Genomic DNA, 72089 nt, shown 5'->3' with positions numbered 1-72089 from the left:
AGTTCCACAATGATAACCCGTCAGGAATCTGGTAGCCATTTGGGACTCTGGGAGGATGGTGGGATATTGTTTTGCATTGTACAGTTCCACAATGATAGCCCCTCAGGAAGCAGGTGGCCATTTGGGACTCTGGGAGGATGGTGGGATACTGGTTTGCATTGTACAGATCCACAATGATAGCCCCTCAGGAAGCAGGTGGCCATTTGGTACTCTGGGAGGATGGTGGGATACTGGTTTATATTGTACAGTTCCACAATGATAACCCGTCAGGAATCCGGTAGCCATTTGGGACTCTGGGAGGATGGTGGGATATTGTTTTGCATTGTACCGTTCCACAATGATAGCCCCTCAGGAAGCAGGTGGCCATTTGGTACTCTGGGAGGATGGTGGGATACTGGTTTGCATTGTACAGATCCACAATGATAGCCCCTCAGGAAGCAGGTGGGCATTTGGTACTCTGGGAGGATGGTCGGATACTGGTTTACATTGTACATTTCCACAATGATAACCCCTCAGGAAGCCTGTGGTCATTTGGGACTCTGGGAGGATGGTGAGACACTGGTTTACATTGTACATTTCCACAATGATAACCCCTCAGGAAGCCGGTGGCCATTTTGGACTCTGGGAGGATGGTGGGATACTGGTTTACATTGTACATTTCCACAATGATAACCCCCCAGGAAGCCGGTGGCCATTTTGGACTCTGGGAGGATGGTGGGATACTGGTTTACATTGTACAGTTCCACAATGATAACCCGTCAGGAATCTGGTAGCCATTTGGGACTCTGGGAGGATGGTGGGATATTGGTTTGCATTGTACATTTCTACAATGATAACCCCTCAGGAAGCCGGTGGTCATTTGGGACTCTGGGAGGATGGTGGTATACTGGTTTACATTGTACATTTCCACAATGATAACCCCTCAGGAAGCCGGTGGCCATTTGGGACTCTGGGAGGATGGTCGGATACTTGTTTACATTGTACAGTTCCACATGATAACCCGTCAGGAAGCCGGTGGCCATTTGGGACTCTGGGAGGATGGTCGGATACTGGTTTACATTGTACATTTCCACAATGATAACCCCTCAGGAAGCCGGTGGTCATTTGGGACTCTGGGAGGATGGTGAGACACTGGTTTACATTGTACATTTCCACAATGATAACCCCTCAGGAAGCCGGTGGCCATTTGGGACTCTGGGAGGGTGGTGGGATACTGGTTTACATTGTACAGTTCCACAATGATAACCCCTCAGGAAGCCGGTGGTCATTTGGGACTCTGGGAGGATGGTGAGACACTGGTTTACATTGTACATTTCCACAATGATAACCCCTCAGGAAGCCGGTGGCCATTTGGGACTCTGGGAGGATGGTGGGATACTGGTTTACATTGTACAGTTCCACAGTGATAACCCGTCAGGTAGCCAGTGACCATTTTGGACTCTGGGTGGATGGTGGGACACTGGTTTACATTGTACAGTTCCACAATGTTAACCCCTCAGGAAGCCGATTGCCATTTGGGACTCTGGGAGGATGGTGGGATACTGTTTTACATTGTACATTTCCACAATGATAACCCCTCAGGAAGCCGGTGGCCATTTGGGACTCTGGGAGGATGGTGGGATACTGTTTTACATTGTACATTTCCACAATGATAACCCCTCAGGAAGCCGGTGGCCATTTGGGACTCTGGGAGGATGGTCGGATACTTGTTTACATTGTACAGTTCCACAGTGATAACCCGTCAGGAAGCCGGTGGCCATTTGGGACTCTGGGAGGATGGTCGGATACTGGTTTACATTGTACAGTTCCACAATGATAACCCCTCAGGAAGCCGGTGGCCATTTTGGACTCTGGGAGGATGGTGGGATACTGGTTTACATTGTACAGTTCCACAGTGATAACCCGTCAGGAAGCCAGTGACCATTTTGGACTTTCGGTGGATGGTGGGACACTGGTTTACATTGTACATTTCCACAATGATAACCCCTCAGGAAGCCGGTGGCCATTTTGGACTCTGGGAGGATGGTGGGATACTGGTTTACATTGTACAGTTCCACAATGATAACCCGTCAGGAATCTGGTAGCCATTTGGGACTCTGGGAGGATGGTGGGATATTGGTTTGCATTGTACATTTCTACAATGATAACCCCTCAGGAAGCCGGTGGTCATTTGGGACTCTGGGAGGATGGTGGGATACTGGTTTATATTGTACAGTTCCACAATGATAACCCGTCAGGAATCTGGTAGCCATTTGGGACTCTGGGATGATGGTGGGATATTGTTTTGCATTGTACAGTTCCACTATGATAGCCCCTCAGGAAGCAGGTGGCCATTTGGTACTCTGGGAGGATGGTGGGATACTGGTTTGCATTGTACAGTTCCACAATGATAGCCCCTCAGGAAGCAGGTGGCCATTTGGTACTCTGGGAGGATGGTCGGATACTGGTTTACATTGTACATTTCCACAATGATAACCCCTCAGGAAGCCGGTGGCCATTTGGGACTCTGGGAGGATGGTGGGATACTGGTTTACATTGTACAGTTCCACAGTGATAACCCGTCAGGAGGCCAGTGACCATTTTGGACTCTGGGTGGATGTTGGGACACTGGTTTACATTGTACAGTTCCACAATGTTAACCCCTCAGGAAGCCGATGGCCATTTGGGACTCTGGGAGGATGGTGGGATACTGTTTTACATTGTACATTTCCACAATGATAACCCCTCAGGAAGCCTGTGGCCATTTGGTACTCTGGGAGGATGGTGGGATACTGTTTTACATTGTACATTTCCACAATGATAACCCCTCAGGAAGCCGGTGGCCATTTTGGACTCTGGGAGGATGGTGGGATACTGGTTTACATAGTACATTTCCACAATGATAACCCCTCAGGAAGCCGGTGGCCATTTGGGACTCTGGGAGGATGGTGGGATACTGGTTTACATAGTACATTTCCACAATGATAACCCCTCAGGAAGCCGGTGGCCATTTTGGACTCTGGGAGGATGGTGGGATACTGGTTTACATTGTACAGTTCCACAATGATAACCCGTCAGGAAGCCGGTGGCCATTTGGGACTCTGGGAGGATGGTGGGATACTGGTTTACATAGTGCAGTTCCACCACTACAAACCCTCAGGAAGGCATTTTGGGAATCTGGATGAGAGAATACCGTTTTACATTATGGAATAACCATTAGAGTAATAATAATCAGATTATGATTCTTTTACTCTTCCATGTGACCGAAACGAGCGGACATCAGGGTTCCGGGTACTCATAGGTAATGGGTGTGATATAAGTGAAAGGAAAGCCCTGAGATCTGAAGTATTTTCGCCTTAAAGACATCATTCACTTCGTAAGTTCTGATAATATTGGATGTCTGTTGTCATGGGACAACAAAGTGGAGGGAATGGGGAAATATGTACTGAACTTTGCATTTTATTGTGAGTATCTGATGAGACAAAATGGAGCTGTACAAACCCCGGAGTGCTGAGCTAGTAAATGCAATATATGTAGGTGACTAAAGTAGCCGGAGGAAACGACAAGAAATGTGCTTACTAAAGGAACTCGTGACTGCAAACACTGAACGTTGTGCAGAAATGAGGAAGTAGCAGAGACGACTCAACCGGAGATGGCAGCAACAACAAATGTATCGGGAACACGGAGCTCGCTGGGAACACGGAGTAACCTCGTCTCGTTTTTGGAATATTTTGTAAACGCTGTGTTTGAAGTCCCCTCCCATCCCTGGTGAGAATGGAGGTGAACTTACCCCCTGCAGGTAATAAAGAATAAAGCTGCTTGATGAAGAAACACTCAGTGTTGGGATTGTGTTCTGTGAGTCTCAGCAGAGAGATACTTGACAAGGGGTTAAGGGTGAAAGGTGGGGAGTTTATGGGGCACATGAGGGGATACCTCTTCACTCAGACTGTCACAGGAGTGTGAAATGAGCTTCACCCACCCACAAAACGTCTGCCCCCGAATGAGGTGGAGCCCAAATGGTGGGTCCCTCAAATGAGCTGCTGCCAACCGGAGACCGGGGTCTTCGGGCTGGTTTGTTGCCGCCAGAGAACATGATGTGTGCCCCTGGTGATGGACACACTGACGGTAGGTGTCGGTGCTTGGGGGGGGGGGCAGTGTTGTACTTGTATGGGTGGGTAGAGATATCTCAGAGCCAGTAGATGCCAGACAAGGGTTCGTCCTTTATTCTAGGAGGTCATGGTACCAGTTGTAACGGGGTTTACCCGATGGTGCAGTCTGGGAGGTCAGGGACTGGGCCGTTTCCAGTGCCAGTACAGTCACTCTCAGCTGAGCCTGGAGTGGGAGCAGGGACGGTTCCTGTTGAGATACGGACATGAAGGTCCAAACCCGGGGAGACGCCATTGTCAAATTTCACCAAGAAACAATCAGGCCAAACAGCTTCAGGCAGAACTGGTCAGGATGACAAACAGACATCAGTACACAGAAATGACAATTTTTAAAATCAGAAATAAACCAATGTAAAAGCAAATTTAAAACCAGCTCCTTTGCCTGAGGATGGGTGGAATGGAAATGGTCCTGAGGCAAAGGAGGTGGTTTCACACCGTCTGCACGACTCAGTCGCCCCATTGAAGGAATGGCAGTGGCGATTGAGTTCGCACTGAGAGGGGGATTGGACACGGAGGGACAGACCTGATGAGGGTCGGTTTGATTGCCGAGGGGATCTGCTGTCTTGTCTTGTGGACTGGCCACTCACGGCTTCCTCACCGGCTCAGACACTAAAAGCCCATGTTTACCTGCCCCCCCCCCCCCCGGGTCCAGGCAGTCTCGTCCCCGGGGAGATGAAAGAGGAAGTAAATTCACCCGCTTACAACTGGACAACGATGTCTGTTAATTATTTGGTGGAGAATGTAGGTCGAACGATTTGTCAGCTTGTGGATAACACCAAAACCGGTGTCTGGAGAAAGTGAGGGTTGTCAAACGTTTCAATGGACTGGAGACCAGTTGGGAAAGTGGGCCGAGGAATTCAGACGAAGAGACAGCTTTCCTTGGGCTCTCGTTTCAAACAGACAAGACTGGTGCACCATGGTTCAGCTCATCAGGTTGGCGGGTACCGGGACAGAATATAAGGTGCTGCTCCTCCATCCTGAATGTGGACTCAACTATTAGAGGCACAATTCGTCGAGCACCTTCGCACCATCCAACACCAGTGCGGCTTCCCAGTCGGCAAGCATTTTAATTCCCGTTCGCATTCCTGTTCCGCCGTGTCGATCCATGGACTCCTCTTGTGCCAAAACGAGCACACCCCCCCCCCCCCCCCACAGGGTGGAGGAGCAACACATTATATTCCGTCTGGGTTCCCTCCAACCTGATGGCATGAACATCGATTTCCCTCCAGTGAACAAATTACCGTCACCCTCCTCTATGCCCCACTCTGACCTTGTACTTCTTCTCACCTGCCTACACTCCTCCCGGGACCCTCCTCCTGCCCTCTCTCTGGTCCACTCTCCTCTCCTATCAGATTCTTTATTCTCCAGCCCACCCTTTCCTGACCTTCCCCACCCACCCGGCATCAGCTTCCAGCTCGCCTCTTCCCCTCCCCCACCACATTTTTATTCTGGCATCTTCCCCCGTGCTTCTCTGCCCTGCAGAAGGCTCTCGGCCAAAAAACGCCGTCTGTTTATAATTTTCTATAGATGCTGCCTGAGGTGCTGAGTTCCTGCAGCGTTTTGTGTGAGTCGCTTTGGATTTCCAGCATTTGCAGACTTTCTCCTGTCAGTTCCAGAAATCGCCGCCCGTGACCAGACGATCACATGCGCATGCGTAAGGGGAGCGGGGAGTTTCGCGCGTGCGTACGGTGGACAAAAGTCTCGGAGATTCGGCTGCAGGTAGGAGCGGGGATCCGGGCAGTTTATTATCGGTACCGGCCTCCGAACCGCGACTGAAATCCAATTACTGTCAGCTCCGGCCACACCTTTCCTCCGTACCCCGGGACAGTCCAAGTCCTTTCCCTCTCTCTCTACGAGGGCTTCGGGGAACTTCCTGCTGAGGAGCGAAGGTGCTGGAGCCGTGGCGGATAGATGGGGCTCTTCTTCGTGGGGGGTTCTGGGTAAAGCAGCAGCCATAGATGACAGGGCCAGCGTTTCCCCCGTTAGTCCGTAGGCTTTATTTGGAATCGCAGAGGGAGGGAAGGGGAGTAGATGGATCACTCGGGCACCACCGAGCATTGAGAAGCTTACCTTCCAGTCAATGAAAATGTCAATTTGTACTGCATGAAAAGAAGGAAACAAAATCCTTACATCAGCTTTAGTCCTTGAGGAAATCACCTTTGTTCCATCTTGATCTGGAAAACATGTGAAAACATGTTTAGTACCATTCGCTTTGGGTACATAATGATACCAATTACCTTTGGTCTGGCTAACAAGTGACCTGTATCTTTCACAACGCAAATATGCCACACTCCAATGAGAAAGAGGACCGCCCTCCCCATCATGTTCATTGGCATTGCCTCTGATGGGCTCTCCACCGTCAATCTCCTGTGCGGAGGGGCAGAGTAATTTGAAACTCTCCAGGGTTTGTCAATAATACTAATGGAAGGAATCAGACTGGGCGAAGTCACAGATTGAATGTCCCATTCTCACACAGACAGGAAAACTGTTGGGGAATTAGATAGACAAACCAGTTGCCGGCACCATTAACAGTTAGAAGGTGAGTTTTTCCCCCAACTTGGGTTGAACCTCGCTGTAACAGTGAGATGTCAGAGCTCAGAAAGGAGACTAAAATTATCTCATAATATATTGGCTGTGAAAATTAATCAAATACAGGAGCAGAATGAGGTCGTTTGGCCCATCGAGTCTGCTCCACCATTTCATTACAGCTGATCCATTCTCCCTCTCAGCCCCACTCTCCTGCCTTCTCCCCATATCCCTTCATCCCTGACTAATCAAGAATCCATCACCCTCTTCCCTAAAATATACCCAATCACTTGGCCTCCAGAGCAACTCATAGCAACAAATCCCACAGATTCACCACACTCCAGTTAAAGAAATTCCTTCTCATCTCCATTCTGAAAGAACAAAGCTTGATTTTGAGGCTGTGTCCTCTGATCTTAGACTCCCCCACTCTGGTAAACATACTCTCCACATCCACTCTATCGAGACTTTTCAATGTTTGATAGATTTCAATGAGGGCCCCTTCATTATTCTGAACTCCAGTGAGTTGAGGCCCCAAACCATCAAATGTTCTTCATCTGACAAACCTTATAATTCCAGAAATATTTTTGTAAACTTCCTTTGAACGCTCTGCAATGTAAGCACATCTGTTCTACTTAAGGGGCCTGAATCTGCTCTCAACAGTCCAAGTGAGGCCACACTTTATAAATACTCAACAACACATCCTTGCTTTTATATTCTCGTACTCTTCAACATAACTTCCTCTTCATTGAGAAAATAGTCTGCACTCTCATTGCTTCTAACAAAGTGGATGACCATACACCTCTCTGAATGATGACTTTCACTCATTGATGTCTTTTGTAAATCTTTTATACAGGTTAGAAATGGCAGCAAAATTGTGTACGGGAATTTTAAACAGAACATGTCAGTTTAAAATTTAAACCAGATATTTAAGGAAGAATGATGTCAAATTTTCCAGACACAAGCTGGAAAAGTGCTTAGTGTCTGAGATGAAGTTTTCTGTTGTAACTCAGTGAAATCCACTGGAACCGGGGAGCTGAGAACACACCAGCATTTGTTCACTGGAGATCAGTTCTTCAACTCATTGATTGTGCGAGGGGTATACTGATCTGACATTTGACTTATGAATTAACAAAGAACTGTGGGAAGGGATTCACTCTTCAGTCACTCATCTGACCTGCATGCACACCAGCGAGTTCACACTTATGAGATGTCGTTCACCTGCTCAGACTGTGGGAAGGGATTCACTTGGTCATCTGAACTGAAGATACATCAGCGAACTCATACGGCGGAGAAACCGTTCACCTGTTCAGACTGTGGGAAAGGGTTTATTCGGTCATCTCAACTGAAGGTGCATCAGCGAGTTCACACTGGGGAGAAGCCGTTCACCTGCTCAGTCTGTGGGAAAGGATTCACTCAGTCCTCTGTACTGAAGGAACATCAGCGAATTCACACTAGGTGAGAGGCCTTTCACCTGTTCAGACTGTGGGAAAGGATTCACTCATTCATCTGTACTGAAGGTACATCAGAGAAATCACACTGGGGAGAGACCATTCACCTGCTCAGACTGTGGGAAGAAATTCACTGACTCATCCAGGCTACAGGCCCACCTGCGAGTTCATACTGGAGAGAGGCCGTTCACCTTTTCAGACCGGTCATCTCAAGTGATGGTACATCAGCGAATTCACACTGGAGAGAGGCCATTTTCCTGCTCTGAATGAGGGAAGAGATTCACTCGTTTATCTGACCTACAGCAGCACCAGCGATTCCACACTGGAGAAAGGCCGTGCAACTGCTCAGACTGTGGGAAGGCATTTACTCGGTCAGTTGAACTGAAGACACATCGGCAAATTCACACTGGGGAGAGGGCGTTCACCTGCTCGGACTGTGGGAAAGGGTTTATTCAGTCATATCAACTGAAGGTGCATCAGCGAGTTCACACTGGGGACAGACCGTTCCCCTGCTCTGAATGTGGAAAGAGATTCAGTCAGTCATCCGACTTACAGACACACCGACGAGTCCACACTGGGGAGAGGCCATTCTCCTGTCCCAATGTGGGAAGAGATTCTCTCAGTCATCCCACCTTGTGACGCACTACCGAGTTCACACTGGGGAAACTGTTTAAACAGGCGACAGGCTACAGGCTGGATATTTCACCATCACAGTTACTGAATCAAGTTCAAAAGTGACTGTTGGTGCCAAACTCGGTAATTATTGCTGCTGTTTATCAAACCCAGTTCTGCACTCTGGTCACTGGGCGTGGGAGGTATTCCTCAGCTAATGTTCCCGTTTAATGGGACTGGAGTTTAATGGTTTGGACCTGTGACACAGAAATCAGTTCTCATTTAAATTCTGACCACATTGACAGAATCTCCTTTCTCTCCCGTGACTATCATCTCCTATAACTACCGCAAGGCCTGAATTTACACTTCCCGGTTGAGCATCAGAGCCGACAGTGCTACCGGCCTTTCTGTTGCTGCCGTGCCCCAATGGGTCAACCACCACCCACCCAGCAGTATCCAACAAGGTGTTCTGCTGAGGAGAATGCCCACAGGACAGCACTGCACTGTCTTCCTAATGACCCTTACCTCTGCTGGTGGTCACGCTTCTCCTATCCGAAGCTTGTACTCTGGGTGTGGCCACCTCTTCAGATGTTTCTTTTCAAATATTATTATTATTATTATTATTATTATTATTATTATTATTATTATTATTATTATTATTATTATTATTATTATTATTATTATTATTATTATTATTATTATTATTAAAAATAACACAGGTACATTGAAGTAACAACACTCACAATGCCTCAAAACAAATTATCTTAAAGATTGAACATTTTTGTGAATTAAAAAACCCTACTAAGCAAGAAAAGTGACAGAGAAAAGAAACCCATTGGGGGTACAACCCCGGAGCCATGCGTCATACAGAAAGCTTCTAAAAATAAACATCAAACCGCCAACAAGAAAGAAAGATATATCAAAAAACAATTAGATAGTAGAGGAAATCTATCAGTCAACTGAAATGATAATAACGAGCAAATGAGCCCCATCTCTTCTCAAAATCAAATAAAGGTTCAAAGGTTCGACTTCTAATTTTCTCCAAACTAAGACACAGCATCATTTGAGAGAACCATTGTGACAAAGTAGGAGCTGATATATCCTTCCATTTCAACAAGATGGCCCTCCTAGCTATCAATGGGACAGATGCAATAACATGTTGGTCAGACACAGAAATACCATGGATATTTTGAGGAATTATTCCAAAAACCACAGTCAATTTATTAGGTTGTAAGTTGATTCTGAGTGCTTTAGAAATTGTCGAAAAGACAGACTTCCAAAACTGTTTTAATATAGAACATGACCAGAACATATGTGTCAGTGTAGCTATTTCGGTTTTACATCTATTACAATGCTTATCAACATTGGGAAATATTTTAGAAAGTCTCTCCTTCGACAAATGGTAACGATGTACAATTTTAATTTGAATCAGTGAATGACTAGCAGAGATCGAAGAAGAGTTAACCAGCTTCAGAATCCGTGTCCAATCCTCCCATATCAACGTCAAACTGAGTTCCTTCTCACAATCTTGTTTAATCTTAAGTAAAGGACGCTTATCCCATTGTAATAATAAGTTATAATTTCTTCCAATAGAACTTTTCATCGAAGGGTTCTTATTCATAATAGTCTCTAATAAGTCAGCCTCCAATATGTAAGGAAAATTACTTAAATATTTTTGAATTTTTGAAACATTATCTAACTTGAAGGTATAGTAAAAAGTATGAATATGAGAGAGAATATTTATCGACTAATTGTTCAAAATACATCATTCTGCCTTCTTTAAATAAATCTAAAAATGAAGTAATACTTTTATCTTTCCAAAAGTAAAAAAAAAAATTGGATCGCTCCAGGAAGGTTTAAAAAAGTGATTACAATAAATTATACTACAAAGTTTAAATTTTTTAAGATTTTAACAATTGTGGAACTGGAGCCAAATTTTCAAAGAGTGCTTAACCACAGGACATAGGTTTAAATTAGCAACTTTAGCTAATTGTATAGGTAGAGCAACTCCTAATAACGGAGTTAAATAAAACTGTTTCACAACTCTCAGTTCCAGGTTTACCCAAATTGGCCGATCATTTCTATCACCCTAATATAAGCAAAAGGACACATATCGCAAATTAACAGCCCAATAATAAATTCTTAGGTTAGGCAAAGCGAGACCTCCGTCCTTTTTCAACTTTTGTAAATGAGATTTACTAATTCCTGGTCTTTTATTGTCCCAAATAAAAGATAGAATAATAGAACCAATCCCATCAAAATCCCCTGATAGCTGAAAAAAAGGAGACCTACAGTTATTAGTGACAACAGTGGCAATAGGAGCTTTCTATATCATTTTAATCCAATTATTAAAATTAATACCAAAACCAAATGTTTCGAAGACATTAAGTACATATTTCCATTCAACTCGATCAAATTATTTTTCAGTATCCAAAGATACAACGCATTGTGGAGTTTTAAAAGCGGCCGAATATATAATGTTAAATAGTCTCCAAACATTTGAAAAAGAATAACGACGCTTTATAAAGCCTGTTTGATCTTTCAAAATGATTTTACCCATATCTCTCCAACCGATTGGCCATTATCTTTGACAGAATCATAGCATCAACATTTAATAATGAAATAGGTCTGTATGAGGCACAGTCAATAGGATCTTTATCCTTTTTGAGGGTTAAAGAAATAGAAGCCTCATAAAAAGTAGAGGGTAAATCACTTTTCACAAAAGAATCTTTAAGCATCTCCAACATACATGGAGAAAGCAATTTTCCAAATTTTTTATAACATTCTACAGGATAATCATTTAGTCCCGGAACCTTACCAGATTGCATTGAAAAAATAGCTTTATGAATTTCGGATTCAGTAATCTGTGCATCCTAATGACCGAATGGTCTTCCTAATGACCCTTACCTCTGCTGGTGGTCACGCATCTCCTATCCGAGGCTTGTACTCTGGGTGTGGCCATCTCTTCAGATGTTTCATTGATAGTATCCTCAGGCTCCCGAATGATCCTGAGTACATCCAACTCCCTGAACCAGTCGTCAGGCGCTGTGATTAGGTGCACTTCATGCAAATAATCATGAGGGAAACTGTCAGATGTCCAGAATTCCCACAACTGACAGGAGGAGCATCCCATCTGCTCTGCACTAAAATACACCACTGTGGGTCAGGAAGGAATTAACATATGCAAAAAAAATCAAACGTGAATGGGACAACGACAGTGGACGCAGAGTGATCAATTGTCTGTGTTTTTGCCATGAGGTCGAAGGAACATAGGCTGCCATTTTTTGAAGCTGCTCTGTAACCCCCATTTTGTGAACTGATTGCTATGGGATAACCTAATCAGATCAACTGAACACAAGAAGTTTCTGGTGTTCCCATTCTAAGCCTGAAATCACTCTCACATAAACCGTGTATTATGTACACTGTCAGGTTTGCAGAAGTAATCTCGTTGTCTCTGAACCTGAAGTCACTCTGAGATAAGGTATGTATTATGTACACTGTCAGGTCTGCAGAAGGAATCTCGTTATCTCTGAAACTGAAGTCACTCTGAGATAAGGTGTGTATTATGTACACTGTCAGGTCTGCAGAAGGAATCTCGTTATCTCTGAAACTGAAGTCACTCTGAGATAATGTGTGTATTATGTACAGTGGCAGGTCTGCAGAAGGAATCTCGTTATCTCTGAACCTGAAGCCACTCTGAGATAAGGTGTGTATTAGCCGGGGGTCAACATAGTTACTTCGTTGTTTGTGCAGGAATAATAAAGTGCGAGTTTTGATTAATTACGAGTTGCCTGGTGAGTTTCCAAACTGATCTCAGTTGATGAACGGTGAACATATTTTCGCACCCTGGGGTGCACTGGAAAAGAAAGAAAAGTGGTCTGGGACCCTGGTGTTGAGTTGAACCACACTGTAGGTTAGAATATTAAACTGTGAAAGGGCAAGGACAGGAAGAACTCAGGAATTCAGCGGATTTCAGAGATTACTTTCATGGTTAATTATGAGGGAACTGGTCAGATTATGATGAGAAGTTAGGAAGGTTTGAGAGTCGAGGGTCAGTGACTCTGGAGGAAGAATTGTGGAAAACAGTTAGTGAAAATAAATTAAAGAAATTATAAGGGATTATAAATGTTATAATGTGATGTTTGTTGGATGATCTAATTGAAGTGAAGAGAGAAAACTGAAACTGACAGAGGAATTGTGTAAGTGTAGGGAAGAGTTAGAAATTCTGACGGAGCAGGGTCAGGTGAATTTGATCCACATGAGTCAGTTTCAGGCTCAGTGTGAAGCGTTAACAAGAGAACATGAGAAAACTGAAGAGGAGTATAAACAGGCGGACACAGAATTAGAGAAAGGAAAAGTCAGGGTCGGGATTTACGGCTGTTGTGAATGTCATGAAGAAATCGGCAGCTGAGAGGAAAGGCTGCGCTGATCGCAAGTGTTTAAAACAGATGGAAAATCTGCAAAGTGAACTCTCAGCTCGGAGAGGAGTGATATGTGCGAGGACGAACGATGATGGTGATGCAGATTGGGGTGATTTAGCGTATGAAGAGACGCTTGTATCACACACCGGGTTGCTCTCTTCAGTCACCTGATGAGGTAATCGTAGCCTTTGGCCAGGGGCAGATATGGTCAGGTAATGCCCAACCTTCACAGAGTGTTTCAACCCTTAACCACTACACTGTCCAGTTGGTGGATCAGAAGTGAGGGCCAAGTCACTGCCCATCTGTTCCTGACCTCGAGCTCAACCACTCACTCCAGCTCCATACCCAGTCAGGGGCTCTTTCTGCTCCCTCCCCCATCCTGCCAGCTGCTTGCTTGTTGCTCTTTTCATCAAGGCCCAGCACAGACAGCAACCTCCATGCTGGCCGTGCCGGGAACACACTACAGTCGATCTCCATGAGGAACAGCCACGTCTGCCATCCTCTGTCCCTGCACTCCGGGACTAACAGTATAAAAGCCAGGATTATTGGGGAAGTGGCCCGCCTCCCAGCAGGTTTTTCCGAGAGTGGGTGGAACCTTCAACACTCAGTGCCCCAATCGCGCCTGTAGTAATGGAGGGACTGCAGGACACACCAGAGCCGGGGGTGTGGGGCGTGTGTGACACGGTATTCTGTCCCTTTTGACGTGGCCCAATTGAGTGCTGGAGTGGTGAATGAGAGATGATTCTCGGAAACTTTCCCAGTGCATTCAGCAGACAGGATAACTCACGGTTTATATGAAACGGAGGAGGGGAAGCTAACCCTTCTGTGTCTAACTTCAGCTTTCCCTTCAGTCCTACCGGAGGAACAGGCACCCGCCCAGGGGACACGGGGTGATGTACAGAAGGCACCATTAGAAGCTGCTGGACTAATAGAGGTGACAGTGGAGATTTTGCATTACTGCAGACAGTGGAACGGGAGGAACCTATATTTGTGATGAGGTTGTGGCAGGTTTTCTCGAGTGTTTTGGGTCCTACTTTGGAAACGCAGAATTTGACTCCGTGACAGAGTAGGAGCTGGCCGAGGAACTTGGTATGGCACAGTACTGAGGAGAGCAGAAGGGTGTGGGAAATGATTGATCCATTCAAATCCCACACATGCTGAAGGATGATGTGAACGAGGGAAAAGGGATTGAGGGATAAAGGTACAGAGGAGGGTAAGGGGACAATTCTGGAGACAAAGTTTATTTTGCCGTTGATTGCCCACAGCCCAGGTGGTTTGTGATTCGTCAGGATGTAACAATGGCCCATTGCCCCTGGAAGGACAACTGTGTCACCTACAATGCATTGCCCATGATGCCGATGAAAAGCCACGACTTGTATCCAGAGTTACCTATGGGGAGTCCAAGTTGAATGTGTGTTCACCACATGGTTGGATGGTGCAGCTGGACCGCTTGTAGAAACTAAAGTAGGAATCCGCCCCATAAACTTTATTTGGAATGCCGGAGACTCTTGAACCACCCTAAACATGGCCACGTTCAATGCAACACTTTGGGAAAGAGAAGATACGGGACTGAACCGAGGGGATAAATTGAACTCGAGGTCTGTGGATACGTGAATAGTCAGGCAGGGTCAGGCAGAGACAATGGGTTGATCCACACAGAGACACAGAGACACGCTACACACTTTCTTATCCGCCTCGCCAGCGCTCCGCCGTGTTCTTTAACACATACGTGGTGATATGATTGAAACATACTCATCCCCTACGAGACTTTATGGCCATGTATTAGGGTTAAGGGTGGGTCCCGGACGAGCACCGAAATGTTCTGACTGTGACTAAATCAGTGAAGATGTTGGCGGGTTTTCTGGATATGAAAGTGTTTATTCACCATCACAAGCAGATCCTTTCTTGGCGACCCCCTCGTTAGAGTCCCCCAAACACAAACTAATCCAAGTGTGTGTACTCTCGAGGAGAATGGTAACAGTAGGTGATTCAATACAATTTTACAAGCTACAATGACATAAATAACTTCAATATTCTGTGTCTCAATTGGCTCCATTGAAGTACATATTTACAGTGGGAGCACATTGAATTGATAAGACACCACCGAAGGTTCAGCCACCTTTGCTGGGACAAACTAATTCACACAAACAGTCCAAACATTGTACTGGCTAATTATTTAATCGCAATCTGTCACCACGGGGATTGCACCTGCCTGGCTTAATTGGTTTGTAAATGATTTTAAAACAGTTATTTTTACATCTGTTAAAATGTGTCCCTGTGGAGTCGATTAATGGTATTTAAAACCGCAGGCATGTGATGCAGTAACATTTCATTCCCAGAGATCACCTGTAGCACAGGGGGAACAGATCACTGGACAGAGAAAATGTCTTCAATGTGGGATAGGTACAGAAGTGTGGAGAAAAAATTGCACGTGTTCATTGCCGTCATTGGAGTTCCTGGTGAGTGAGCAGAGCAATTCATGTTTGGTATTTCTGTGTGTTAACCATGTGAATCTGTTTATGATCATTTGACGAGCTTCTAACTTGATGATCATTGTACAAATATCCGGCAGAGATATTGATCCTGTCAGTTCAACACTCTGATTTTTCATATTTAATGGAAGCGGAACTAAACTCCTGTATCTCATCTAACTGACGGGATCGACTCGAACGTTGTTCTTGCCTTCAATGACACCTTGTCCGGAGTTGTCCCAGTGTGGGGACAGGCAGCTCTCCCGCAAGCTGTGACTGGGATGGGTTTACATTGTAAAGGTCACTGTTTCTGAGTTATTGATCAGAGAGAAACCCTGATCCTGTGTTTCATGTCTCCCTGTCGAGTTGGTCACAGTCGGATCTCACTGCCTGTCGGTTAACAATTGGGTCTGATTACCTGAACCAGTGTCCGCGGATCTGCTGACAAGAGTTATCGAATTGAACTGCGCTGTAGAATTAATCCATTAACGGAGCCGCTCAGTTTCTGGTTACTAAGTTGTTTCTGCTTTCCCTCTGAGACGCGTCGTAAATTGCACCGCTTCGTCCTGTAGAAAAGTCTCGGCCCAAAACCGAAGTTTGTTCAATTCCATGGATGCTGCCTGACCTGCTGAGTCCCTCCAGTATTTTGTCTGTATTGCTCCCTTCTGATTCCCTTCTCGGACCCATCAGATGCTGATTTTCCAGGGTCCTGGTCAGTCATGGTTAAATCAGTGAAACCGGCCACGTCAGTGACTGGAATGGGGATCAGCAACGATCGTTGTTGTTCATGCAGATCGCTTTTATCGCCTACGATTGTCCACACATTGTCTTATCTCCAGACTGAGGAAGGCAGGTCAGAGACAGTGTGATCAGAGTCTCATGATAGATTAGCAGCCGTTCACGGTTTCTAGCACCCCTGATCTTTAGCTGAAACTCGATCCCTTGAGGAATGGGTTCAGTAATGCCCAGTGTCTGTTCTCTCTTTCTCTCTCTCCCTCTGTTTTTTTCCAGTGAATTTAGTGGCGATTGTGATCCTGTCCCGGGGAAAGTGCGACCTCTCTACCTGCTCCACTCGCTACCTGGTGGCCATGGCAGCGGCGGATCTACTGACCATTGTCACCGAGGTCATTTTGAATCTAATCAATGTGTATTACTTCCCGCGAAATTTTCTAGACATCACCCCTGTGTGCAGTGTTATCGATGTACTGAAGTTCACAGCCATACACTGTTCTGTCTGGTTCACCGTCACTTTCACCTTTGATCGGTTTGTCGTCATTTGCTGCCAGAAGCTGAAAACAAAATATTGCACCGGGAAAACTGCGACTGTGGTTCTAACAATAACCGGCATACTGTCTTGTCTGAGAAGCGTTCCCCGATACTTCACTTGGGAACCCAGAGTGATCATCAACAATGTGCCGTGGTTCTGTGAACTCAGGGACAATGTCTTCACTGACCCCGGGTGGGTAGTATGTGACTGGCTTGATACGGTTTTAACCCCGTTCCTCCCTTTCGCTGGGATCCTGCTGCTCAACGCTCTGACAGTCAGGCACATTTTAGTGGCCAGTCGGGTCCGTAAGGGGCTGAAGGGTCAGAGCAAGGGGGAGAACCGCAGTGACCCGGAGATGGAGAGCAGGAGGAGGTCTGTGGTTTTACTCTTCACCCTCTCCGGCAGCTTCATCCTCCTGTGGATGACATACGTTGTAAATTTCATTTATTATCAGGTCAGAGGAAAAGGATTCAAATTCAATGATTCTGAGTGGATCTTTCCCCTCGTCGGGGCTTTGCTGAGGAATTTCAATTGTTGCACGAACACATTTATTTACGCGGTGACTCAGGCGAAATTCAGGGAGCAGGTGATCAGCGCGGTGAAATATCCGGTCACCTCGGTGCTTCAGTTCATTAATAAAGCCGCGTCCTGAGCACAAGCCAGTGTCAGCTGCACTGTTTCTAGTCGGGACTCCAGTTCCTCACATTCACCGCCTTATCTCCGAGGTGTTATACCCGGGCGTATTGTTCCATCAACTGGCAGCTGCGGAATATTTCATCTCAAAATCTTTACTGGGTTATGGATGTGACTTCAATTTAATTCACCGTACCTTGTTTCATGACTTACAATCTATCGAGTTTTGGGGTAATTTAGCATTCATTTGAAAAATAACAAGCAGATAGGGTTTAGTAGACAGTCCAGATGGTGGCGGGAATGCGCCTCTAAGTTGGATTTTCAAGTGTGTGTGTGTGTGTGTGTGTGTGTGTGTGTGTGTGTGTGTGTGTGTGTGTGTGTGTGTGTGTGTGTGTGTGTGTGTGTGTGTGTGTGTGTGTGTGTGTGTGTGTGTGTGTGTGTGTGTGTGTGTGTGTTCGGTGGGGGGAGATGTTGGCCTAAAGCACAGTCCAAGCCACTCATGTGCCTCTCCAGATGTCAGTCAGATAACGCACACTCGTTGGTCTGTGGATATTTGCATCTATTCACATTCGCGCTGACAAACTTCACAGTCCGAACTGTCCAGAGGGACAGTCCAATGCTGGTTGGCTAATCGAAGGTCAATCACACCAGCCTCCTTCTTTCCCTTTTTAGGATTGACTAATGTGAAGAAATACGGCGTGCTTTGCGTGAATGGCAGTTGAAAATCCAACTTAGAGGCGTATTCCTGCCACCATCTGGACTGTCTACTAAACACTATATACCTGTTATTGTTCAAATGAATGCTAAATTACCCCAAAACTCGACAGAATTTAAGTCATGAAACAAGGTACGGTGAATTAAATTGAAGTCACATCCATAACCCAGTAAAGATTTTGAGATGAAAACCATTAACCCCCAGAGATTGCCCTGAAACCTGCACATCATTTCTTTCAATCTTGTATGTTTCACCTTGAAATAGTTTGTGATCAACAGTTTCTTACTGAGAAATTTTACACAACTCGGAATTACGGTACATCTTTATATGGACAAATTTCCGCCACCCACTGTAAGCCGAGAATGTCGGCAACACATTCTGCTGTGTGTCCTGATAAATGGCAGGTAAGCTGTTTCTATATCAGTACCTGTAATTCAGTTACTGGAACAACCACACCTAAATTTTATGAAACATAGGAAACATACAGCACGATACAGGCCGTTCGCCCCGTTAAGCTGTGCCGAACATATCCCTACCTTAGAACTACCCAGGCTTTACCCATAACCCTCGATTGTTCTAAGCTCCATGCAGCCATCGAGGAGTCTTTTAAAAGAATCTACCGTGTCCGCCTCCACCAGCGCCGCCTGTAGCTCATTCCACGAATTCACCCCCTCTGCATAAAAAAACTTACCCCCGACATCTCCTCTGTACCTACTTCCATAGAACCATAGAACACTGCAGCAAGAAAAAAAAACAGGCCATTTGGCCCTTCTAGTCTGTGCAGAAACTTTATTTCGCCAGTCACATTGACCTGCACCCAGTCCATAACCCTCCAGACCTCTCCCATCCTTGCATCTATCCAACTTATTCTGAAAATTTAAGATTGAGCCCGCATTTACGTCAGATGGCAGCTCGCTCCACACTCCCATCACTCTGAGTGAAGAAGATCCCCCTAAACCTTTCCCCTTTCACTCTGAAGCTATGTCCTCTCGTATTTATCTCTCCTAACTTAAGCGGAAAGAGCTTATTCGCATTTACTCTGTCTATACCGCTCGTAATTTTGTAAACCTCTATCAAATCCCCCCTCATTCCTCTACGCTCCAAGGAATAAAGTCCTAACCTGTTCAATCTTTCCCTGTAACTCAACTCCTGAATACCTGGCAACATCCTTGTAAATCTTTTCTGCACTCTTTTAATCTTACTGATATCTTTCCTATAGTTCGGTGACCAGAACTGCAAATAATACTCCAAATTTGTCCTCACCAATGTCTTATACAATCTCACCGTAACATCCTAATTCCTATACTCAATACATTGATCTAGGATTCCAAAAGCCTTCTTTACAACCCTGTCTACCTGTGATGCCACTTTCAGGGAGTTATGTACCTGAACTCCCAGATCCCTTTGTTCTTCCGCACTCCTCAGTGCCCGACCATTTACTGTGTATGTCCTACTTTGGTTTGTCCTGCCAAAACGCTTGTCTGCATTAAATTCCATATATAACCATATAACCATATAACAATCACAGCACGGAAACAGGCCATTCCGGCCCTCCTAGTCCGTGCCGAACTCTTAATCTCACCTAGTCCCACCTACCCGCACTCAGCCCATAACCCTCCACTCCTTTCCTGTCCATATACCTATCCAATTTTACCTTAAATGACAAATTTACCTTACCTCGTGTTTCCCTTAAACTTTTGCCCCCAACTCTCAAATCATGTCCTCTCGTTTGAATCTCCCCTACTCTCAATGGAAACAGCCTATTCACGTCAACTCTATCTATCCCTCTCAACATTTAAAATACCTCGATCAAATCCCCCCTCAACCTTCTACGCTCCAATGAATAGAGACCTAACTTGTTCAACCTTTCTCTGTAACTTAAGTGCTGAAACCCAGGTAACATCCTAGTAAATCGTCTCTGCACTCTCTCTAATTTATTGATATCTTTCCTATAATTCGGTGACCAGAACTGTACACAATATTCCAAATTTGGCCTTACCAATGCCTTGTACAATTTTAACATTACACCCCAACTTCGGTACTCAATGCTCTGATTTATAAAGGCCAGCGTTCCAAAAGCCTTATTCACCACCCTATCTACATGAGACTCCACCTTCAGGGAACTATGCACTGTTATTCCTAGATCTCTCTGTTCCACTGCATTCCTCAATGCCCTACCATTTACCCTGTATGTTCTATTTGGATTATTCCTGCCAAAACGTAGAACCTCACACTTCTCAGCATTAAACTCCATCTGCCAATGTTCAGCCCATTCTTCTAACCGGCATAAATCTCCCTGCAAGCTTTGAAAACCCACCTCATTATCCACAACACCTCCTACCTTAGTACCATCGGCATACTTACTAATTCAATTTACCACCCCATCATGCAGATCATTTATGTATATTACAAACAACATTGGGCCCAAAACAGATCCCTGAGGCACCCCGCTAGTCACCAGCCTCCATCCCGATAAACAATTATCCACCACTACTCTCTGGCATCTCCCATCTAGCCGCTGTTGAATCCATTTTATTACTCCAGCATTAATACCTAACGACTGAACCTTCTTAACTAACCTTCCATGTGGAACTTTGTCAAAGGCCTTGCTGAAGTCCATATAGACTACATCCACTGCCTTACCCTCGTCAACATTCCTCATAACTACTTCAAAAAATTCAATAAGGTTTGTCAAACATGACCTTCCACGCACAAATCCATGCTGGCTACTCCTAATCAGATCCTGTCTATCCAGATAATTATAAATACTATCTCTAAGAATACTTTCCATTAATTTACCCACCACTGATGTCAAACTGACAGGTCTATAATTGCCAGGCTTACTTCTAGAACCCTTTTTAAACAATGGAACCACATGAGCAATACGCCAATCCTCCGGCACAATTCCCGTTTCTAATGACATCTGAAAGATCTCCGTCAGAGCTCCTGCTATCTCTACCCAAACTCCCCTCAAGGTCCTGGGGAATATCCTGTCAGGACCCGGAGATTTATCCACTTTTAAATTTCTTAAAAGCGCCAGTACTTCCACCTCTTTAATTGTCATAGGTTCCATAACTTCCTTACTTGTTTCCCACACCTTACACAATTCAATATCCTTCTCCTTAGTGAATACTGAAGAGAAGAAATCGTTCAAAATCTCTCCCATCTCCCTCGGCTCCACACATAGCTGACCACCCTGATTCTCTAAGGGACCAATTTTATCCCTCACTATCCTCTTGCTTTTAAGATAACTGTTCCAGCTACCATTTTCTGGCCCATTTTTCCAGTTGGTCCAGATCCCTCTGCAAGCTTTGAAAACCTTCCTCGCTGTCCACAGCGTCTCCAATCTTGGTGTCATCAGAAAAATTGCTGATCCAATCTACCACATCTATATCATTGATATCGACAACAAACAAGTGTGGTCCCAGCACAGATTCCTGAGGCTCACCACTAGTCATAGGCCTCCAGTCTGAGAAGCAATCATCCACTACCACTCTCCGTCTTCTCCCACGCAGCCAATTTCGATTCCAATTTACAACCTCTCCATGGACACCTAGTGTCTGAACCTTCTGAACTAACCTCCCATTAGGGCTTTTTCAAAGGCATTACTAAAGTCCATGTAGACAACATCCACAGCCTTTCCATAATCGACTTTCTTGGTAACCTCCTCGAAAAATTCTACAAGTTCGTTAAACACGATCTACCATGCACAAAACCATACTGGCTATCCTTAATCAGCCCTTGGCTGTCCCAAATACTTGTAAATCCGATCTCTCAGAACACCTTCCAATAACTGACCTACTCCTGATGTCAAGATCACCGGCCTGTAGTTACCTGGTTTACTGTTGGAGGCTTTTTTAAACAACGGAATAACAAGAGCTACCCTCCAATCCTCCGGCACTGCACCCGTGGCTCAGGACATTTTAGATATTTCTGTCAGGGCCCCTGCAAATTCTACACTAGTCTCTCTCAAGGTCCGAGGAAATATCAAGTCAGGCCCGGGGGATTTATCTACCTTTATTCGCTGTAAGGCAGCAAGCACCTCCTCCTCTTTAATCTACAAATGTTCCATGACACTACTGCTTGTTTCCCTTCCTTCCATATACACTATGCCAGTTTCCTGAGTAAATACTGATGCAAAAAAACTGTTTAAGATCTCCCCCACCTCGTGAGGCTCCACACATAGACGACCACTCTGATCTTCTAGGGGATCAATTTTGTCCCTTACTATCCTTTTACTCTTAATATACTTGTAGAAACCCTTCAGGTTTTCCTTCACATTATCTGCCAAAGCAAACTCATGTCTTTTTGTCTTCCTGATTTCCTTCTATAGTATTTTCTTACATTGTCTATACTCTTCAAGTACCTCATTAGTTCTTTGTTGCCGATACCTGTTATACATTTCTCCCTTTTTCTTAACCAGATTGCCAATATCCCTTGAAAACCAAGGTTCCCTATGCCTGTTAACTTTGCCTTTAACCCTGGCATGAACATGCAAACTCTGCACTCTCAAAAGTTCGCCTTTGAACTTACTGAACACATCCTTGCCAGTAAAAAAACTTAACCCAATCCACTCTTCCTAGATCCTTTCTCATTTCCACAAAACTGTCCCTTCTGCAATTTAGAACCTCAACTCGAGGACCAGACCCATCCTTATCCATAATTAACTTGAAACTGATGACATTTTGGTCACTGGACACAAAAAATTCGCCTACAGATACTTCTGTCACCTGACCTGTCTGGTTTCCTAATAAGAGATCAAGTATTGCATCCTCTCTCGTAGCTACCACCATGTATTGATTTAGAAAACTTTCCTGAACACATTTGACAAACTCCAAGCCATCAAGTCCATTTATAGTGTGGAAGTCACAGTCAATATGTGGAACTTTAAAATCCCCTACTATTACAACTTTCTGTTTCTTACATCGGTCTACTATCTCTCTACAGATTTGCTCCTCCAATTCTTTCTGACTATTGGGCGGTCTGTAATACAACCCTATTAGTGTGGTCACACCTTTCCCGTACTTCAGCTCCACCCATATGTCTCTGTAGACAAGCCCTCCGGTCTGTCCTTTCTACGCACAGCTGTGATATTTTCCCTGACTAGTAATGCCACTCATCCCCCTTTCATCCCTTCCCCTCAATCACGTCTGAAACAACGGAATCCAGGAACATGAAGCTGCCAGTCCTGTCCCTCCTGCAACCAAGTCTCACGAATAGCAATAATGTCGTAATCCCACATGTCATCCACGCCCTAAACTCATCTGCCTGACCTACAATACTCCGTGTATTGAAATAGATTCACCTGAGAATATTTCTATCATGTATAAACCTTTGATTTCTGTCTATACATGCAGTCCTCACATGACCTTTATCCTCCTCCACCTCACTATCTGCTCTAACACTCTGGTTCCCCTCCATCTACAAATCGAATTTAAACCATCCCCCCACTCCCGCAGTAGCACTAGCAAATCCACCCGGAAGGATGTTAGTTCCCCTCCAGTTCAGGGGCAAACCGTTCCGTCGGAACAGGCCCCACCTTCCCGGGAAGAAAGCCCAATTGTCCAGAAACATGCCCTCCCTCCTGCACCATCTCCTTAGCCACGTATTCAGCTGCACTCTCCGCACACGGAGTTCTCTCCTGACGCCGGACCCGGGACCCGACCCGTTTACAGACCCGGAGTGGAACGGAGCAGATTGTCAGCCACTGGTTCACATCCCAGGTCGCGAAGAGAAGATAAAGTTTCCCGGTGAATTTATTCCCAGTGAAGGTGTGGAGATGGGACTTGGTCTCCGCGTTGTAAAATGGAACTGTCCCGGACTCGTAACTGAGATAAACTTCCACCCTCCCGGGGATGGGACCGGCAGGGAGACGAGTCTTGGGGGAGGGGAGATCAGCGAGCACGTCTTAATCCCACTATAATATGTCATAATCCGGATGTAACACGTCACCATCCCACCCGAAGACCCAGAATCCGGTCTCCGATCTCAGACTGACCCCTCCCTCCCTCTCCACAGACTCTGTGGCGACTCCCAGACACCAGTCCCGATTCCCCGTCACCTCCACCTCCCAGTAATGTCTCCCCGTTGTGAATCCCTCCGATCCCAGCACACAATCCCAGTGTGTGAATCTCTTCCCGGTGTCAGGGAGAACCCTCCAGGTCCCGGTCCATCTCACACTCTTCCGATCCTCAGACACCTCGAGCCACGGACTCGCCGTTTCCACATCCAGGGTGACAGAGTCTGGGGGTAGAAGCAGAGAATTAGAGAGTCCCCGGGGATCGAGGGGAGACTCGGACAGCGCGGCCGCGGGACCGGTGGAAAGACCGTTGGGCTTCAGGTGCAGTCGGGTGGCCGACACGAACCTTTCCCGGGGTTTGACCCGACGAAAGCGGATGGACAACTAATATCTCCTCGTGAGCTTTCCGCTGGACGGAGAGCAGAGGTTTCCCGATCAAACAGACACAAAATGCTGGAGGAACCGAGCGGGTCAGGCAGCATGTGTGGAGAGAGATGGACAGTCTACGTTTCAGGTCGACATCTTCCCACAAGAGCAGAAATAAATAGGGGAGTCAGACAGCAGAAACGAGTGCGGGAATGGGGTGGATTAAGATGGGAACGGGGTGAGTGAATGGATAGCGGTCACAGAGGCTCTTCGGTCCAACTTGTTCGTGCCGACCAGTTTGCATTAATGAGCTTGTCCCATTTGCCCATTATTCCGTTCCACCTTCTGATCCACGTCCCTGGCAAGATGTATTTTAAAACATTGTCACTGTACCCACCTCTCCAGTTGATCAAGAGCCCGTTGTAAACTTAGATAATCCTCTTCACTCTCCACTATACCATGAATTTTAGTGTCTCTCACAAACCTACTAACTTTGTCACTTACATTCTCATCCAAATCACTGATATGAATGACAAACAACCCGGCCCCAGCACCGACCTCTGCAGGTCACAGGCCTCCAGTCCTCTGTGTTGAAGAGACACTCGGATAGACACTTCAATAGGCAAAGCACAGAGGGAGACTGACCTAATGCCGGCCAACGGGATGAATGTAAATGGGTAAATAGGTCAGCACAGAGGTGATGAGTGGAAGGGCACATTTCTATGCTGTACGGCGATGGTTCTGTGAACTGAATGGTTAAGAACCCCCAACTCCCCTCCCCCCCCCGCATGTGCGGAGAATTCCAAACAGTAACCCCTGACCCTTGATTCCTCAAACAGGGGAAACATCCTCCCTCACTCCTGTCTGTTGACCCCTGAAAGAATTTTGTGTTTCCATGAGATCTCATCTCATTCTTCGAAACTGGGAACAGAGGACATAGAGCAGTACAGCACAGGAACAGGCCCGTCATATAATGTTCACATTCATTTGTGAGTGTGAAGTGGGGCAGTGCGAAGGTTCGAGACAGAAAAGGAGGTGATAATGGGAACCAGTAGGGGAGAGATAAATGGCAGATTGAACCAGAACCAGGTGGGGGAGGGGTGGAAAGTGCCTAGGTGAATTGTGTGTGTAGACGTAATGAGAAGGTGGAGGAGTGAAAGATGGAGATGAGGATCCTTTTGTCCCCTTTCCCACAACCCTATCCCCCGCAGCCTGTCATTAAGAAAGGGGAAGAATTTGCAGGGGCCCTTAAGCAACACGGGTCCTGATGAAGTGTTTCAGCCCGAACCGGCAACAGTTTACTCTTTTCCATAGATGCTTCCTGGCCTGCTGAGTTCATCCGGCATTTTGTGTGTGTTACTCCACTTTAAATATATCCAATAACTGCGCCTCCATAGCTGTCTGCGGCAGATTCATTATCCTGTGGCTAAAGGAATTCCTCCTCATATCTGTGCCTTCTGGTTCTCGACCCACTCACTGCAGGAAACATCCTCCTGACATCAACCTTCTCCAGGTATATATCAGAGAGTTCAGGCCGAGACCCTTCATCGGGACCTGTGTTGCTCCGACTACCAGCATCTGCAGATTTTCCCGTATTTTATTTTTAAAGCAGAAGTTGATAATTAAATCTCTTGATTTTTTAAATATTTTTATTGCTTTTTCAAGTAATTACAGAATAAAAGTATATGAAAGAAAGTATATTACCCATCCCCCCTCCCCTTAACCCCTCCCCCTAATATCCCTATAGAAAAAAAAGAAGAAAGAAAGAAAGAAAAAAAAGAAAGAGTGCCTGGATATTGGAAGATCCCTACATGCTCCATGGAGTTCGTAATAACTTTAGTATATCTATTTATTTCTTTCCCCAAATAACCAATTTTTTCATCTTCGGAGCACCTATATACTTAATCCTGTCTTTTGTAAATAAGGGCGCCAAATTTTCAAAAATGTTTCATATTTATCTCTTAAATTATAAGTAATTTTTTCAAGTGGAATACAGCCATAAATTTCTTTCTTCCAACGATCTATACTTAAATATGTATCCGATTTCCAAGTAACTGCAATAGCCTTTTTGCTACTGCCAGTGCAATTTTTATAAATTCTTTCTGATATTTATTCATTTTGGGTTTCGGTTTTATCCCTTCAATATCGCCTAGTAAAAGTAATATTGGATTATGTGGAAGTTGTGTTCCAATAATTTATTCCAATAAAACTCTTAAATTTGTCCAAAAAAGGTTGAATTTTAGAACAAGACCAAGTAGAATGTAAAAAAGTACCAATTTCTTGGTTACATCGGAAACACTGATCGGATAAATTTGGGTTTAATTTATTTATTTTTTGTGGTGTAATATGTAATTGATGTAAAAAATTATATTGCACTAATCTTAACCAGACATTTATTGTATTTGTCATACTATCAAGACATAGTCTTGACCAATTTATTTCTTCAATTTTAATATTCAAGTCACTTTCCCATTTTTGTCTTGACTTATGGACTCCTTGTTTAATTGCCTGTTTTTGAATCAAGTTATACATACAAGAGATGAATTTTTTAATCTTTCCTTTTTGAATTAAAGTTTCTATTTCATTAGATTTCGGCAATAACATTGTTTGACCTAATTTTGCTCTTAAATAAGCCCTTAGTTGAAAGTAACAAAAAAGAGTGTTATTTGATACTTTGTATTTATTCTTTAATTGATCAAATGACATTAATATACCTCCTTCAAAAGAATCTCCTATATATCTAATCCCTTTTTGAAACCAATTATATAAAAGTTGATTATCCATTGTAAAAGGAATAAGTCTATTTTGAATTAAAGATCTCTTTGCTAATAAGGATTTCTTTGTCTCATCGTCAACATTTATCTTATTCCATAAGTCAATCAAATGTTTTAATATAGGAGATTCTTTCTTTTCCCGTATCCATTTAGATTCCCATTTATATATAAAATCTTCTTTCTCCTATTTTATGTAGTTCTATTCTAATCCATGCCGGTTTATCCTTCTCAAAAAAGATGCAATAAATCTAAGTTGATTTGCTTTATAATAATTCTTAAAATTTGGAAGTTGTAACCCTCCTAGATCAAATTTCCATGTCAATTTTTCCAACGATATTCTTGACATCTTACCTTTCCAAAGAAACTTCCTCACATATTTATTTAACTCTTGAAAAAACTTCTGGGGTAGTTGTATTGGTAGTGATTGAAATAAGTATTGTAGTCTAGGGAATATATTCATTTTATGGTATTTACTCTACCTACTACAGTTATTGGTAATAGCATCCATTTATCAAGATCTTCTTGAATTTTTTTCAATAGTGGTAAGTAATTTAATTTATTTAAGTTCTTTATGTTATTATCAACTCTTATGCCTAAATATTTTATACCATTTACCGGCCATCTAAATTGAGTTATTAATCAACATGGACTATAATCTCCGTTAGTAAGAGGTAAAATTTCACTTTTATCCCAATTTATTTTATAACCTGATATTTTCCCATATTCTTCTAATCTATAGGATAATTTACGCAACGAGTGCAATGGGTTTGTTAAATAAAGCAGAACATCATTAGCAAATAAGTTAATCTTGTATTCTTCCTGATTAACTCTGAAACCCTTAATGTCTGGGTCCATTCGAATTAATTCAGCTAATGGCTCTATCGCCAACACAAATAAAGCAGGTTAAAATGGACAACCTTGTCTAGTTGACCTTGTTAACTGAAATGGTGTTGAAATTTGACCATTTGTCACTACTTTAGCTTTGAGATTAGTCATTAAAGTTTTAATCCATTTTATAAAAGATACTCCTAATCCATATTTTTCCAATACCTTAAATAAAAAATCCCACTCCAATCTATCAAATGATTTTTCTGCATCTAAAGCAACTGCCACGCTCATTTCCTCCCTCTTTTGCGCTAAATGATTTATACTAAATAACCGAGTTACATTATCTGCCGATTGTCTATTTTTTATAAATCCTGTTTGATCCATATGCACTAATTTTGGTAAGCATTTCGATAATCTGTTAGATAAAATTTTTGCTATTATTTTATAATCAGTGTTTAATAAAGAAATAAGTCTATATGATGATGGCTTTAAAAGATCTCTATCTTTTTTTTGGCAATACTATTAAAATAGCTGTCGAAAAAGATTCTGGAAGTTTATGCGTTCTTTCCGCTTGGTGTATTAACTCCATAAAAGGAGGAATTAATAAATCTTTAAACTTTTTATAGAATTCAGGCGGAAAACCATCTTCTCCTGGAGATTTATTACTTTGAAGTGATCCTAGGGCTTCTTCGACCTCTTTCAATGTAAAAGGCATATCTAATCCCTTCTGTTCTTCCGTATTTAATATTGAAAGTGTTATTTGTGATAAAAACCTTTCTATCTTGACATTATCATTTTGTGATTCTGATTCATACAACTCAGAATAAAAATTCTTAAAAGCTTCATTAATTTCTAAAGGTTTATAGGTAATTTTATTTACTCTTGTTCGAATTGCATTTATTGTTTTAGAAGTCTGGTCTGTTTTTAACTGCCATGCAAGGATCTTATGTGATCTTTCACCGAGTTCATAATATCTCTGTTTAGTTCTCATAATTGCTTTTTCTGTTCGATATGTCTGGAGTGTATTATATTGTAACTTCTTATTAATAAGTTGTCTTCGTTTTTCTTCTGTCATATTTCTTTGAGATTCTTTTTCTAATTTTATGATCTCTTTTTCCAATTGATCTATTTCTATCATATATTCCTTCTTAATTTTAGAAGTATAACTTATTATCTGACCTCTCAAATATGCCTTCATTGCTTCCCACAATATAAATTTATCATCAACTGAATGTAAATTTGTATCTAAAAAGAACTGAATCTGCTTTTTCATAAAATCACAAAAGTCTTGACGTTTTAGTAATATTGAATTAAATCTCCATCTATAGATTGATTCCACTTTATCTATCATTATCATTGTCATTATTAAAGGAGAATGATCTGACAATATTCTTACTTTATATTCCACATTTTTCACTCTATCTTGAATGTTCGTTGATAATAGGAAAAAATCTATCCTTGAATATGTTTTATGTTTATTTGAATAAAATGAATAATCTCTTTCTTTTGGATTAATTCTTCTCCATATAGCAATCAAATTTAAGTCTTTCATCAATGATAGAGTTAATTTTACTACTTTTGATTTTGTGCAACCTTTGTTGATCTATCTAAAACTGGATCTAGACAAAAGTTAAAATCTCCACCTATTAATATTTTATCATGTGCGTTAGCCAAATTCAAAAAGACCTCCTGTATAAATTTTACATCATTTTCATTTGGTGCATAAATATTCATAAGGGTCCATAGTTCTGAAAAAAATTGACAATGTATAATTAGATATCTCCCCGCCGAATTAATTAATATGTTTTGTATTTTAATTGGTAAATTTTTATTAACCAAAATTGCAACTCCTCTCGCCTTTGAGTTAAATGAAGCTGCAATAACATTTCCAAACCAGTCTCTTTTTAATTTCTGATGTTCTATGTCTGTTAAATGAGTTTCTTGTAAAAAAGCTATATCTGTTTTCATTTTTTTAATGTATGTTAAAATTCTTTTTCTTTTTACCGGTCCATTAAGCCCATTAACATTAAAACTTTAAAAATTCAGTAAATTAGTCATTATTTTTAATTATGTTACTCCAATCTACCTAATACCTAATCTTTCAACTTTCATGGTATCCTGGAAAATCTTTTTAAAAATCTCCATGTTGCTATGTGTGTCCCCACCAATCACCCAGGCAGAAAGATAGAAGACAAATAGAGTATAAAGAAAAAAATCAAAATACCCCCATACTAATGTTGTGGGAAAAAAAGAACACAACATTACCCCCCCCCCCCCCTCTGTTGTACAGGTCATGGCGATCGCCATGATTACACACGTGAATCCCACAGTAACTGATCCAAAGCTCCCCAGCCCCCCCCCCCCCACCCCCCGCAACATAAAAAAGTATATATATAAGAAGAAAAAAAAATACTATTCTCAATTAGTGTTTCTAAAATTTTGCTTTTCTCCCCTGTATCATCCTTAAATGTCCATCACTTCCGTTCGCTGTCTCTATCTTCATCTTTAATCCATTACGTTTGGAAGTCTCTTTGTGTAATTAGCCAATAGATGGAAGTTTTTGTGCGAACACCTCCGTTTCTCGATAATCGGAAAAAATCTTCTTTTTCCCTCCTCCAAAAAAAATTATCAGTGTTGCTGGGTGACGCATTATAAATTTATAACCCTTTTCCCATAAGGCTTTTTTCGCTGGGTTAAATTTCTTCTTTCTCATCAAAAGGTTATAACTTATATCGGGATAAAAAAGAACTGCTTTCCCTGCTATCATCAATGGCCCGTTTCTTTTTTTGGCACATTGGGCAGCTGCCTTCAGGATCTTTTCTTTATCTTGGTATCTTAAGCATTTTATCAAAATTGATCGTGGATTTTGATCAGCTTGAGGTCTTGACCTTAAAGATCTATGAGCCCTTTCAATCTCAATTGGAGTTTCTCTTTCCATTTCCAATTTTTCAGGGATCCATTTTTGAAAAAAATTTATTGGATCTTCTCCTTCTATATCTTTTTTAAGTACAACAATTTTAATATTGTTTCGTCTACTAAAATTTTCAAGCTTATCAATTTTTTCCATAAATTGTTTTCTTTCTGATGTCTAAGCAGTATTCTCATTTTCCATTTTGTTCATTTTTTCAACCATGTCATCCGTTTTAGTTTCCAAGTCCATAATTCTCTTTTCCATTTTTTCCTGTCTCTTTGTCATTTTATCAAGCATAATCTCCATATTTGTCATTTTTTGAGTACTTTTTGATTACTTTTAATTACTTTTAATGCGCCTAATTTACGCATTATTTGCCTCAAAGTCTTTTCTATATTTCCAGAAGAACTTTGATCTCCATCTTCGTCTAATCTTTCCAGAGAATCTGACTCTCCCTCAGATTCACTTTCGGTTGCAGTCGTAACTGGGCTTTGTAGTTCTGGTTTCTCCCGTTTGCGCATGCTCCTTCCTTCACGTTTGTGCAGTTCTCGTTGGTCTTTTCCTTTAGAAATGGCCGATGTTGCTGCAGTTTCCTGTTCCGTATCGCCGGTGGTATAATGTACCTGAGTCCGCGGTTCTTTAGTGGGCCTTGCTTCTGTTCCAACTTGCATTGTCTTCCCGGTAATAGTTTTCTTCATCTTAGCTTCAAACAATCCGGAGTAGTTTAAAAATAACTTTTAGAAAGTATTGACTAACTTTTCTTCACTTAAACATTAATGTATTGACTTTTTACCGGAGAGCTGGGATCCAGCGTCTCGATCCTACGTCATCACGTGACTCCCCCCCCCCCCCCCCCGGGTCCCTTCTATTGGAAAAGATGTGCTGGCATTGGAGAGGGTCCGGGAGGTTCACAAGAATGATTCCGGGAATGAAACATATGAGGAGTGTTTGATGGTTCTGGGCCTGTACTCATGGGAGTTTAGAAGAATGGCTGATTTATTATCCACCTCAAACCCTATTCTCCAGCCTCCTCCCCATAACTTTTGAGACTCTGACTAATCAAGAACTTTACTTATCAACTTCTGCTTTAAAAATCAAACAGGAGAAAATCTGCAGATGCTGGTAATCCAAGCTACACAGGTCCTGATGAAGGGTCTCGCCAGATCTCTCTGACACCTGTCGGGAGAGAGTTGATGTTGGGAGGATGTGGGTGGGTCGAGAACGGTAAGCACAGCCTTGGACTATAGGGATGTCCATTCAGGACAGAGATGAGGAGGAATTCCTTTATCCACAGGATAGTGAATCTGCCACAGGCAGCTGTGGAGGCCAAATAATTGAGTATATTTAAAGCAGAGTAACACACACAAATTGTTGGGGGAACAGCAGGCCGGGAAGTTTCTATGGAAAAGAGTAAACAGTCGACGGTTCAGAATGAAACACTTCATCAAGACCTGTGTTGCTTAAGGGTTCCTGCAAATTCATCCCCTGTCCTAATGAGTGGCTGCGGGGGATGGGGTTGTGGGAAAGGGGACAAAGTCATCCTCACCTGCCATCTTTGCCCCCTCTAGCTTCTCATTACGTCTACACACACAGTTCACCCACGGGGTTTCCACCTCTCCCCCCTCCTGGTTCAATCTGCCATTCATCTCTCCCCTACAGGTTCCCATTATCACCTCCTTTACTGTCTCAAACCATCACACTCCCCCACTTCACACTCACAAATGAATGTTAACATTGAATGAAGGGCCTGTTCCTGTGCTGTTCTATGTTCTCTGTTCCCTGTTTAGAAGGAGAGGAGATCTCAGGGAAACACAAAATTCTTTGAGGGGTCAAAAGGCTAGAGCCAGGGAGGATGTTTCCCCTGTCTGAGGAGTTCAGGGTCAGGGGTCACTGTGTTTGGAATTCTCAACACCCGTAGGGGTGGAGGGGGTTTGGTGGTTCTTAGCCATTCAGTTCACGGAGCCATCGCCGTACAGCATAGAAAAGTGCCCTTCGACCCATCATCTCTGTGCTGACCTATTTACCCATCCACATTCATCCCATTGGCTGGCACTAGGTCAGTCTCCATCTGTGCTTTGCCTGTTGAAGTGTCTGTCCAAGTGTCTCTTAAACACAGAGGACGGGAGGCCTGTGACCTGCACAGGTCGGTGCTGGGGCCGTGTGTGTTTGACATTCATATCAGTGATTTGGGTGAGAATGTAAGTGACAAAGTTAGTAGGTTTGTGAGAGACACTAAAATTCATGGTATAGTGGAGAGGGAAGAGGATTATCTCTGTTTACACGGGGCCGTTGATCAACTGTAGAGATGGGTACAGGGAGAATGTTTTAAAATACATCTTGCCAGGAATAAGAAAGGTTGGGAGGAATAATGGGCTTTTGTCGAGTCAAAGGTTCGTGTCGGCCACCCGACCGCGCCTGAGGCCCAGCGGCCTTTCCCCCGGTCCCGGGGCCGCGCTGCCCGAGTCTCCCCCCGATCCCCGGGGCCGCGCTGCCCGAGTCTCCCCCCCGATCCCCGGGGCCGCGCTGCCCGAGTCTCCCACCGATCCCCGGGGCCGCGCTGCCCGAGTCTTCCCCCGATCCCGGGACCGCGCTGCCCGAGTCTCCCACCGATCCCCGATCCCCGGGGCCGCGCTGCCCGAGTCTCCCCCCGATCCCGGGGCCGCGCTGCCCGAGTCTCCCCCCACCCCTGATCCCCGTGGCCGCGCCGCCCGAGTCTACCCCCGATCCCCGGGGCCGCGCTGCCCGAGAATCCCCCCGATCCTCGGGGCCGCGCTGCCCGAGTCTCCACCCGATCCCCGGGGACGCGCTGCCCGAGTCTCCCCCCGATCCCCGGGGCCGCGCTGCCCGAGTCTCCCCTCGATCCCCGGGGTCGCGCTGTCCGAGTCTCCCCCGATCCCCGGGGCCGCGCTGCCCGAGTCTCTCCCCGATCCCCGGGGTCGCGCTTTCCGAGTCTCCCCCGATCCCCGGAGCCGCGCTGTCCGAGTCTCCCCCCACCCCTGATCCCCGTGGCCGCGCCGCCCGAGTCTACCCCCGATCCCCGGGGCCGCGCTGTCCGAGTCTCCCCCCGATCCCCGGGGCCGCGCTGTCCGAGTCTCCCCCCCGATCCCCGGTGCCCCATTGTCCGAGTCTCCCCCCGATCCCCGGTGCCCCGTTGTCCGAGTCTCCCCACGATCCCCGGGGCCGCGCTGCCCGAGTCACCCCCTGATCCCCGGGGCGGTGCTGCCCGAGTCTCCCCCCGATCCCCGGGGACTCTCTAATTCTCTGCTTCTCCCCCCAGTCTCTGTCACCCTGGATGTGGAAACGGCGAATCCGTGTCTCGAGGTGTCTGAGGATCGGAAGAGTGTGAGATATACCGGGACCCGGAGGAATCTCCCTTACACCGGGAAGAGATTCACACACTGGATTTGTGTGCTGGGATCGGAGGGATTCACATCGGGGAGACATTACTGGGATGTGGAGGTGACGGGGAATCGGTTCTGGTGTTTGGGAGTCGCCGCAGAGTCTGTGGAGAGTAAGGGATTGTTCAGACTGAGTCCGGAGACCGGATTCTGGATCATCGGGCGGGTTGATGACGTGTTATATCGGGATTGTGACGTGTCCCGTGGGCTCACCTCCCCCGAGTCCCGTCTCGCTGCCGGTCCCATCCCCGGGAGGGTGGGAATTTATCTCAGTTACGAGTCCGGGACAGTTTCATTTTACAACGCGGAGACCAAGTCCCATCTCCACACCTTCACTGGGAATAAATTCCCGGGGAAACTTTATCCTTTCTTCGCGACCTGGGATGAAAACCAGTGGCTGAGAATCTGCTCCGGTTCCGCTCCGGGTCTGTAAACGGGTCGGGTCCCGGAACCGGCGTCAGGAGTAAAGTCCCTGTAAATATAAATGTGCGGAGAGTGCAGCTAAATGCGTGGCTAAGGAAATGGTGCAGGAGGGAGGGCTTCATGTTTCTGGACAATTGGGCTTTGTTCCCGGGAAGGTGGGTCCTGTTCCGACGGGACGGTTTGCCCCTGAACTGGAGGGGGACTGTGGTGAACTACATATACCTGCTGACTGCTGCTGTGGCTCCTCCCACAGACCCCTGTATAAAGGCGATTGAGGCCTGAGCCCGGCCTCATTCTCCAGGATGTAGTGTTGTTCATTCTTCCAGTCAATAAAAGCCGATATCTCGCTTCTTACGTCTCAGAGTGAGTTATTGATGGTGCATCAGGGACTAACATCCTTGCGGGTAGATTTGCCAGTGCTGCTCGGGGGGGGGGGGGAGGGGGGTTAAAAAGATTTGCAAAGGGAGGGGAACCAGAGTGTTAGAGCAGATAGTGAGGTGGAGGAGGATAAAGGTCATGCGAGGACTGCATGTACAGACAGAAATCAAAGGTTTGCACATTAGGTTGTAAATTAATTTTCAGAACTTTAGAAATTGTAGAAAACAAAGATTTCCAAAAAGATTTTAATGAAGAACATGACCAGAACATATGTGAAAAAGTGGCTACTTCAGTTTTACACCTATCGCAATAATTGCCTATGTTAGGAAATATTTTGGATAGTCTCTCCTTTGTTAAATAGTAACAGTGAACAATTTTAAATTGAATTAAACACTGATTGGCACATATCAAAGAAGAATTGACCATCTTCATTAGCAAAGGTCATATTAAGTTCTCTCTCCCAATCTTGTTTAATTTTTAGTTATTAAGGGGATCTGTTTTTCTTTTTGCAGATTTATTTATTTTTATTTTCGTTTATTTTGTGATGGTCGATTGATGACTTTTGAATAGTTAATTAGCAAATATTCTCTCTCACATACACACTTTCTGCAATTTCTTCAGGTTAGACATTTTTTACAAAAATAATTATCTAAATTTCCATATATGCAAGAATCTGCTTTGTTGGATTCTATTTTGAATAAGAATCCTTTAGTAAGAGGTTGCATTGGTAGAATTTATAATTTATTTTTAATACATTAATACAAAAAGATAACCTCCCACCTAAGGTTTATACATGATAGAAATATTCGTTGTTTCAGATGTGATAGAGGGGGAGGGATGAAAGGGGGAGGAGTGGCATTTAAAAAAAAGGGAGGAGGGGGAGGAGTCAGGGAAAATATCACAGCTGTGCGTAGACAGGACAGCCCGGAGGGCTTGTCTACAGAGGCCATATGGGTGGAGCTGAGGTACGGGAAAGGTGTGACCACACTAATAGGGTTGTAATAGTCAGAGGGAATGTAAGAAACAGGATTTTAACTTTCCACATATTGACTGGGACTCCCACACTGAAAAAGGGCTAGATGGCTTGGAGTTTGTCAAATGTTTTCAGGAAAGTTTCCTAAATCAATATATAGAGGTACCTACGACAGAGAATGCAATACTTAATCTCCTGTTAGGGAACCAGACAGGTCAGGTGACAGAAGTATGTGTAGGTGAATATTTTGGGTCCAGTGACCATAATGTCATCAGTTTCAAGTTAATTATGGATAAGGATGGGTCTGGTCCTCGAGTTGACGTTGAAAATTGGAGAAGGGCCAATTTTGTGGAAATGAAAAAGGATCTAGGAAGAGTGGATTGGGATAAGTTTTTTTTTCCTGACAAGGATGTATTCAGTAAGTGGAAGGCCTCCAAATGTGAAATTTTGAGGGTGCAGAGTTTGCATTTTCCTGCCAGGATAAAAGACAAAGTTAACAGGCATAGGGAACCTTGGTTTTCCAGGGATATTGGCGATCTGGTTAAGAAAAAGGGAGAGGTGTATAGCAGGTATAGGCAACAAAGAGCAAATGAGTTACTTAAAGAGTATAGAAAACGTAAGAGAATACTAAAGAAGGAAATCAGGAAGTAAAAAAGACATGAGGTGGCTTTGGCAGATAATGTTTAGGTAAACCCTAAGGGTTTCTACAAGTATATTAAGAGTAAAAGGATAGTAAGGGACAAAATTGGTCCCCTAGAAGATCAGAGTGGTCGTCTATGTGTGGAGCCGCACGAGATGGGGGCGATCTGAAACAGTTTTATTGCATCGGTATTTACTCAGGAAACTGGCATAGCGTATATGGAAGGAAGGGAAACAAGCAGTAGTGTCATGGAACATTTGTAGATTAAAGAGGAGGAGGTGTGTACTTCTTTAATCGAATAAAGGTAGATAAATCCCCCGGGCCTGACTTCATATTTTCTCAGACCTTGAGAGAGACTAGTGTAGAAATTGCAGGGGCCCTGACAGAAATATTTAAAATGTCCTTAGCCACGGGTGCAGTGCCGGAGGATTGGAGGGTAGCTCTTGTTATTCCATTGTTTAAAAAAGGCTCCAATAGTAAACCAGGTAATTACAGGCCAGTGATCCTGACATCAGTAGTATGTAAATTATTGTAAGATTTTCAGAGAGATCGGATTTACAAGTATTTGGACAGCCGAGGGCTGATTAAGGATAGTCAGTATGACTTTGTGCATGGTAGATCGTGTTTAATGAATCTTGAAGAGATTTTCGAGGAGGTTACCAACAAAGTAGGTGAAGGAAAGGCTGTGGATGTTGTCTACATGAACTTTAGTATGGCCTTTGACAAGGTCCCACATGGGAGGTTAGTTCAGAAAGTTCGGACATGGAGAAGTTGGAGAGATTGAAAGAGTGCAGAGATTTACTAGGATTTTGCCAGGTCTTCAGGAGTTGAGTTACAGGGAAAGATTGAACAGGTTAGGACTTTATTCTTTGAAGCGTAGAAGAATGAGGGGAGATTTGATAGAGGTTTACAAAATTATGGGGGGTATAGACAGTAAATGCGAGTAGGTTCTTTCCATTTAGAATAGGAACGATAAATACGAGAGGACATGGTTTTAGGGTGAAAGGGGAAAGCTTTAGGGGGAACATTAGGAGGAACTTCTTCACTCAGAGAGTGGTGGGAGTGTGGAACGAGCTGCCATCTGACGTGGTAAATGCAGGCTCACTCTGAAGTTTTAAGAATAAATTGGATAGATACATGGATGGGAGAGGTCTGGAGGGTTACGGACTGGGTGCAGGTCAATGGGACGAGCAGAATAAAGTTTCCGCACAGACTAGAAGCGCCAAATGGCCTGTTTTCTGTGCTGTGGTGTTCTGTGGTTCTATGGAGTGAAATAAACACGACATGAGAATTGTCGATCGATTAATTTTAACTCGGCAGTCAGCGGGAGACGCTCATGGAGTGAGTACTGTTTCAGACTCGCTCCATAACCTTTACTTTTTTTAACCTTTGATCACCCTTATTCAACTTATTTTTACCTACACCAAAAGACTCTTGCTATTTTTTTTTGGACTTATCGTTAAGAGCTTATTGTGAATTTTTGAAGACATGCAAACAGAAATGGCTCTTAGATCAAAAGGATGAGATCCTGGGCGCAACCCGAACAGTAATGGAAAGAAGCAAGCTTATCCGCAACGCACTGAATTAACTTATGAACTGTTTATGGAGGTTTTGGATAATAAAAAAAATTCATGAACTACAACAAATTTTTAAACAGGATATAAAAGCTTTTCAAGATTATACAGTTAAGACGGATTCAGTAATTAACCAGCAGCAAGTTCTTATCGCGTCTCTACAAGAAGATGCTCGGAAAAGAGATTTGACAATTGAAAAATTGCAACAGGATTTAATTTCGACCATTAAACTGGTGGAATCACTTAAAGCCAAGAGTGTCGACTTTGAGAATCGGTCCAGAAGACAGAACCTACGTATACTTGGTCTCCCAGATGGTATCGAAAAAGACGACCCTTCAAAATATTTTGCTCAACTTTTAAAAGAAGCGTTTCCGTCGGTTTTCCCAAATAACTCTCCGTTACTTGACTGAGCACATAGAATTTGGCGTCGATCATCAAGTGCTCCTGCTAAACCTTCGGTTGTAATTGTCCGATTTCACTATGTACACGATAAAGAACAACTTATTCGGGTGGCTCGGCGGTTAGGAATGGTTAAATTTCAAGATTACTCTTTCCGTATGGTTGAAGACTTTAGTCCTGAGGTTATGAAGAAAAGGCTTCTTTTTAAACCTCTGAAGTCTGAATGTTATGAGAAGAATCTAAAACCTGCGCTCTTATACCCTGCGAAGCTTAGAATTTCTCCGCCGAATGCTCCACGCCAGGTTTTTCTTTCTACTTCTGAAGCGAGAAGTTATCTGGAGGAGAACTTCCCTACTGCTACAGATACTAATCTCTAATAAATCACTGATTCTGATCGTGTAAGATGGTTTTCCTTTCCTCAAACCAGATTTAGTCTCTGGCTATTGGTGTAGGTTTATCCTATACTTTATATTTAAGTTAAAGTGTGTTTTCGTCATATTAATCGCTCTGTTTTATACACTTTAACCAATATATTATATTCTTGTCTATTATTTTTGTTCCTTTGAAGGTGTATTTTAACCCTTCGAAGGTGAATTCTTTTTTTACTAAGATGGTGGTTTTTTTGAAAAATATTTTTGGCTTTGTCTAAGATGGCGTTATTTTTTTCTTGTCTTCTTCCTATAATGCATCGCTTATCATAGCTTAAATTTTTTTTTGTTTTGTCTATAACGATTATGATTTTTAAAGTCGGGTTGTTTTTTTATATATATCCTTTAAACACGGAGTGGTCTTCCGCTGATATGGGGGTAGAATTAGTTTCATTTTCTCCTATTTCTAGCCATATTTTGGCTTTTTCCTTTCCTTCAAATATGTCTACGATGTCGTCAGTTCCGGATCCTCTCTTTATTTTTGTTCCTCTTCCGGGTGCATGAGTTCATGATTTGGTTAACCCTTGTTATACCAAAGGGTTGATTTTAGAATTATGGCTCAGACCATTAATTTTGTGTCTTGGAATACTAATGGTTTAAACCATCCGATTAAACGAAAGAAGATTTTCAAAGTATTCCAAAGACTTAATGCTTATATCATTTTTGCACAAGAAACTCATGTGAGGAAGGAGGACAAATATCGTTTTTTTAGGTCTTGGCGGGGTCAATAGTATCATTCGAATTCGAATTCGAATGCCAAAGTAAAGGGAGTTTCAATTTTTATTGACTCCTCTATTGCATTTGTTAAACACGATATCATTTCGGATCCGAGTGGTAGATTTTTGCTAATTACAGGTTTACTTTGTAATAAAAAGGTTGCTATGGTTAATGTTTATGCTCCAAATGTGGATTGTCCTGATTTTTTTAAGTCCTTATTTACTTCTTTACCTAATCTTAATGAATATAAGTTAATAATGGGTGGTGACTTTAATTGTTGTTTAAATCCTTTGATGGATAAATCTTTACCTATTCAGACTTTACCCAATAAGTCGGCCACTTGTATTAACTCCTTTTTGACTGATAATGGAGTTTTTGATATTTGGAGATTTCGGCATCCTAGTGTAAAGGGGGTTTCTTCTCTTTTTGTTTGTTACCGTGTATGTAATCTAAATGGTTTCTTTGTCTTGTTAAAAGTACGAATTCTTCTTTGTTATGATAAGTGCTGGAAGTTTGTTTGGGTTAAAATTACTGATATCGTGAATTGTATTTGTTGTTAACCAATGGGGAATGTTATTTTGTTTGTGAGGCTGGGAACTTGGGGGAGGGTTTTTTTTCGCGGGCTTTTGGTGAGGGGAGTGAGCACGTGGGTGAGCGGCAGTTTTTGAAGCTGGCGCTCGCGAGCGGGAAGAAGAGTCGGGAGGACGACGCCGAGGAAGGAGGACGTGCGATCGGGAGCCCACCGAGGAGTTCGAGGAGGAGGAAGACGTGGAAGTCGGAGGCAAGCTACGAGGGGTCGAATGGTTCGATGTTTGAGCTCCAACGATGTGCACTAAACAGACTGAACTTTGATAAGTTGGCGCCTTTTTGTTTTTTTTCCCTTGCATATATATTGTATTGCCTAATACTCTTTTAATTTTAGTAAACTCTTTACGTGTATTTCCTAACGGTATTTGTTGTGGGTTTGATACTGTTGGCGGGCGAGAGGCAGAAACTCGATTCTCACAGCACCTGCGTGAACGGGAGGTGGGTTGGTGTGTGGCTGGATCTCCTTTTCCCCTAGACATATACCAGCCTTTTGGACAAGTGTTACATTTGTGGGGGTACTCGTCCCGGATTGGATTGTCAGGGGCTGTGGAATCGCGCAGGCAGCAGAGCGGAGATGGACAGAGATAAGATTGTTTGTTGGTGCGAAATTGAAGGTGTACCGGTGCAGTACGCATGCGTAGTGAGCGGAGTGGATTTTCGAGTTTCGGGAGATGCGTTAGTGCGGGGCTTAAGTTCGGTAAAAGGTATTGGGCAGATAGAATTGGTAGCTAGACGGTGTGGTAAAGAGATGGAGTCTGGCTGGGTGTTGGTTCGTACGAGTGCTGACGTCAGGACGTTGGAACTGCCGGCGACGGTCAGTGTTCCTGGGGAGGCGGGGCCGTGGGGGCTCCACACCCTCTCCAAGGATGAGGCTGAGGAGACATTGGAGGAGGAGCCAGAGCTAGAGGTGGCCGGCACTAGTAAAGGGAGGTGGGAGGAGGGAGTCGTGACTAGGCCCCGCCCCCCAGGTAGGGTGGAAGCCTCGGAGCTGGCAGCCGCACTTAATTCCCTGGTGGGAGTGGCTGAGAAGCCACGGCTGAAGCTGGGGGTGTTCTCCGGAGCCAAGCCTACTCCGGACGGGGAGGTTGACTATGAGACCTGGATCGAGCATACGTCGTTGATGTTAGAGGAGTGGCCAGGCTCGGAGGAGGAGAAGAGGCAGCGATTGGTGGGAAGTTTGAGGGGTTTAGCAGCCAAAACCGTCCGGGAGTTGAGAGCTGAGAAGCCTGGGGCCTCAGTGGAGGAATGTATAGAAGTTTTGGAGGGAGCGTTTGGGTTGTCAGGCTGCTTTTAGCAGAGTTCCAACGCCTGGAACAACGGAGAGGGGAAAAGCTCTCCGAGTACATATTTAGGATGGAGGGGATGCTCTCGGGGCTGCGGCGCCGGGGGGTAGTGAAGGCGCCTGACATGGCTAGCGTGAGGATGAGTCAGATATTCAGTGGCTCTCTGGAGGAGGACAAGGTGGCGTGGACTATCCGGCAGGCTTATAGGAAAGGCCCCCCTCCATCGTTCGGGCAACTGATTAGAGAGGTGCGGGAGGAAGAGAGAGCGTTGGGGCGGAAAGGGGGCGCGGGCCTACGGGAGCGATCGTCAGCGATACAGGAAGTGGTGGCTGGGTGGAGGAATGACAACCCACCGAGGGGTAGAGAATCCCCTCTGGAGGGGAGGGACAGGGGAGGTACCCACTCTCAGGGGCGACCAGTGCCGTGGGTTGGGAGTGGGAGTCGTCCTGGGAGAGGAGGGGCGGCAGGCAGCGTGTGCTTTAACTGTGGGAAAGAGGGGCATTTCAGGCGGGACTGTGGGCAGCCGAGGGTGTGCTATAGCTGTGGAGAGGAGGGACACTTTAGGTGGGATTGTGAGAGACAAGGAGAGGACAAGCCCCCCTGCGACTAAGAAGGGGGAGATGTCGGGAAACTTAGGAGAGGCTCAGTGAGGGAACGGACTGGAGCCTCTGGAGGAACACGTTCCCAGAGATCAGCCAGGGGACCACCGGGTGCCCACCCCTCTATTCCAGAGGGCTTTTACGCAAAAGCCGTTCTGGATACGGGATCGCAGATGACCTAATTGTACCGGTCTTTCTACAACCAATATCTAAAGCATTTGCCCGTAACCCCATTTGACGCCCTGCAGATTTGGGGTGTGAGCGAAGGTGACTACCCGTACGATGGGTACCTATCGGTGAGATTGGAGTTCTCGGAGGGCGATGTGGGAGTGGCCGAAGCTATTGAGACGTTGGTGTTGGTATGTCCTGACCCGGTGGAAACTGGTGGTGCTGCCCTCCTGGTGGGGACTAATTCCCCCGTTGTGCGACGGCTCCTGGGAGCTTGTAAGGAGAAAGCGGGGGAAGACTTTCTGGAGACCCTCTCGGTGCATCCAGTGTTTCGAGCAGTGTTCGAAGAAGGGGTTGCCTCACTAGGACTGGACCCGGAGTGTAAACGCGGAACGGTGTGGTGTACGCAGGCGAGGCCCAAGGTGATCCGACCCAGGGAGGTAGCACTAGTGATGGGGACCCCCAGATTCCCAGGAGTGCCGACGGGCGAAGCCCTGTTAGTAGACGCCTCGGACGATCTTAAAGGGGAGACACGATTTCCGGCGGGGGCGCTGGTGAGGCCCGAAGTGCAGAGACCAGGGGTGGTACATGCGAGGCGTATAGCTATAAGTGTCAGGAACACCACGGCAAGAGACATCACCTTTAAGAGGGGAATGCCGCTGGCACATCTGTTCCCGGTGACAGTAATGTCTAGCGCACCAGTGAGGACCCCTAACGGGGAGGGATCGGAGCATCCAATGGAGCTGACCGCTGAATTCTTTAACTTCGGGGATTCCCCTGTGTCGCCGGAGTGGAAACACAGGCTAGTGTAGAAGATGCTGAAGATGGAAGCTGTTTTTTCTCGGGGCTAGTTTGATGTTGGCTGCTCCAAAAGCACTCGCCACACCATCCGGGTGACGGAGGACACCCCGTTCCGAGAGAGATCCCGGCGGCTGGCTCCGGCAGATGTTGAGGACGTGCGGCAGCACTTGTGCAAGTTGAAGGAGGCCGGAATCATAGCTGAGTCCCGAAGTCCTTATGCGTCCCCAATAGTGGTGGCACGGAAGAAGAATGGGCGAGTGCGCATGTGTGTTGACTACAGGACGTTGAATCGGCGAACTGTCCCTGATCAATATACTGTCCCAAGAGTCGAGGATGCGCTGGCCTGCCTGAACGGTGCGAAGTGGTTCAGTGTGCTGGATTTAAGAAGTGGGTATTACCAGATCCCGATGAGTGCGGGCGATAAAGAGAAAACCGCTTTTATCTGCCCGCTGGGGTTCTTTCAGTTCGAACGAATGCCCCAAGGCATATCGGGAGCCCCAGCCACCTTCCAGAGGCTCATGGAGAGAACTGTGGGGGATATGAATCTGTTAGAGGTGCTGGTGTACCTGGACGATTTGATAGTGTTTGGATCGACTTTGGAGGAACATGAGGAGAGGCTGTTGAAGGTGTTGGGCCGGCTTAATGAAGAAGGGTTGAAGCTTTCCCTGGACAAATGCCAGTTCTGCAAGTCGTCGGTTAGCTACGTTGGTCATATCATTTCGCGAGAGGGAGTGGCTACTGATCCAACCAAGACAGAGGCCGTGACCACCTGGCCGAGACCCCAGAAAGTGGGCGCTCTGCGCTCATTTTTGGGGTTCTGTGGGTATTACCGGCGATTTGTGAAAGGATACGCCAAAGTGTGTCACCCGTTGACTCAGCTGTTGTGTGGCTATCCCCCGATGGGAAAGAAAAGGACGGGGGACCAGAGGCAGGACGTTGGAGGATACTGGAACCCGGCGGAACCTTTTGGTTCGAGATGGGATGATCAATGTGAAGAGGCGTTCCGATCTTTGAAAAGGGCACTGACCCAGGCCCCGGTGTTGGCTTTTGCCGATCCCCAGAAGCCATATGTGCTGCACACGGATGCCAGTCGAGAGGGTCTCGGGGCTGTTCTGTACCAGGAGCATGGCAAAGCATTGAGACCGGTAGCCTTTGTCAGCCGAAGCTTGTCGCCATCGGAGAGAAACTATCCCACTCACAAATTGGAGTTCCTGGCGCTGAAGTGGGCGGTGGTGGACAAGTTGGGCGATTACCTGTACGGAGCCAAGTTTGAGGTGCGAACGGATAACACTCCGCTCACTTATATTTTGACTTCGGCAAAGCTGGATGCCACAGGACATCGTTGGCTGGCGGCCTTGTCGGTATATGATTTCAGCCTGAGGTACCGGCCCGGAAGCAAGAATGTCGATGCGGATGCTTTGTCTCGTCGGGAGCCGGGGGAACAGGAGAGGGATGAGGAGTCGGAGAGTGTCCCTGCCCCTGGAGTGAAGGCGATGTGCCAGTTTGCTATCACCGTGAAGGCCGAGGGAAGAGGGAGGCTGGAACGAGCCGTGGACCATTTCGGGGTTTTTGACGACGCCATCCCCCTAGCTTACTGTGACCTGACCGCACTACGGACTAAACAGTTGCCGGAACTGAGTCCGGGGGAAGTGGCAGCTGCTCAGCAAAATGACCCGGGCATTGGCACAGTGTGGAGAGCGGTCGAGAGGGGGAATGGGGCGTTGGCTGAGAAGGAGAAACACCCATTCGTGCCCCTGTTGTTGAAGGAGTGGTCTCGGTTGAAGTTAAAGAACAAAATCTTGTACCGGGTAACGGCGCCTCCGGACCAACCCCACTGTTGGCAACTGGTCCTGCCGGAGGAGTATCGGCAGGCGGTACTCCAGGCCCTACATGATGATTCTGGACACTTGGGGGTGGAAAAGACCTATGGATTACTCAAAGACCGGTTCTACTGGCCCCGGATGAGGGGGGAAGTCGAAGAATACTGTAGGGGCTGCAGTCGTTGCATCCGGAGGAAGATCCTGCCCGCGTTGGCGGCTCCACTGTCGCACTTGCAGAGTGCGGGACCTCTGGACCTGGTGTGTATGGATTTCCTGTTGATTGAGCCTGACACCAGCAACACCGCGAATGTCTTAGTCATCACCGATCATTACACTCGCTATGCTCAGGCATTTCCCACTAAGGATCAGAAGGCGACGACAGTGGCAAAGGTGTTATGGCAGAAGTATTTTGTTCATTACGGCCTTCCCAGGCGAATCCATATCGATCAGGGGCGGGACTTTGAGAGCCGCCTTATCCATGAATTACTGACTATGCTTGGGGTTGAGAAATCCAGGACTACCCCGTATCACCCACAGGGAGATCCGCAGCCAGAGAGGTTCAACCGGACCCTGTTGGATATGCTCGGGACGCTGGAGATTGGGCAGAAAAGCAGGTGGAGTCGTCATATTGGACAATTGGTTCACTGTTACAATTGTACTCGCAATGATGCTACAGGATATTCGCCCTATTATCTGATGTTCGGGCGGGAAGCGAGGTTGCCCATTGACTTGTGTTTTGGGGGTGAAGTGGGTGAATTACCCGGGAAGTCCCATCTAAAGTATGTGTCCGACATGAAGAGGGAGTTACAGCGGGCGTACGAGTTGGCCGAGGCGGCGGCTACCAAACAAAATCAGAGGAATAAGATGTGGTATGATGGAAACGTGAGGTTTGTTCAATTATTGCCGGGCGACCGGGTCCTTTTACAGAATTTGGGACTCCCTGGTAAGCACAAGTTGGCAGACCGATGGGCGGCCAGCCCCTATGTAATAGAGAGCCAGATGCCGAACCTGCCAGTTTACCGGGTGAAACCTGAGGATGGGAAAGGGCCTATCAAGGTACTCCATCGGAATCACCTGCTGCCGCTGGGTCAAGCGGTGCCGGTGGATACGGAGCCAGAGTGTGAGGTTACGCCTAGTACAAGGACTCTGCGAGGGCGCAGAGAAAGGGAAGAGACCACTGCTGAAGAGCGGGGACGGGTCCCTCGGCCGGAAATGGCTACTGATTCGGAAGAGGACGACTCAGATGAGTGGCCCCTGTTCCCATTCGCTGGTGCTCCAGTACCCGGAGAGGAGGCTCCTGGCCCTTCCCATACTGAATTGGGTGAGAGGAGGGAAGGTCTTGAGGGTCAGATGGAGAGGCAGCCAACAGTGGTGGGAGAGAGGGTGGAGCCCAAGAGATCTCAGGTGAGGGAGGACCCCCGTGAGGAAGGGGGTGAGGGTCTGTCAGGAAGACCTGGGGTGTCTGAGACAGTGGAGAGGGAGCCCAGGGGGGCAGAAGGAGTATGGAGATCTCAGAGGATTAGGCACCCCCCAGAGCAGTTGACATATGTGGTACCAGGAGAACCGAGTGTGATTTCTACTGCTCTGGGTAGTTATGTCACTGCTTTCTGCACCTGGGTTGGGTTTTGGGTGTTGCAAGAAGCTTTGGGGAACTCTAGTAATGCCATGAGGGCATGACATTTGCTGGTGGGGAGAGAATGTACAATATCCTGTGTATGTTACTAAAAAGGGCTTCATTGGTTTGTTACGAGTAGGAATGCTTCTTTGTCTGTTAAAAGTTTCTCTTGCTGTTGTTTCGCTTTAGAATGGCTGATATGGTAATTTTATTCATTTGTTAATCAATGGGGAATGTTATTGTGTTTTGTGAGGCTGGGAACTTGGGGGAGGGGTTGCGCGGGCTTGGGGTGTGAGGGGAGTCCGGAGGGAGACGCCGAGGAAGGAGGACGTGCGCTCGGACGACCACCGGGGAGTCCGAAGTGGGAGTTTCGGGAGGACGACCACCGAGGAGTCGAATGGTTCGCTGGATGAGCTCCACCGATGTGCACTAAACTGACTGAACTTTGATAAGTTGGCGCCTTTTGTTTTTTTCTTGTATATATATATATATTGTATTGCCTAATACTCTTTTAATTTAGGTAAACTCTTTAAAGTGTATTTCATACCGGTATTTGTTGTGGGTTTGATACTGTTGGCGGGCGAGAGGCAGAAACTCGATTCTCACAGCACCTGCGTGTACGGGAGGTGGGTTGGTGTGTGGCTGGATCTCCTTTTCTCCTAGACATATACCAGCCTGTTGGGTAAGTGTTACATTACTAATTAACTCTTCAAAAGTCATCAATGAACCATCACAAAATAAATGAAAATAAAAATAAATAAATCTGCAAAAAAAAAGATCCCCTTAATCACTAAAGATTAAACAAGTTTGGGAGAGAGAACTTAATATGACCTTTGTTAATGAAGATGGTCAATTCTTCTTTAATATGTGCCAATCAGTGTTTAATTCAATTTAAAATTGTTCACTGTTACTATTTAACAAAGGAGAGACTATCCAAAATATTTCCTAACATAGACAATTATTGCGATAGGTATAAAACTGAAGTAGCCACTTTTTCACATATGTTCTGGTCATGTTTTTCATCAAAATCTTTTTGGAAATCTTTATTTTCGACAATTTCTAAAGCGCTGAAAATTAGTTTACAACCTAATGTACAAACCTTTGATTTCTGTCTATACATGCAGTCCTCACATGACCTTTATCCTCCTCCACCTCACTATCTGCTCTAACACTCTGGTTCCCCTCCCTGCGCAAATCTTTTTTACCCCTACCCCCGAGCAGCAATTGCAAATCTACCCTCAAGGATGTTAGTCCTCTTCCATTTCAGGGGCAAACCGTCCCGTCGGAAAAGGCCCCACCTTCCCGGGAAAAAAGCCCAATTGTCTAGAAACATGAAGCCCTCCCTCCTGCACCATCTCCTTAGCCACGTATTTAGCTGCACTCTCCGCACATTTATATTTACAGGGACTTTACTCCTGACGCCGGTCCCGGGACCCGACCCGTTTACAGACCCGGAGCCGAACCGGAGCAGATTCTCAGCCACTGGTTTCTATCCCAGGTCGCGAAGAGAGGATAAAGTTTCCCCGTGAATTTATTCCCAGTGAAGGTGTGGAGATGGGACTTGGTCTCCGCGTTGTAAAATGAAACTGTCCCGGACTCGTAACTGAGATAAACTCCCACCCTCCCGGGGATGGGACCGGCAGCGAGACGGGACACAGGGGAGGGGGGATCATAAAACACTTCATAATCCGGATGTAACACGTCACCATCCCGCCCGATGATCCAGAATCCGGTCTCCGGACTCAGTCTGACCAATCTCTTCCTCTTCACAGACTCTGCGGCGACTCCCAGACTCCAGCCCCGAATCCCCGTCACCTCCACCTCCCAGTAATGTCTCCCCGATGTGAATCCCTCTGATCCCAGCACACAAATCCAGTGTGTGAATCTCTTCCCGGTGTCAGGGAGATTCCTCCAGGTCCCGGTATATCTCACACTCTTCCGATCCTCAGACACCCCGAGACACGGACTCGCCGTTTCCACATCCAGGGTGACAGAGACTGGGGGGAGAAGCAGAGAATTAGAGAGTCCCCGGGGATCGGGGGGAGGCTCGGGCAGCGCGGCCCCGGGGATCGGGGAAAGGCGGCTGGGCCTCAGGCGCGGTCGGGTGGCCGACACGAAACTTTGACAAGACAAAAGCAGATGGGCAACCAATGTCTCCCCAAGGGTTTTCCGCTGGACAGGGGAAGCATCCTCCCTCACTCATGCCTGTTGACACCTGAAAGAATTTTGTGTTTCCATGAGATCTCCTCTCATTCTTCGAAACTGGGAACAGGGAACATAGAGCAGCACAGCATTGAGCCTGTTATACAATGTTCACATTTATTTGTGAGTGTGAACTGGGGCATTGTGATGGTTTGAGACAGTAAAGGAGGTGATAATGGGAACCAGTAGGGGAGAGATGAATGGCAGATTGAACCAGGAGGGGGAGGGGTGGAAACCCCGTGGGTGAACTGTGTGTGTAGACGTAATGAGAAGCGAGAGGGGGCAAAGATGGCAGATGAGGATGACTTTTTCCCCTTTCCCACAACCCCATCCCCCACAGCCCCTCATTTAGACAGGGGATGAATTTGCAGGAACCCTTAAGCAACACAGGTCCTGATGAAGTGTTTCAGTCTGAACCATGGACTGTTTACTCTTTTCCATAGAAACTTCCCGGCCTGCTGTTTCCCCAACAATTTGTGTGTGTTACTCTGCTTTAAATATATTCAATTATTTAGCCTCCACAGCTGCCTGTGGCTGATTCACTATCCTGTGGATAAAGGAATTCCTCCTCATCTCTGTCCTAAATGGACATCCCTGTAGTCAGAGGCTGTGCTTACCGTTCCCGACCCACCCACATCCTCCCAACATCAACTCTCTCCAGACAGGTGTCAGAGAGATCTGGCGAGACCCTTCATCAGGACCTGTGTAGCTTGGAATACCAGCATCTGCAGATTTTCTCCTGTTTGATTTATAAAGCAGAAGTTAATAAGTAAACTTCTTGATTAGTCAGAGTTTCAAAAATTATGGGGAGGAAGCGGGAGAATAGGGTTGATGGGGATAATAAATCAGCCATTCTTCAAAACTCCCGTGAGTACAGACCCAGAACTAACAAACACTCCTCATATGTTAACTCTTTCATTCCCAGAATCATTCTTGTGAATCTTCCGGACCCCCTCCAATGCCAGTACATGTTTTCCTATAGAAGGGACCCAAAACTGCTCACAATACTCCAAGTGTGGTCTGACCAATGCCTTATAAAACCTCAGAATTACATCCTTGCTCTTGTACTCTAATCCTCTCAAAATGAAAGCAAACATTGAGTTTGCCAATCTTACCACTGACACAAACTGCAAGTTAACCTTCAGGGAATCCTGCACAAGGACACCCATGTCCCTTTGCACCTCTGATTTTTGAATTTCGCCCTGTTTACAGAATTGTCTATGTCTTTATTCCTTCAACCAAAGTCGTACCTGCCTAAGTTTGTACCTGTCAAACTCTACCCGTGCTACAAGATCCTTATTACATATACTGGTGCATTCAAATAAGACCATAAGACAAAGCAGCAGAAGCCGGCCACTCGGTCGTTTGAATCTGATCCGCCATTTAATCATGAGCTGATCCATTCTCCCATTTAGTGCCAATCCCCCACCTCCTCACCATGACCGTTGATGCCCTGGCTACTCAGATACCCATCAATCTCTGTCTTAAATACACCCAATGACTTGGTCTCCACTGCCACAAGAAACTCACAGATTCACCACCCTCTGGCTAAAAAAATTTCTTCACATCTCCGTTCTGAATGGGCGCCCTTCAATCCTTAAGTCATGCTCTCTCGTATTAGACTCCCCCACCATGGGAAACAACTTTGCCACATCCACTCTTGCATGCCTTTTAACATTCGAAATGTTTCTGTGAGGTTCCCCTTCATTCTTCTAAACGCCACGGAGTACAGTCCAAGAGCAGTCAAATGGTCCTCGTATGTTAACCCTCTCATTCCCGGAATCATTCTAGTCAATCTTCTCTGAACCCTCTCCAATGTCAGAACATCCTTTCTTAAATAAGGAGCCCAAAACTGCACACAGTATTCCAAGTGAGGTCTTACCAGTTCCTTATAGAGCCTCAACATCACATCCCTGCTCCTATACTCTATTCCTCTAGAAATGAATGCCAACATTGCATTCGCCTTCTTCACCACCGACTCAACCTGGAGGTTAACCTTAAGGGTATCCTGCACGAGCACTCCCAAGTCCCATTGCATCTCAGAACTTTGAATTCTCTCTCCATTTAAATAATAGTCTGCCCGTTTATTTCTTCTACCAACTTGCATGACCACACCCTTTTCAACATTGTATTTCATTTGCCACTTCTTTCACCATTCTCGTAATCTAGCCAAGTCTCTCTGCAGACTCTGTTTCCTCAGCACTACCGTCCCCTCCACTTATCTTCGTATCATCAGCAAACTTAGCCACAAAGCCATCTATTCCATAATCCAAATTGTTGATATACAACTTAAAAAGAAGTGGCCCCAACACGGACCCCTGTGGAACACCACTGGTAACTGGCAGACAACCAGAATGGGATCCTTTATTCCCACTCTCTGTTTCCTGCCAATCAGCCAACGCTCTATCCACATATGTAACTTTCCCGTAATTCCATGGGCTCTTATCTTGTTTAGCGGCCTCATGTGTGGCACCTTGTCAAAGGCCTTCTGAAAATCCAAATACACAACATCCACTGCATTTCCCTTGTCTAGCCTACTTGTAATCTCCTCAAAAAATTTCAATGGGTTTGTCAGGCAGGATTTTCCTTGAAGGAGACCATGCTGAGTTTGGCCTATCTTGTCATATGCCTCCAGGTACTCCGTAACCTCATCCTTGACAATTGACTCCAGAAACTTCCCAACCACCGATGTCAAGCTAACAGGTCTATAATTCACGTTTTGCTTCCTTGCCCCTTTCTTAAATACCAGAGTGGCATTTACAATCTTCCACTACTCCAGAACCATGCCAGAATCTATTGACTTTTGAAAGATCATTGCAAATGCCTCCGCGATCTCCACAGCTACTTCCTTCAAAAATCAAGGGTGCATTCCATCTGGTCCTGGAGATTTATCTACCCTCAGACTATTCAGCTTCCTGAGTACTTTCTCTGTCGTAATTGTGACTGCGCACACTTCTCTTCCCTGACACCCTTGAGTGTCCGGTATACTGCTGATATCTTCCTCAGTGAGGACTGATGCAAATACTCGTTCAGTTCCTCATTATCTTATCTCCCATTACAATTTCTCCATCATCATTTTCTATCGGTCCTATTTCCACTCTCACCTGTTTTTTTACTCTTTATATACTTGAAAAAGCTTTTAGTATCTTATTTGATATTATTCGCTAGCTTCCTTTCATAGTTCATCTTTTCCCTCTTAATGGCCTTCTTAGTTTTCTTTTGTAAGCTTTTAAAAACTTCCCAATCCTCTGTCTTCCCACTAATTTTTGATTCCTTGAATGCCCTCTCCTTTGCTTTTACTTTGGCTTTCACTTCTCTTGTCAGCCACGGTCGCATCCTTTTCCCATTCGAAAATTTCTTCTTTTTTGGAATATATCTGTCTTGCACCTTCCTCACTTCTCGCATAAACTCCAGCCACTGCTGCTCTGCCGTCCTCCCGCTAGTGTCCCTTTCCAGTCAAATTTGGCCAGTTCCTCTCTCGTGCCACTGTAATTTCCTTTACTCCACTGCAATACCGACACATCGGATTTCGGCTTCTCTTTCTCAAATTTCACAGTGAACTCAATCATGTTACGATCACTGCCTCCTAACGGTTCCTTCACCTCAATCACTCTAATCACCTCTGGGTCATTACACAATATCCAATCCAGTACCTCTGATCCCCTAGTGGGCTCAACAACAAGCTGTTCTGAAAAGCCATCTCGTAGACATTCCAGAAATTCTCTGTCTTGAGATCCAGTGTTGATCTGATTTTCCCAATCCACTTGCATGTTAAAATCCCCCACAATTATCATAACACTGCCCTTCTGGCAAACCTTTTCTATTTCCTGTTGTAATTTGTAGTCCACATCACTGCAGCTGTTAGGAGGCCTGTAGATAACTGCCATCAGGGTCCTTTTACCCCGCTATTGCTTAGCTCAACCCATAAAGATTCTTCCGATCCTATGTCACCTCTTTCTAATAATTTATTATCATTTCTTACCAATAAAGCCACGCCACCCCCTCTGCCTACCTGCCTATCCTTCCGATACACCGTGTATCCTTGGACGTTCAGCTCTCAGAGACATGCATCCTTTAGCCACGTCTCAGTGATGGCCACAAAATTATACCTACCAATCTGTAGCTGTACGACAGGATCATCCACCCTATTCCTTATGCTGTGTGTATTTAAGTATAACACCTTAAGTCCAGTATTTGGTACTTTTTGTTTTGATTGCACTGCAACTCATCCCAGTGGCTGCAAATTTGCCCCATCACCTGCCTGCCCTTCCTGACATCTTTACTGCTCACTATCTTAGATTTATTTCTGTTTTCCCCCTCCTCCACTCTATCATTCCGGTTTACCATCCCCCTGCCAAATTAGTTTAAACCCTCCCTAACAGCTCTATTAAACATTCCCGCTATGGTTCAGGTGTAACCCGTCCTTTTCGAACAGGTAATACTTCCCCCAGAAGAGATACCAATGATCCAAGAATCTGAAGCCCTGCCCCCTGCACCAGTCTCTCAGCCACGCATTCATCAGCCTGATCCGACTATTCTTGCCCTCGCTAGCACGTGGCACAGGTAGCAATCCTGAGATTACTACCCTGGAGGTCCTGCTTCTCAGCTTCCTTCCTAACTCCCAGATATCTCTCTTCAGGACCTCCTCCCTTTTCCTCTCTATGTCATTGGTACCAACATGTACCAAGACAGCTGGCTGCTCGCCCTCTCCCTTCAGGATATTCTGGACCCGATCCGAGACATCCCGTACCCTGGCACCTGGGAGGCAGCACACCATGCGGGTATCTCTACCAGGCTCACAGAATCTCCTGTCTGTACCCCTGACTATGGAATCCCCTATGACTACCGCATTCCTCTTCTCCCTCCTTCCCTCCTGCACAACAGCGCCAGGCTCAGTGCCAGAGACCCGGTCACCGTGGCCGTCCCCTGTCAGGTCATCCCCCTCAACAGCATCCGAAACGATATACTTGTTGCTGAGGGGGGCAGCCGCAGGGGTGCTCTCCACTATCCGGGCATTTCCCTTCCCTCTCCTGACAGTCACCCAGTTTTCTGACCCCTGTAGCCTAGGGATGACTACCTCCCTGTAGCTCCTGTCTATCACCTCTTCATTTTCTCTAATAAGCAGTAGGTCATCAAGCTGCAGCTCCAGATCCCTAACACGGTCTCCGAGGAGCTGAATCTCGGTTCACCTGGTACAGATGTGGCTATCAGGGAGGCTGGAGGTCTCCCAGGATTCCCACATCTGACACCCTGAACAAAGCACTGACCCTGCAGACATGCTACCTAATTCTACAGGAATGAAACAAAGAAAGATAGATCTACTCACCCACTTACTTCGCCAAACACACAAACTTTTTAAACCGTTAGCTAATGTGCCCTGCTGTTCCCCCGTCCATCGGGTCGATTTGCCAAGGGGAGAAAAAGAGTCGGTGCCTCGCTCTCGCCTCTTCCCGTTACCGCCTAAGCCCGTTGAGCCAAAGCCCTACACCCTGCTGCCACCCACTCCGCTGCCCGCTGTATAGGGTGGTCATCTTTTTAAACTCTCCGCGCTGTCCTGCGCAGTCTCACCGTGCTTTTTTAAAAACTTTTTTTATTGATTTCAAATAGTTACAGAATTAATGTGTATGAAAAAAAATGTGTTACCCAGCCCCCTCCCCCCTAACATCCCTATTAAAAAAATAAGAAAGAAAAAAAAGGGAATGCCTGAATCCCCACATGCTCCATGGAGTTCTCATTTTTTTAATATATGTTAAAATTCTTTTTCTTTTTACTGGCCCATTAAGCCCATTAACATTAAAACTTAAAAAAATTAGTAGATTAGTCATTATTTTTTTATTATATTACTCCAATCTATAATAATACCTAATCTTTCAACTTTCGTGGTATCCTAGGAAATCTTTATAAAAATCTCCATGTTGCTATGTGTGTCCCCACCAATCATCCAGGCAAAAAGATAGAAGAAAATTAAAATATAAAGAAAAAAAACAAAATACCTCCCTACTAATGTTGTGGAAAAAAAACACAACATTACCCCCCTCTGCTGTACGGGTCATGGCAACCGCCATGATTACACACGTGAATCCCGCAGTAACCGATCCAAAGTTCTTGTACACAAAGTTTTTTAAAAAACTACCTTCCTTCAGAATTTAGCTCCCACGCCGCCCTTCTTGTCCCAATCTAAAAAAAGCACCTTCAGTCCTGTATTCATCAGCCTATTCCACACTGTCCATATGAAATTCAGCAAGGCTTTTGATGTCGATGATAGACCACACTTGGAGCATTATCTGCATTTCCGGTTCCCGAATATGGGGAGGATGTCATTACACTGGACAGGAGGCTTCAGGGGGATGTTACCTGGACTGGGGGCTTGGGTTAAAAGCAGAGAGTGGTTAAGCTTGGGCTATTCAGCTGTAGTTACGATGTTCAGGTATGACCCCTTATCGAGGTAAATAATTCATTAGGAGCTTAAATAATGTTTCTTTTTCCAAGAAATGGGAGTACAGAACCACAGGCCTCAGATTGAAAGTAAGACAGGAAATTTTTATGAGTGGTCTAGTGAATAATATTCTCATAGAGAGGGAGATTGGTAAATGGAATTTGCCCTCAGACGCTGTAGAAACAGGTAAAAATAAAATATTTTAAAATAAATTTGGGCAGGTACACAGATGGGAAATGGTTAGAGGGATGGGGGGGGGGGGGCAAACACACACAAATGGGCCGTGCTCAAGAAGACATCTTAGTCTTGCAGATTGATGAAGTGGGCCGTGAGTTCAACATCCGTCAAACCCTCCCAGATCATCCTCCTGAGGAATCTCACCCCGGAGTCTGTCTGTGAAGTGTTGATGTGACGTCACGTCAGAGGGCAGCTCAGTGCCACAGAACAGACAGACTGGCTAAGGACGGCAGATTTCAATCCTAAATTGGAATTTGTGCCTATTTCTGTGGCCATATGTCGCACTCTGATATTATATCTGTGTGTGTGTGTGTGTGTGTGTGTGTGTGTGTGTGTGTGTGTGTGTGTGTGTGTGTGTGTGTGTGTGTGTGTGTGTGTGTGTGTGTGTGTGTGTGTGTGTGTGTGTGTGTAGATTGTGGTAAATATCCGTGTGGTGTGCATACACATTGAAGGAGAGTGTACACATTGAAGAATTTGTATGTAACAGTGTGTCATCACATGTCTGGTGTGTGTTGACAATGTGTCACACGTGATTGAGTTGTTTAAATGAATAAATGACTGTCTCTGAAGAGATTGGTTTCCAGGTTACTGAGGGACATAACAACGTACATTGCTGAGGCTCTGACTACAATCTGCCTGTCCTTCCTGTGTATGTGTGTGAGGGAGCTTTGCCAGGCCGGTTATGCTGTGTGTGCTTCTCCCGAGATGAAATCTTGACCCATGTCAATGCTTGTTGGTGTGTCCGAGCTCATTCTCACAATGCTTCAATGTAGTGGTCTGATCACCATAAGACATAGGAGCAGAATTAGGCCATTTGCCCATCGAGTCTGCTCCGTCATTCAATCATGGCTGATCCTTTTTTTCCCTCCTCAGCCCCACTCCCTGGTCTTCTCCCCGTAACCTTTGATGCTGTGTCCAATCTAGAACCTATCAAGCTCTGCCTTAAATACACACAACAAGTTCCACAAATTCACCAGCCGTTGGCTCAAATTTCTCCGCATCTGTTTTAAATAGACCCCCCTCTATCTTGAGGCTGTGCCCTCTTGTTCTAAACTCCACCACCATGGGAAACATCCTTTCCACATCTACTCTGTCTAGGACTTTCAACATTCGAAAGGTTTCAATAAAATCCCCCCTCATCTTTCTAAATTCCAGCGACTACAGACACAGAGCTATCAAACGTTCCTCATATGATAACCCTTTCATTCCTGGAATCATCCTTATGAAATGAACCTTCTGCAATGCCAGCACATCTTTTCTTAGATGAGGAGCCCAAAATTGTTCACAATACTCAAGGTGAGGCTTCACCATTGCCTTATAAAGCCTCAGCATCACATCCCTGCTCTTGGATTGAATGCTATCAAAATCCCTTGAATTGAACGCTAACATTGGATTTGCCTTCCTCACCACTGACTCTACCTGCAAGTGAACCTTTAGTGTGTTCTACAGAATGACTGCTAAGTCCAATTTATTCTCAGCCTTTTGGGTTTTCTCCCCATCTGAAAAAAAAAATCTGCACATTATTTCTACGACAACAGTGCATGGCCATGCATTTCCAACTTTGTATATCACTTGCCACTTTCTTTTCCATTCTCCTCATTCAAGTCCTTGTCCAGCCTAACTGTTTCCTCAACACTACCGGCCCCTCCACCAATCTCTGTATCATCTGCAAACTTGGAAACAAAGCCATCTACTCTAGGACAAGAGGGTATGACTTCAGGATTGAAGGACTTCCTTTTCGAACTGAGATGCAGAGAAATTACTTTAGTCAGTGTGTGGAAAATCTGTGGAATTTGTTGCCACAAGTGGCTGTTGAGGCCAAGGCATATTTAAGGCAGAGAAAGATAGGTTCTTGATTAGCCAGGGCATCAAAAGGTATAGGGTGAAAGCAGGGGAGTGGGGTTGACTGGAAGAATTGGATCAGCCCATGACTGAATGGTGGAGCAGACTCGATGGGCCGAATGGCCTACTTCTGCTCCAACAGCTTATGGTCTATTCCATCAGCTAAATCTTGATATACAGCATAAAATGAAGGTGTCCTAACACTGACCCCTGTGGAACACAAGTCACTGGCAGCCAACCAGAAAAGGATCCCTTCACTCTCATTCGCTGTTTCCTACCAATCAGCCAATGTTCTAACCATGCCTGTAACTTTTCTGTAATACCCTGGCCTCTTAACCTGGTTACCACCTTCATGTGTGTCACCTTGTCAAAGGCCTTCTGAGATTCCAAATATACAACAGCCACTGCATCCCCTTTATCTATCCTGCTTGTAATCTCCTCAAAGAATCCCAACAGATTTGTCAGGTAGGATATTCCCTTAATGAAGCCATGCTGACTTGTCCTATCTTGTCCAGTGTCACCAAGTATTCCATAACCTCATACTTAACAATTGACTCCAATTTCTTCCCAACCACAGAGGTGAGGCTAACTGGTCAATAATTTCCTTTCTGCTGCCTTCCTCCTTACTTAAAGGGCTAAGTGACATTTGCCATTTTCCAGCCCTCTGGCACCATGCCAGGGTCCAGTGATTTTTGAAAGATCATTTGAAATGCCTCCACAATGTCTACTGCAACCTCTTTCAGAACACTAGGGTGCAGTTCATCTGGTCCGGGTGACTTATGTACCTTTAGGTCTTTCAGCTTTTTGAGCACCTTCTCCTTTGTAACAGTAACTGCACTCACTTCCCTTCCCTCACACTCTTCAACACCGGCCACAGTGCTAGTGTCTTCCATGGTGAAGACTGATGCAAAGTATTTGGTTTATCTGCCATCTCTTTATTCTGTGTTATTATATATCCAGCCTCATTTTTTAGCGGTCCTATATCCAGTCTCATCTCTGTTTTATTTTTTTACAATACTTGAAAAACAATTTGATATTGTTTGCTAACTTGTTTTACAAAGACAGGTGTGTAAAAAGGGCCTGAAGGATCATTGGAGAACAGAGTCAACCCAACCACAAACTGTACCAGTTGCTACCATCTGTGATACGGTACCACAGCATAAAAGCCAGGAGCAACAGGCTCCGGGACAGCTTCTTCAACCAGGCCAGCAGACTGATTAACTCATGCTAACACAACTGTATTTTTATGTTATATTGACCAGCATGTTATACATATAATTCATCATAAATTACTATAAATTGCACATTGCACATTTAGATGGAGACGTAATGTAAACATTTTTAATCCTCATGTATATGAAGGATGTAAGTAATAAAGTCAATTCAATTCAAATCAAATCAATTTCTTGATTATTTTTTCCCACCCAATCATCCTTTTAGTTCCTCTCTGTAGATATTTAAAAGCTTCCCAATCCTCTGTCTTCCTACTAATATTTGTTTTGTTGTATGCCCTCTCTTTTGCCTTTACATTAACTTGTCTTCCCTTGTCAGCCACTGTTTTACTATTTTGCCATTTGAGTATTTATTTATTTTTGGAATACATCTATCCTTCACCTTCCTCATTTTCCCAGAAACTGACACCATTTCTGCTCTGCTCTCATCCCTGCCAGCATCTCCTTCCAATTTGCTTTGGCCAACTCCTCTCTCAGACCACTGTAATTTCTTTCACTCCTCTGAAAGACTACAATGTCAGACTTTACTTTCTCCTTATCAAATTTCAAGTTGAACTCAGTCATGTTGTGAGCACTACCTCCTAAGGTTTCTTTTAACTTCTCACCTCTGGTTCAATACATAACACTCAATCCAGTAGAGCTGTTCCCCCAGTAGGCTCAACGACAAACTGCTCTAGAAAGCCATCACATTGCATTCAACAAACTCACTCTCTTGAGATCCTATACCAACCTGATTTTCCCAATTGCCCTGCATGTTGAAATCTCCCATGATTATCATAACATTGTCCTTTTCATCAGCCTTTTCTATTTCTAGTTGTAATCTGTGGGCCTCAACCCACTGACTGTTGGGAGGCCTGTATATGACTGGTGTCAGTGTCATTTTTACTTTTGCAGTTCCTTACCTCAACCCACAAGGATTCAACATCTTGCTGCTGATTTACCAGCAGAGCCACACCACCCCATCGGCCTTCCTTCCTTCCTCCGATACATTGTGTAACCTTGGACATTCAGCTCCCAACTACAACCATCCTTCAGCCACGATTCCGTGATGGCCACAACATCATACCTGACAATCGGTAATAGTGCAACAAGATCATCCACCTTATTTCTCATACTCCATGCATTGAGATATAACACTTTGTGTACTGTATCTGCTACCCTTTTTAATTCTGCATCCCTAATGCACTGATACTCACCCTGCTGGCTGCAATGTTCTCTTCGCATCTGTCCGCCCTATCTGACTGCACGCTATCTTTGCATTTTAACCATCAGTCCTATCCCTTCACTCCAGTTCCTGAGCACCCCCCCCCCCCACCAAATTTGTTCAGACCCTCCCCAACAGCTCTATCAAACCTCTCACCGAGAATATTGTTCTCCCTCGGGTCGAGGTGCGACCCATCCCTTCTGAGCAGGTCATTCCTCCACCAGATGAGATCCCGATGATCCAAGAACCTGAGGCCCTGCCCCCAGCACCATCTTCTCAGCCATGTTTATCTGTCAAATTATCCTGTTTCTACCCTCACCAGCACGTGGCACAGGCAGCAATCCAGAAATTACAACCCTGGAGGTACTGCTTCAGAGCTTTCTACCAAGCTCTCCAAATTCTATTTTCAGGACCTCTTTGTTTTTACTTCCAATGTCATTGTCACAAATTTACCACAATATCTGGCTCTTTTCCCTCCCTCTCTAAAATGCTGCGGACACGATTCGAGGCATCCCTGACCCTGGCACCCAGGAGGCAACATACCATTCGGGTGTCCCGTTCACATCAATAGATTCTCCCGTCTTTTCCCCGGATGATTCAGTCCCCAATCACGACCACTCCCCTCTTCTGCCTCTAACAACAGTGAGAGTTGCTGATCCGGAAAGTGGAAGACCTGTGTCAGTCAGAGTCTGCACTCACAGGGCACATGAAGGACTTGTGTATTTTCCTGACAATCCCTGTCACCACACTGATACCTGCTTTTATTCCCTACAATATTATCATCAGTATTAAATTCCCAGTTCCTCTGGTAGATCCAAACTCATGTCCTGGTGTGTTAGTGCAGTGTGCCTGGGATCAGGACACAGTGGTTCATCTGCCAGTACCGTGTATTGGTTGTATTGTGACCCTGTGCTGGTGTGTCCAGGGGTCTGACATCTCCAGCTGACCATGTGACAGTGATGCCTCCCAGTCGGTGGGGTTGATGTGGAATAAACTTCAGTTCCCCTTCAGCCCAGTATTACAGACAATCTTTGCCTCAAATTGGAACTAAATTAACCCTCATGAATGGGGAGGAAAGCATCTTTGTAAGTTTTACCTCGATTAATAGCATCAAGTGTTTCTCTCAGCACTGTTTTCAACAAATAGGGGTGATTGAATTTTTCAAATGGTAGGGTCTCATCTGTCACTGACAATTCCTGGATATCGTCATTAATCCTGTAAATATTAAACTGCTGGTTATAAATTGTTATTCTGAACTATTTTACAAATCCATTAAGGGTTTCAGTAAAGACCATGTCCTACCTCCTGTTCCGACGAGCTTCCTCCTGAAATAAATAAAACACAACTCTGATTAGACTTGGACTTACTGTCCACATCCTGAATTTCATCCAAAGCATTACAAGGTGTTGAAAATTCCCACTCCCACAGTCACTCACACACATGGACAATACAGAACCATGGGGTAACTTACAGGAAAGTTTCTGAATGTCAGATCATTACTGAGAGGATGAAACTTACAGGGAAGACAGGAGAGGCTGTGCATTATCATCTGGATATGACGTCAGTGTGATAGGATGGAGGAATTTAAGATCAGTGATGTATGTGATTGTGTGCGGGTGGAGGAAGTACCTCTATTTATGGGGAGACTTGTGGGGAGATGTAATTCCAGATGGATTTTAACAAATTCCACAAGAAATTTAGTGAGGAGGATGTGGAACTCAGTGCCACAGGAGTGGTTGAAATTGAACAGCAGAGACTGACTGTAATGGGGAGTCTGGATAAACACGTGAGGGACCAGGGAGTTCGGAGCACTGTTGCTGGGTGAGGTGAGTAGGTGGCAGGAGGATTGTGAAGCAGGGAAACTGATAGAAGATGGACCTAATGGCCTGTTTATGATAGAGAATGGGATATAATCCCATGTGAAATGTATCCAAAAAAATAAAGAGACAATGAAAGATTCCCATCTGATGGAAACCGGACATGGATAAGTCTGATGTATGGGTCACATTCTTTGCTCTCACTGATTGACAGAGAGACCCTCACACCAACCACACCAGACACAATCACAGCCTGTGACTGGAACTGGGTATTAATGGGAGTTTTAGAGGATATTTAATGTGGTAATTAAGGACACAGTCAGCAGCTCTGTGTTATGATCAGAGTAAATCATTTCAGAAAAGATTGCATTCTGTCCTGGGATGCACAGAAGTTGTGGAAGCCCAGTTTTGGGACAATAGGTGCAGGAGTAGGCCATTCGGCCCTTCTAGTCAGTACCGCCATTCACTGTGATGATGGCTGATCATACACAATCAGTACCCCGTTCCTGCCCTCTCCCCATATCCCTTGACCGCACTATCTATACGAGCTCTATCTAACTCTCTCTTGAAAGTATCCAGAGACTTGGCCTTCACTGGCTTCTGTGTGAGGTCGCCAGAGCGACAACTGATTTGTTAGAATTGGCCTCGGTGCTGTGTTTATTTCAAATATACCACTGTTCATTTAGTGCCCTTTGACAGAAACAAGTTGAAATATAATCACTCACCTTGAGAGATATCACACTGTCTTTTTGATCCATCTGTTCCTTTAACTTAGTGATTTCCTCCTGAATAATCCTTATATTCTCTTGAATCTCCCGAAGATTTTTCTCCATTGGGTTGAGAATCCTCTTCTCTTCTTCCCTGAGATCCCTGAGTAAGCTCTGCTCTTTCTCAGTGATAATCTGGCGCAGTTCAGCAAACTGGGATGTGATGTGGGTCTGAACGCTGTGTGACTGTTCCTGTCGAAGGAAAGGTGAAGATTAATATACTGCATTGCTCTGCTCTGTTTCCTTTTGTCGTTAAGTCATTCTACTTCTGAGAGCATTCCCGTCAACACCATTCCCTCACGTTTTCCTGAAACCTATTCTCACTTATTGACCCATAAACTCCCATCTGATTCATGCACACCCTCCCCACCTTTACAGGGTTAACGGTAATTAGCCATTCATCCGGCACGTCCTTGAGATGTGTCAGAATCTCTCGTGGTCACAGGGGGAGCATGCAAACTCCACACAGACAGCACCAGAGGTCAGGATCGAACCCAGGTCACTGGAGCTGCGATACTCGGCTCTTCTGCATTAAATGGAGCAAAACTCGACAGTAATATCAGAAATTCCGCTCAGGAAGCCTCACCTGAACTTCGGAAATCTTCTCTTTCTGTTGCTGCTCCTTTTCCTGGAAGTCTGATTTCTTTTTTGTGAGAGAGTCTAAGGAAGATTTTAGCTGATCCTGGAAGTCAGAGAGTGAAGGAAATAGAAACAAAGATGCATCAAAAGAAACAGGTGATCAAACCCGATTATCACACAAAATGCCGGAGGAACTCAGTGAGTGAGGCAGCATCTATTCAGGGGAAATAAACAGTCGGTGCTTCGGGATGAGACCCTTCATCAGGACTGGGAAGGAATGGGGCAGAAACCAGAATGAAAAGGTTGGGTATGAGAACCAGCTGACAGGTGACGGGTGAGACAACGTGAGGGGGAACGTGAGGGAGGGTGATGAAGTGAGAAGCTGAGAGGGGACAGGTGGAAGACGTAAAGAAGGAATCTGAGCGAGAGGACAATCGACCATGGAAGAAACGGGAGGAACTGGGCTGTTTGCGGCCCTGAATGGTGACGAGGGAAGAGGTTAGGAGTCAGGTGTAGCACTTGTCCCGTTTTCAGGTGTCGGTGCCAGGAGAGAGATCAGTGGGGAGGAGCGAATGGATCAGGGCGATACAGTACGTGGTCCGCGATCCGTATAGAGAGCGGAGAGTTGCGGGGTGCGGAGGTGGGCTGTGGGATGGAGAGATGCTAGAATCCCGTTGGAGATGGCAGAAGCTGCAAAGAATGATGTGTTAGTTATAGAGGCTCGTGTAATGGTATGTAGGAGAAAGGAAATGTGTTAAGTATTAAATTAACGTTAGTTTTTACCTTGTAGATTTTAACAGCTTCTTTAATCGGCTTGAAGCGGTGCTCTCTGTGTTCCTGCGCAGCTGCACAGACCAGACAGATCAGTGTCTTGTCCGTTTCACAAAACAGCTTCAGTTCTTCCTCATGTTCCTCGCAGTGACATTTACTTTCCTTCCCTTTCGGATTCAGGTTTAGATTTCGAGCTTTTTCAGCCAGATTTGCTAAAGCCCGATTCACCCTGAGGGTGCGGTCAGCAAACACCTCTCTACATTCCGGGCAGGAGTTTCTCTCCTCATTTTCCCAACACTGTGTGATACAAGAGCGACAGAAGTTGTGTCCGCACTCCAGTATAACCGGATCGGTGAAGAAATCCAGGCAGACGGGACAAATTACCTCCTCGGTCCAACTCTCGGCCTGTCCTTTCGAAGCCATGTTAACTCCCGGCACTTCCTGATTCAGAATGCTTTCACTTTCGGGGAGCTGCTGATCCCCTGCAGTACCGCGATTGTCCACTACGCGCGCTGCAGTCTCAGGGAATGAACATTATGTTGCTGTCTGTGGGAAGGAATTGTGGTATCTATATGTGGCATATATGGCATGGCAGAGCCACACATGGCTGCCTTTTTACCCAGAAGGCCCGCGAACGAGAAACATCTCAGCCACCGAAAGATCCAGCGATGCGCATGCGCCGCAGAGATGGCGGCGGCTCCAGCGCTCACCAGCTGAAAACTCCCCGGGGCCCAGGTACGGATCGTGGGGCTAAGAAAGAGGGAACGGACCGGGATTGTCCTGGGATGCAGGACCAGTGCGGCAGGAGCTCACATTAATAACCCTTCAATCGCGTTTCAGACGCCGGGGATTAATTGCCTCCCGCAGACCCTCCTACCTGCGGCCGGTCCTTGTGACCCCCTCGTGAACTGAGCGCATGCGCGATATCCGGGACGGCCTCCTACAGCCGCGCATGCGCATGTGAACAAACAGGAGTAAATCTGCATATATGGAAATCCAAAGCAACAGACGGGAAATGCTGGAGGAAAATCAGAGGGGCCGGCAGCAACTATGGAAAGGAGAGAACAGTCGGCGTTTCAGACCGAGACCCTTCTTCAGGACTGGAAAGGAAGGGAAGGAGTAAGAATGTGGGGAGAGGTGAGATAATAGTGTGAGCAGAAACGTGGACAGGACAGTTCTTTGTGGGTCTCCAGTACCACTCATCACCACTTCCGGCAGAGAACCACCGGCAGTGCAAACTGGGGTCTGTCTGTCAGGAAGGCAGTAACCCAGGAGTGAGTGAGTTTGTCTACGCCCATCCTTTGCAGGTTGTTGCACTGAAGACGTGACTGGATTGTATTGAAGGCACTAGCGAAATCCAAAAATAAAGCGATTCTCACAATGCCAATGGGAGTGAGCTCACTGCAACAGGTAGATTATGTAACTACACCCTCATGAGATTGGTAGGCGAACTCTATACCGTCCAAGGTAAGTCAGGACCAACGTCTCCATCACTTTCATCACAGGAGATGTGAGGGCAATTGGTCTGAAGTCATTAAGTTCAGATGGAGTCGCCTTGTTGAGCAAAGGAATCAAGCAGGAAGTCTTCCACAGCACTGGTATCTTTTCCCGACTCAGTCTCAGATTGTAAAGATGAGACAAAATACAAGAGAGCAGGCTCACACAGGCCTTCAGTGTCCTGGGGCTGATACTGACAGTATCAGCAGATGTAGTCTCTCCGGCTGTCTCCTACCCTGACCTGCGGTCACTATCAGACGGGACAGCAGATGTAGTCTCTCCGGCTGTCTCCTACCCTGACCAGTCACTGTCAGACGGTTCAGCAGATGTAGTCTCTCCGGCTGTCTCCTACCCTGACCAGTCACTGTCAGACGGTTCAGCAGATGTAGTCTCTCCGACTGTCTCCTACCCTGACCTGCAGTCACTTTCAGACGGGTCAGCAGATGTAGTCTCTCCGTCTGCCTCCTACCCTGACCTGCAGTCACTGTCAGACGGGTCAGCAGATGTAGTCTCTCCGGCTGTCTCCTACCCTGACAAGTCACTGTCAGACGGGTTAGCAGATGTAGTCTCTCCGGATGTCTCCTACCCTGACCTGCGGTCACTGTCAGACGGGTTAGCAGATGTAGTCTCTCCGGCTGTCCCCTACCCTGACCTGCGGTCACTGTCAGACGGGACAGCAGATGTAGTCTCTCCGGCTGTCTCCCACCCTGACCTGCAGTCACTGTCAGACGGGACAGCAGATGTAGTCTCTCCAGCTGTCTCCTACCCTGACCAGTCACTGTCAGACGGGTCAGCAGATGTAGTCTCTCCGGCTGTCTCCTACCCTGACCAGTCACTGTCAGACGGGTCAGGAGATGTAGTCTCTCCGGCTGTCTCCTACCCTGACCTGCAGTCACTGTCAGACGGGGCAGCAGATGTAGTCTCTCCGGCTGTCTCCTACCCTGACCAGTCACTGTCAGACGGGTCAGGAGATGTAGTCTCTCCGGCTGTCTCCTACCCTGACCAGTCACTGTCAGACGGGTCAGCAGATGTAGTCTCTCCAGCTGTCTCCTACCCTGACCTGCGGTCACTGTCAGACGGGTCAGCAGATGTAGACTGTCCGGCTGTCTCCTACGCTGACCTGTTACTGTCAGACGGGTCAGCAGATGTAGTGTCTCCGGTTGTCTCCTACCCTGACCTGCAGTCACTGTCAGACGGGTCAGCAGATGTAGTCTCTCCGGCTGTCTCCTACCCTGACCTGCGGTCACTGTCAGACGGGTCAGCAGATGTAGTCTCTCCGGCTGTCTCCTACACTGACCAGTCACTGTCAGACGGGTCAGCAGATGTAGTCTCTCCGGCTGTCTCCTACCCTGACCTGCAGTCACTGTCAGACGGGAGAGCAGATGTAGTCTCTCCGGCTGTCTCCTACCCCGAACAGTCACTGTCAGACGGGTCAGCAGATGTAGTCTCTCCGGCTGTCTCCTACCCTGACCAGTCACTGTCAGACGGGTCAGCAGATGTAGTCTCTCCGGCTGTCTCCTACCCTGACCTGCAGTCACTGTCAGACGGGAGAGCAGATGTAGTCTCTCCGGCTGTCTCCTACCCTGACCTGCAGTCACTGTCAGACGGGTCAGCAGATGTAGTCTCTCCGGCTGTCACCTACCCTGACCTGCAGTCTCTGTCAGACGGGTCAGCAGATGTAGTCTCTCCGGCTGTCTCCTACCCTGACCAGTCACTGTCAGACGGGTCAGCAGATGTAATCTCTCCGGCTGTCTCCTACCCTGACCAGTCACTGTCAGACGGGTCAGCAGATGTAGTCTCTCCGGCTGTCTCCTACCCTGACCTGCGGTCACTGTCAGACGGGTCAGCAGATGTAGTCTCTCCGGCTGTCTCCTACCCTGACCAGTCACTGTCAGACGGGTCAGCAGATGTAGTCTCTCCGGCTGTCTCCTACCCTGACCTGCAGTCACTGTCAGACGGGAGAGCAGATGTAGTCTCTCCGGCTGTCTCCTACCCTGACCAGTCACTGTCAGACGGGTCAGCAGATGTAGTCTCTCCGGCTGTCTCCTACCCTGACCTGCGGTCACTGTCAGACGGGTCAGCAGATGTAGTCTCTCCGGTTGTCTCCTACTCTGACCAGTCACTGTCAGACGGGTCAGCAGATGTAGTCTCTCCGGCTGTCTCCTACCATGACTAGTCACTGTCAGACGGGTCAGCAGATCTAGTCTCTCCAGCTGTCTCCTACCCTGACCTGCGGTCACTGTCAGACGGGACAGCAGATGTAGTCTCCCCGGCTGTCTCCTACCCTGACCTGCAGTCACTGTCAGACGGGACAGCAGATGTAGTCTCTCCGGCTGTCTCCTACTCTGACCAGTCACTGTCAGACGGGTCAGCGGATGTATTCTCTCCGGCTGTCTCCTACCCTGACCAGTCACTGTCAGACGGGTCAGCAGATGTAGTCTCTCCGGCTGTCTCCTACCCTGACCTGCGGTCACTGTCAGACGGGTCAGCAGATGTAGTCTCTCCGGCTGTCTTCTACCCTGACCTGCGGTCACTGTCAGACGGGTCAGCAGATGTAGTCTCTCCGGCTGTCTCCTACCCTGACCTGCAGTCACTGTCAGACGGGTCAGCAGATGTAGTCTCTCCGGCTGTCTCCTACCCTGACCTGCAGTCACTGTCAGACGGGTCAGCAGATGTAGTCTCCCCGGCTGTCTCCTACCCTGACCTGCAGTCACTGTCAGACGGGACAGCAGATGTAGTCTCTCCGGCTGTCTCCTACTCTGACCAGTCACTGTCAGACGGGTCAGCGGATGTATTCTCTCCGGCTGTCTCCTACCCTGACCAGTCACTGTCAGACGGGTCAGCAGATGTAGTCTCTCCGGCTGTCTCCTACCCTGACCTGCGGTCACTGTCAGACGGGTCAGCAGATGTAGTCTCTCCGGCTGTCTCCTACCCTGACCTGCAGTCACTGTCAGACGGGTCAGCAGATGTAATCTCTCCGGCTGTCTCCTACCCTGACCAGTCACTGTCAGACGGGACAGCAGATGTAGTCTCTCCGGCTGTCTCCTACCCTGACCAGTCACTGTCAGACGGGTCAGCAGACCTAGTCTCTCCGGCTGTCTCCTACCCTGACCTGCAGTCACTGTCAGACGGGTCAGCAGATGTAGTCTCTCCGGCTGTCTCCTACCCTGACCTGCAGTCACTGTCAGACGGGTCAGCAGATGTAGTCTCTCCGGCTGTCACCTACCCTGACCTGCAGTCAATGTCAGACGGGACAGCAGATGTAGTCTCTCCGGCTGTCTCCTACTCTGACCAGTCACTGTCAGACGGGTCAGCGGATGTAGTCTCTCCGGCTGTCTCCTACCCTCACCTGGAGTCACTGTCAGACGGGTCAGCAGATGTAGTCTCTCCGGCTGTCTCCTACCCTGACCAGTCACTGTCAGACGGGTCAGCAGATGTAGTCTCTCCGGCTGTCTCCTACCCTGACCAGTCACTGTCAGACGGGTCAGCAGATGTAGTCTCTCCGGCTGTCTCCTACCCTGACCAGTCACTGTCAGACGGGTAAGCAGATGTAGTCTCTCCGGCTGTCTCCTACCCTGACCAGTCACTGTCAGACGGGTCAGCAGATGTAGTCTCTCCGGCTGTCTCCTATCCTGACCAGTCACTGTCAGACGGGTCAGCAGATGTAGTCTCTCCGGCTGTCTCCTACCCTGACCAGTCACTGTCAGACGGGTCAGCAGATGTAGTCTCTCCGGCTGTCTCCTACCCTGACCAGTCACTGTCAGACGAGTCAGCAGATGTAGTCTCTCCGGCTGTCTCCTACCCTGACCTGCGGTCACTGTCAGACGGGTCAGCAGATGTAGTCTCTCCGGCTGTCTCCTACCCTGACCTGTCACTGTCAGACGGGTCAGCAGATGTAGTCTCTCCAGCTGTCTCCTACCCTGACCTGCGGTCACTGTCAGACGGGTCAGCAGATGTAGTCTCTCCGTCTGTCTCCTACCCTGAACTGCAGTCACTGTCAGACGGGTCAGCAGATGTAGTCTCTCCGGCTGTCTCCTACCCTGACCTGTCACTGTCAGACGGGTCAGCAGATGTAGTCTCTCCAGCTGTCTCCTACCCTGACCTGCGGTCACTGTCAGACGGGACAGCAGATGTAGTCTCTCCGGCTGTCTCCTACCCTGAACTGCAGTCACTGTCAGACGGGTCAGCAGACGTAGTCTCTCCGGCTGTCTCCTACCCTGACCTGCAGTCACTGTCTGACGGGTCAGCAGATGTAGTCTCTCCGGCTGTCTCCTACCCTGACCAGTCACTGTCAGACGGGTCAGCAGACGTAGTCTCTCCGGCTGTCTCCTACCCTGACCAGTCACTGTCTGACGGGTCAGCAGATGTAGTCTCTCCGGCTGTCCCCTACCCTGACCAGTCACTGTCAGACGGGTCAGCAGATGTAGTCTCTCCGGCTGTCTCCTACCCTGACCTGCGGTCACTGTCAGACGGGTCAGCAGATGTAGTCTCTCCGGCTGTCTCCTACCCTGACCTGTCACTGTCAGACGGGTCAGCAGATGTAGTCTCTCCAGCTGTCTCCTACCCTGACCTGCGGTCACTGTCAGACGGGACAGCAGATGTAGTCTCTCCGGCTGTCTCCTACCCTGAACTGCAGTCACTGTCAGACGGGTCAGCAGACGTAGTCTCTCCGGCTGTCCCCTACCCTGACCAGTCACTGTCAGACGGGTCAGCAGATGTAGTCTCTCCGGCTGTCTCCTACCCTGACCTGCAGTCACTGTCAGACGGGACAGCAGATGTAGTCTCTCCGGCTGTCTCCTACCCTGACCTGCAGTCACTGTCAGACGGGTCAGCAGATGTAGTCTCTCCGGCTGTCTCCTACCCTGACCTGCAGTCACTGTCAGACGGGACAGCAGATGTAGTCTCTCCGGCTGTCTCCTACCCTGATCAGTCACTGTCAGCAGATGTAGTCTCTCCGGCTGTCTCCTACCCTGACCAGTCACTGTCAGACGGGTCAGCAGATGTAGTCTCTCCGGCTGTCTCCTACCCTGATCAGTCACTGTCAGCAGATGTAGTCTCTCCGGCTGTCTCCTACCCTGACCAGTCACTGTCAGACGGGTCAGCAGATGTAGTCTCTCCGGCTGTCTCCTACCCTCACCTGCAGTCACTGTCAGACGGGACAGCAGATGTAGTCTCTCCGGCTGTCTCCTACCCTGACCAGTCACTGTCAGACGGGACAGCAGATGTAGTCTCTCCGGCTGTCTCCTACCCTGACCAGTCACTGTCAGACGGGTCAGCAAATGTAGTCTCTCCGGCTGTCTCCTACCCTGACCAGTCACTGTCAGACGGGTCAGCAGATGTAGTCTCTCCGGCTGTCTCCTACCCTGACCTGCGGTCACTGTCAGACGGGTCAGCAGATGTAGTCTCTCCGGCTGTCTCCTACCCTGACCTGTCACTGTCAGACGGGTCAGCAGATGTAGTCTCTCCAGCTGTCTCCTACCCTGACCTGCGGTCACTGTCAGACGGGTCAGCAGACGTAGTCTCTCCGGCTGTCCCCTACCCTGACCAGTCACTGTCAGACGGGTCAGCAGATGTAGTCTCTCCGGCTGTCTCCTACCCTGACCTGCGGTCACTGTCAGACGGGTCAGCAGATGTAGTCTCTCCGGCTGTCTCCTACCCTGACCAGTCACTGTCAGACGGGTCAGCAGATGTAGTCTCTCCGGCTGTCTCCTACCCTGACCTGCAGTCACTGTCAGACGGGTCAGCAGATGTAGTCTCTCCGGCTGTCTCCTACCCTGACCAGTCACTGTCAGAAGGGTCAGCAGATGTAGTCTCTCCGGCTGTCTCCTACCCTGACCAGTCACTGTCAGACGGGTCAGCAGATGTAGTCTCTCCGGCTGTCCCCTACCCTGACCAGTCACTGTCAGACGAGTCAGCAGATGTAGTCTCTCCGGCTGTCTCCTACCCTGACCTGCGGTCACTGTCAGACGGGTCAGCAGATGTAGTCTCTCCGGCTGTCTCCTACCCTGACCAGTCACTGTCAGACGGGTCAGCAGATGTAGTCTCTCCGGCTGTCTCCTACCCTGACCTGCAGTCACTGCCAGACGGGTCAGCAGATGTAGTCTCTCCGGCTGTCTCCTACCCTGACCTGCACTCACTGTCAGACGGGTCAGCAGATGTTGTCTCTCCGGCTGTCTCCTACCCTGACCAGTCACTGTCAGACGGGTCAGCAGATGTAGTCTCTCCGGCTGTCTCCTACCCTGACCTGCAGTCACTGCCAGACGGGTCAGCAGATGTAGTCTCTCCGGCTGTCTCCTATCCTGACCAGTCACTGTCAGACGGGTCAGCAGATGTAGTCTCTCCGGCTGTCTCCTACCCTGACCTGCGGTCACTGTCAGACGGGTCAGCAGATGTTGTCTCTCCGGCTGTCTCCTACCCTGACCTGCGGTCACTGTCAGACGGGTCAGCAGATGTAGTCTCTCCGGCTGTCTCCTACCCTGACCAGTCACTGTCAGACGGGTCAGCAGATGTAGTCTCTCCGGCTGTCTCCTACCCTGACCAGTCACTGTCAGACGGGTCAGCAGAT

The sequence above is a fragment of the Hemitrygon akajei genome, chromosome 26, assembly GCF_048418815.1.
Source record: "Hemitrygon akajei chromosome 26, sHemAka1.3, whole genome shotgun sequence".
Lineage (NCBI taxonomy): Eukaryota > Metazoa > Chordata > Chondrichthyes > Myliobatiformes > Dasyatidae > Hemitrygon > Hemitrygon akajei.
This window is presented reverse-complemented; position numbering follows the sequence as displayed.